Source organism: Nelumbo lutea, chromosome 4 (genome assembly GCF_056320005.1).
Source record: "Nelumbo lutea isolate HS-2025 chromosome 4, American lotus-T2T, whole genome shotgun sequence".
In the NCBI taxonomy this organism is placed as follows: Eukaryota; Viridiplantae; Streptophyta; class Magnoliopsida; order Proteales; family Nelumbonaceae; genus Nelumbo; species Nelumbo lutea.
The window spans coordinates 98,867,311-98,939,399 of NC_142687.1; the positions used below are offsets into that span (position 1 = coordinate 98,867,311).

At 38.3% G+C, this 72,089-nt stretch overlaps 2 protein-coding genes across 15 annotated transcripts; both read left to right on the forward strand.

The window, feature by feature from the left end:
• Positions 1-4,238: 4,238 nt before the first annotated feature.
• LOC148862141 (uncharacterized) lies at positions 4,239-32,480 on the forward strand. 9 transcript variants are annotated; one of them, XM_088941414.1, is made up of 5 exons: positions 4,239-4,445; positions 4,905-5,386; positions 5,474-7,347; positions 21,429-21,500; positions 21,617-21,941. In XM_088941414.1, exons 2-4 carry the CDS (start codon positions 5,046-5,048, stop codon positions 21,497-21,499), a joined length of 2,286 nt encoding a protein of 761 aa, XP_088797540.1. In that variant the 5' UTR covers positions 4,239-4,445; positions 4,905-5,045; the 3' UTR covers position 21,500; positions 21,617-21,941. The 9 variants fall into 9 exon arrangements, 8 of the variants coding, with proteins under 8 accessions (XP_088797540.1, XP_088797547.1, XP_088797546.1 ...); XR_016094949.1 differs by having other exon boundaries at positions 4,240-4,445; positions 5,474-7,379; XM_088941421.1 differs by lacking the exons at positions 21,429-21,500; positions 21,617-21,941 and adding an exon at positions 32,458-32,480.
• Positions 32,481-42,681: 10,201 nt separating this feature from the next.
• Positions 42,682-45,865, forward strand: LOC148862142 (uncharacterized). 6 transcript variants are annotated; one of them, XM_088982256.1, is made up of 3 exons: positions 42,682-42,891; positions 43,500-43,842; positions 43,996-45,865. In XM_088982256.1, exons 1-3 carry the CDS (start codon positions 42,723-42,725, stop codon positions 45,818-45,820), a joined length of 2,337 nt encoding a protein of 778 aa, XP_088838382.1. In that variant the 5' UTR covers positions 42,682-42,722; the 3' UTR covers positions 45,821-45,865. The 6 variants fall into 6 exon arrangements, with proteins under 6 accessions (XP_088838382.1, XP_088838381.1, XP_088838387.1 ...); XM_088982255.1 differs by having other exon boundaries at positions 42,684-42,891; positions 43,930-45,865; XM_088982261.1 differs by having other exon boundaries at positions 42,684-42,891; positions 43,770-43,842.
• The last annotated feature ends 26,224 nt before the right edge of the window (positions 45,866-72,089 follow it).

Here is a 72,089-nt window from a genome sequence, read left to right on the forward strand (position 1 = left end):
TCCACATAGGCTCTTAGTTGTCATGATGTATCTATTTTTTATTGAAATGTATAGTATAATACGTGAAAAAAATTGTATATATGTATGAGTGAAGTAAGAGCTAAAAGTGTCATTTGCGTCAATATAAAAAACTTGTGGAAAAAGTAGTTTACCAAACATTCCCACCCCAATAAGTGTTTAAAAACATAATAAGTGATTTGGCAAATGGGTCACCAAATGGCCTTAAGTGATTGTTAAAATAAGCACTTTCTATAAAGTACTTGTGCAACAAATACTTCTTTTAACAACCACTTTATCACCAAATATAGCTTAAATAATCCAAAAGTTGCTCATTTGCCAAATAGGAATAAATACTTATTTTTTATTTATTACTAGTGGAATCGCCCGTGTGATGCACCGGGTATTTGATATTGATGGTGATGTTTGACTATGCTTTTATATATCGGGTATAGATTTGTAATTTATGTTATTTTCTTCAATTTTTATGATTTTCTATTTTTAAAATTTCTATATATTTCTTTTTTTTTATAATTTATATTATTTTCTTCATTTGTTGTGTTTTTTCATAATTATTTTGCAATAACATATATATAATGGGAAAAATAGAAAGTTGAGGGTAAAGTTGGAAAGTAAAATTAGAGTGTTTTGACCAAACCAATTGTACCATTCTCATTTTTTTAGTATGATATATAAGTTTCTATGATTTTCTACATTTTTTGTAAATTTTCAATGTATTTCTTTGTTTTTTGTAATTTATATTGTTTTCTTCATTTTATGTTTTTCATAATTATTTTGTAGTGATAATATATATAATGGAAAAAATAGAAAGTTGAGGGTAAAGTTGGAAAGTAAAATCAGGGTGTTTTGACCAAACGAATTACAACATTTTCGTTTTTTAGTATATATGATATACACGATATAGAAATTTTTAAGATTTTCTATATTTTTTTGTAAAAATTGTGTGTATTTCACATTCTCATTTTTTTAGCATGGTATAGGAATTTTTACGATTTTTTTTTTTGTAAATGCTTTTGTGTATTTCTTTGTTTTTTTTTGTAATTTATATTGTTTTCTTTATTTTGAGGAGAAAGGTGCATAGGATAAAAAGAGACCATTTCTATTTCCTCTTTCTTATTGTGAAGTAGGGGGAATGGATAAGATATACCTTATACATAGAGGGGTTTAAAGGAAAAAACTAGGGTTTTAGAATTTATTTCTTCGCTTCATGTGCGAATGATAATATTTGGCCTTTTGCCTCATGTCATTCTGCTTGTCAATGGTGGGGTTATTTTTTGCATATCTAACGGTTAGCATTGAGATATAGGTTGGTCTTGATTTGTTTATATTCGGATTTGAATTGAACATCTATCTGATTTTTTGCATATCCTACCAACAACACGCATTCCAAACCCCTACGACCCTACCAAGTACCAAACCCCTATGGTATTACATTTGTAGGGTGATAGGTTATTGGACTGGCCTGATGATCGTCGAGAAAATACACCCTAAGACAAATCAATATAATGAATCTAAAAGCATTTCTCGATCCAAATACAACTTATTATGTTAACAGAGACAATCGAAATAGAGGGGAAATGGAAAAAAAATACCTAAAAAATAGAGAGAAAACAAAAAAAAAGTCTTCATTTAATCATCTAATTGATTGTTTGATGGTGAAAATAGAGAGGTTGAAAAAATCCAATCCTCCATTCAATTTGAATTCGTGGGTTTTGGTCAAACCATCCGATACATGACCTATGTTGGCTCTAATCAATGAAGATGTTCGTCAGGTAGGCTTGATGGGAGTCAGCCTGTCAATGATACCTGAAAATCCAAGACCCAATTCGACATCCAATCTGATTATCTTGGATTCACATTATGTATTTATGTAATTAGATCAGATTGGGATGTTACAATTTACATCCAATTAATAATCAAATCGAATTTGGATTTGACCCAATATGATTTGATTAAAATTTAATATACAAATTCTATATAATTATATTAAAATTTACAAAAATATTTTTTAAATATTATATTATATATGAATTTATATATAATAAGTTTAGTATGGTATATATATACATATACATATATATATATATATATATATATTAATTTATTATATATAAAAGTTGAAAAATATATATTTTTTTAATTTTAGTGGTATTTTAGAGGATTTAAAGTGAAGTCAGATTAAATCCAAATCCGATATGAGTTTGTTAGGATTCAAATTCGAATATGAGTCTCTAAATTCAATTGGATTTTAGATCAAATTTGAATGTAGGTTCTTAATATTCAGATTGGATGCGGATTTTGCTACGTCCAATCAGAATCCGATCCGATTGCAGCCTTATTAGGGAGAAGATTAGATAAGGCCTAAGGGGAGAGAGAGGAGTAGGTTCCATAGTGGTTTTATTATTACTTTATTTGTTACAAGCGTGAACCATTAACTAAATAAAACTAGAAAAATAAAAAACTACTATTATTTAATTTATTTGTTTTATCCAATTACAAGTGTTAACCATTAATTAAATAAAATTAGAAAACTAAAAAAGGGTAAAAATGGAAAGTGAAAATCAGGCTTTTTCACGAAACATTGTCACTATCCTCTTTTTTATAAATGGCATAGACAACATTCTCATTTTTTAGTATGGTGTAAAATTTTTTATGATTTTCTATATTTTTGTACTTTTTTGCGTATTTCTTTGTTTTTTTTTCTGTAATTTATATTGTTTTCTTCATTTTGAGGAAAAATGTGCATAGGATAAGAGAGATGCCATTTCTGCTTCCTCTTTTCTATTTGTAAAGTAGGGGGAGTGGATAAGATATACACTATGCAGAGAAGGGTTTAAAGGAGAGAATTGGGGTTTTAGGATTTATGTCTTTGCTTCATGTGTGAATGATGACATTTGGCCTTTTGTCTCTTGTTGTTCTACTCATCAGTGATGGGGCCGTTATTTGCATATCTAATGCTTAGCATTAGGATATAGGTTAATCTTGGTTCATTTATATTCAGATTCAAATCGAACATCCATTCAATTTTTATACAAGAATTTGGATCTCCTGCCAACAAAATGCATTCCAAACCCCTATGGCCCTACCCAGTACAACCCTTATGATATTACATTAGTAGGGTGTCAAATTACCAGATTGGCTCGATGATCATCAAGAAAAAACACCTAAAATGAATCAATATAATGAACTTAAGAGCATTTCCTGATCCAATACAACTTATTACGTTAAGAGAGACAATTGAAAAAAAGAAGCTTCATTTAATCACCTGATTGTTCTCTAATGAAAAGAGAGATTGAAAAAAAATCCATTATTCCCTTCAATTCAAATTCGTGGTTTGGACAAACCATCCGATACTTGACACGTGTTGGCTCTAATCAATGAAGTTGTTCATTAAGTAGGTGCTTTGGGAGAAGATCAAATAAGGCAAGGAATTTGTTTCACAGTAGTCTTATTGTTATTTTATTTGTTTTATCCAATTACAAGTGTTAATCGTTAATTAAGTAAAATTGAAAAATAAAAAATATAACAAAAGGTAAAAATGAAAAGTGAAAATCAAGCTTTAAAATAAAAAACATGATAAATGGTAAAACTGAAAAATGAAAATTAGGCTTTTTGACAAAACATTGTCACCATCATCTTTTTTATAAATAAGAAAATGATGAGATAGAGAGATTATCCAATTACAAGTGTTAACTATTAATTAAATAAAATTGAAAAAATAAAAATATAACAAAGGATAAAAATGGAAAGTGAAAACTAAGATTTAAAATAAAAAACATGATAAAGGGTAAAAAATCAATCTTTTTGATGGAACAATTTGACCATCCTTATTTTTATAAATGGTAAAGATGCAGATATATATATATATATTACACGATAGACGCGAATCCCTTTCTCTTTTTATAAATGGGTAAGATGTGATCTCATTATTTATTTTAAATATTTTATTTAAATAAATAATATTTGAAGTGAAATCAGACAATACGAAAGAATCCGGCTAAGAATACATGGACCGACCAATGCATAGCTCCAACATTTCATTCTATAATATTATTATGCACGGGGAAATATTCCTAATCCACGGAGGTAGGTGTTTGTGGGTAGGGATGGATAGTGTTTATGCGGGTAGGAGATCCGGAGGCAATTTTCGAGTTCAAATCAGCCCCATAAGATTGCCCCACAGTGACGTTTCACAGCACATCTCAGCACATCCCCCGCCGTGTATTGGGAGCATCTCCCGTGATGACATCACCCTTTCTGATATTATCATCGGGAGATGTTCCCACGGGATGTACTGGTTCCCTCTTGGCATTTCGATCAACTGCAGAACCATCGATGTCCACGGAAAAATCCTTCTTCTACGTTGATGAACACTGGGAGTCCTCTCATCCTCTGTTCCAAATCAGCCATAGAAGAGCCCCTTCCAGGTTAGTTCATCACTGAATGTGGGTTCCTAAACATGCCAAGTTAAATTTTCTTCAGTCTGTTTGGCTGGCTGGGTTGGACTCAGTGCTCTAGGGCTTTTGTTGCTTTTTTTACGTACAACAAGCAAGTTGCTTGGGTTAATGTGCTCTACCTTCAATGTTTTTTTTTTTTTTTGTTGTTTCGATTGCTTTGTTGCAGGCAATAATCAGGTGGGGTTGTGTTACGATTCTATGTTATTCAATTTCTTAGGGTTTTGGTTGTTCTATTATTTAAAAAATTGGTGGGGGTGTATTATGATTCTCTGTTATTCAACTTTATAGGGTTTTGATTGCTTTATTACATACAATATCTGGTGGATTTAGTTAATATTTTATTTTCTTCAGTGTCCTAGTGGTTCGGGTGATTTATTACATAGAAAGATGTATGATTTGGTAACTATTGTCTGTTCTTTGATGTTTTAGGACATTGCTTACCATATCAAGTGTTACATTTACCGTAGTACTGGAGTGCACTGCTTTAATTGGACCACGAAAACATTTCTCAACTGTTCTACAAAATAGAATCAGTTTTATCTCTGATTTGTGTAGAACTAATATTTAGGAATGGTGTCTAACTCGGAGAAGGTAATCTTATGCTATTGCATGAGTGGTGGTGAGTTAGTAACATATCCAGATGGATCTGTTTCTTACAAAGGCGGCATTACAAAAGGAGTGAGAGTTGACAGCAATACCAAATACAGTGATTTTATACGCGAGCTGTGCAGCAAATTTGAAATTGATCCAAACAGAGTAACCTTGAAATATTCCACTCCATTTGACAAGAGCCGCCTTCTTGCTTTGTCGGATCAGTCTGATTTTGCAAATTTGCTAGGTTTTAACCAAGGAATTGCGGATGTGTATGTCGTTAAAGGAGAGAAATGTGTAGAATCCCAGGAAACTACAAGGTAATTTGCACAGTGATGACAATTTTCTTTTATGGCAGATAATGTTCTTATTATCATTGATAAGTAACTCAAATTACTATGATCCAGGTGCTCTGGAGATGTTTTGGTACGATCTGTAGTTGAAGATTCTAACCTTGAGGAAGCAACAAACAGGTCAAATGACAAAGCTCCTTTGCTGTCTGCATTATGGGAGAATGCCATAAAAGGGGTAGGACAGATGTTTGACAGTAGCAATGAGTTCCGAAATGCACTTGCCAATTTCTCAATAGCTTGCCGTTTTGGGTATAAGTTTATCAGGAATGACCGTGAGCGCATAACTGCACAATGTGATGCTGATGGCTGCAAATGGAAAATCTATGCTACTGCAGTAGGAAACTCCAACAAATTTAGGGTACGCAAATATGAAGACAAACATACCCACCCAACTAATTATGAGGACACTGTGAAGTACCGAATATCAAAGACATGGGTTTCTAATATTATACAGGAAAAAGTTCGAAATAACCCTGCTTATATGCCACGGGAAATAATTGAGGAAATAAAGCGTGACTACAATGTTGACATAGCTTATCATCGGGCCTTGTGGGGCAAGGCAACTGTAAGGGAGGCTGTAAATTTATCACTCAAGAACTCCTTCAAGCTTGTACCTTGGATTTGTCAAAGACTGGTTGAGTCTAACCCTGGCACTGTTGCTGTGTACACGTCAAAAAGTGACTCAACATTCCATCAGCTATTTATTGCTTACTATGCTTCTATTCATGGGTTCCGTGTTGGTTGCCGTCCTATTCTTTTTGTGGAGGAGAAATCCTTGAATGGAAAATATCTTCATACATTACTTTCTGTGACAGCTGTGGATGCTGACAATCGGATGTTTCATGTTGCTTTTGCTGTGGTTGAGTCAGGATCCTTGGAAAATTGGAGATGGTTTTTTAGAAATGTAAAGGTGGCTCTTGATGACAATAGAGATATCGTTTTTGTGTCTGACAGGAAGGAAGACATTGTTAAGGCAGTTAAGGAGATATATGGATCAGTGCCTCATGCACATTGTTACCGCCACTTGACCGAAGGTTTCAAGATGATGTTGAAATGCTTACATTTGTCCCCTTCAGTGCAGGATGTGCTAAAGATGTTATTGGATAAAACTGCATATGCAAAGACTAGGGTAGATTTTGACAATGCTTTGGGGAAAATGAGGTCTATTTCAGAGGAGGCATATGGCTGGGTTCTGAAAAATGAACCTATTCACTGGGCTAATTCACTATTCCCTGGCAAGCGTTATGATCAGTTCAGTGTGAATATTGCTGATTCTTATGGTGCATGGATTCCAGAAGCACAAGAGCTGTCAATAATAGAGTTGATTAACCTAATCCGTAAAAATATAACAGATATTATGTTTGGAAGGCAAACTAATTGTGCTGCCTGGAAATTTCCTGTGGGTGGTACAATTGAAGAAAGGTTGAAAAGGAATATTAGCAAAAGTGAAGGATTACATTTCCGTTGTTCATCAGCCCTTAGATTTGAAGTGTTTGGGATTCCTATCAATTATTGTGTGGACATACACCAAAGGACTTGCTCTTGTAGGGAGTGGGATATGGTTGGTCTCCCATGTATACATGCATGTGCGGCACTTAAAAGTATTCAAGCTGACATTTATTCATATGTGGAAAAGTGCTACCTAAAAGAGACACAACAAGCCATTTACTCAGAGTGCATGCATGCAGTATGGACAAATGAAATACCTGATGGTACCTCCATGAATGGGATTGATGATGATGCTTCAAGTTCTGGACTTGGTCTTCTTCGTCCTCCTTCTCCTCCTCCATGTCTTCGCCATTTGCATGGTTGTCCAAAGAAACATATGGAGCCTCGAAACAAAGAAAAAAATATGGAGCCTCAAAACAAAGAGAAGAGGCCACTTCATTGCAGTCTATGCAAGGAGGCTGGCCACAACCGCAAGAGATGTAAGTTCCAGATGTAACACTATCTAATTGAGGTATACATAGTTCTTATTTCTTTTTTTTTTCTTTTTTTTTTAAATCTGACCATATTAAATATGAAACAACATAGCATATAAAAAGAGGGGTTAGCATTGGTAATCTAGGTTCTTCAGGAGTGGGAATGGTGTTTAGGGATGGTTATGGTGGAGTGAAGGTGCTTTTCTCGGGGTCTATTAGAGATGTGATCTCTTTAAGAGCAGAACTGTTGGCTGTATTACAATAGTGAAGCTAAGACAATTAATGGACATCAGAAAGTTGATAATGGAAGGGGACTATCAGTTGGCTTCATTGACAATAAGAGCCAGGCAATGTGGCAATTTAGGCAAGTTATCAAGAAGATTCTGTGGTTGATGGGTGGACAGGATATGTCATTTAAATGGGTCAACAGATCAGCAAATAGAATGGCTGACATTTTAGCAAAATTAGGCTAATAGACATGAACTTATCTGGGATGCAATATATTGATTTCAACATGTATAGGGAACTCCTAGCTGCCTAACCCCAATATAAATTTTAGTAATATATAATAAACTAGCTCCTGGCTTCTTCATTTGTTTTTCCCCAATATAGTTGTGCCCTGTTTACCCCTTGTTTGGCTAACGTATCCGCCAAGTCATTTGCTTCCCTTATGGTGCATTGAAATATTTGTTGCAATGCTCGTATTAGTTTTCTATTTTCCCTCATTACTTGCCTATATATTTTTTTTTTGAGAAATGGTGAATATTACGAAAAGATTAGAAAAAGATAAGGCTATTGAGGCAGAGATTTCCTCAGCAGCCAGATACAGATAAATCCAACAGGTTATGGATTACAACGAGAAATCATCATCCCATACGATAGCATTCCAGTGATCAGCAAAATGCTTAAAATGGGAACCCCTAAATAGATTGTTAATGGAGATCCATTTCACCAAAGTTTTCTCAGTAGCAGCACACACTTTCTCCGGAGGACTGGCCTTGTCTTCAAATAAGCAGTTGTTCCTCTTTCCATAAGCACCAGCAAACCACCAAAGGGGAGACTTTTCAGAGAACCTTACCCCTCTTTGAAAAAGCCTGACCACGCCACTGAGGCAAGAGGAAGGCAAGGTCCGAGGGGGTGATCTAGTTCATACCAAACACATGAGCCCAAACCTTGTGAGAGTAGCTGCAAAGGATGAGCAGACGATTGGCAGATTCCTTGGCCTCCCGACATAATTAACATCGATCAACAAGGACCATCCCTTCTCTCTTATACACATCTATAGTGGGAGTTTTACCCTTGATGGCAACCCAAATAAAGAACTGAACCTTCAAAGGAATGGCTGTCTTCCAAAACCAAACCCAAGGGGGGAAAGGGTCATCTGTGAAAAGCAAGGAATTCAGCATTGACTTCACTGTAAAACTACCAGAAGCTTCTTTGGTCCACCAAATCCTGTCAATACCCAGGGGTTGAAACTGAACTTTTTCCGTAGCTTGCAGCAAACCCATGAGAGCTTCCACTTCCCAATCATTTGCCTCTCTTCTAAGCCTCGGCATCCAAACAAGCTGGTTGAAAAGTCAAGACATTCACAGACCTGTGCCTCCTTGTTGAGAGTCAAGGCAAAGATTAAAGGAAAATCCATGCTGAGAGGGTTGGCACCACACCGCGTCTTTCCAGAAAACAATTCTTTCACCAAAACCAGGCTTGAAAGAAATGCAGCTGGAAAAAAGATTCCTGTTCTGCAAAATACCCTTTCACACTCATTCCAAAAGTTTCAGGTGTTGCACCTGATTCCCAGCCAAAGGAAGCTTGCCCATATTTGTTCTGGATTACAGATTTCCAAAGCAGGTCCCACTCCATTGTAGGCCTCCACAGCCACTTGGTTAGCAAAACTATATTCATTTGTTTGAAAGGCTTAATGCCTATGCCTCCTTGCTATTTGGATTTACAGACCTCAGACCAAGCCACGAAGTGAAAACTCTCTTTCTCTTCAAACCCATCCCAAAGGAAGTCTCTCCTCAATTTTTCAATAGTTCTAATCACTGAGCCAGGAGCCTTGAACAAAGACATAAAATAGGTGGGCAGGTTTCAAAGGACACTTCTGATAAGAGCGACTCTTCCTCCTTTTGACAAGTAAACTTTCTTCCAGCTGGGTAGCTTGAAATTGATCCTTTCAATTACTGGGTTGCAAATGTCCTTGGCTTTACAGTGTGCTCCAAGGGGAAGACCATCAAATTTCGAAGGATGACGGCTTACTCCACAACCCAAAATAGCAGCCAGTTCATCAAGACGGGGAACCTCCCCTACAGGGATGAAAGATGGCTTTTTGCAGATTAATTTTCATACCAGAGGCAGTTGCAAAACAAATGAGGAGGCACGTAAAGGAAAAGCAAATCCCGACAGATGGGCCTTGAGAAGATTAAAGAATCTTCAGCAAATTGGATGAGAGTGATTGGATTACTATTCTTAGAAACTGTGAAACCTTCCATATAATCCCCAGAGACTGCACGGTCAATGTGCTTGCTTAGCCTTTGAGCTTGCCATTAACCACAATTGAAAATTTTGCTGCAGCCATACATCTCATAGTTTTCAAGGTGTCTAGGTGATTCTGGGTGACACTGGGCCGCCTTGTTGCCTAGTCGCCTAGGTGATAAAAGTTTTATAATATAAAAAACTGACTTTTGGCTAGCTTCCTAGTTTTTTATACCATTCAGCATGTAGGTTAATTGAAAAAATAGCAATTCTCTTTATTATGAACATTAAATTTCCTCTAAAAATGTGGTAGATCATCACATCTAAAAGATAAAAATCTTTTACATGTATTAATTTCATTATTTTCAAAAGTAATACTACTATAATAAGTATTTAATAGAGCAAGTTCATATTAATTAGCAGCCAAAGAAGATTATTAACTTTATATTATAAATATTCAAGATGGAAAGCAAAATAGAAAAAAAAAAAATAAGGATGAAGTTTCTGTTTTATTTAATTAGGGAGAGAGAATAGAAAAAAGTATAATTGGTATATATAGCATATAATAAATTGTATTAACGCATACATTTATAAGGTACAACAATATAAATGATATTATAAAAGGCTTCTGCCTTGTCATTTTTGTTGCCTAGTCGCCTAGAAGGGTGCCTAGTTGCTAAAAGTCAAGACATTTGGGCGAGGCACCCAGCCAAGGGTGCCCAGTCGCGTAGGTGACGCCTAGGCAAGCGCCTAGGTGACGCCTTGACAACTATGATACAACTTGTGATCCTCTCCCTCCACTTCAAGCCAAAACCCAATCTTCTTAGAATATACTCAACAAAGTCCCGATGAACAAGGTCATCTGCCTTAAATCCTACTTGCAAACCACCCTTGGAAGCTGGAACACCTACTTTGATTCAATAGTCAATTCATTCATTTTCCTTCCGTCCACGAAAAGACCATGTGAGGGAGAGATAATTGGACCCAAGACACCTTAGACTATTGACAAGGACCTTTGATAGTAGTTTGTAAACACTGCTCCCTAAACTGATTGACCTATAGTCTTTAAAATGCTCCGACCCCTTTCTTCTTCGGAATGATGGTTAAAAAAGTAGCTTTCACCACATCGGCCACCTCAGTAGAGGAGTGAACTCAGAGAAAACTGCTAAGACACATTTGGTGGGACCAACATTTCTTTAAAAACTTGAACATGGCCCTGACGTTTGTTTGTTCTCCCTACCAAGAGCTTCTAACTCTACATTCACTCCCCCTACCACAACAAGTGGGGAAATTGACAGTATCTCCTCTTCTTCCCGTTTGTCCTTGTGTTGGCAAGGACACGAGAGCTTATGTGTTGCCTTTATGGTGCTTGGAAACATCAATTGGAACTGGGGTAGGCTTGACACCGACGATGAGATAGAGTTGCCACCATTGGACCTTCGAGGCAATCTTTGATGATCTTCATGATAACGAGACTCACCTCTTCTTCCAGAAAATACCTTTGGGCCATGGAAAGATGGCCCTGAGCGTATTAAGGGTGCTGGTTTGGCTTGGAGGGGAAATGTGGTTGGATTGACAAAGAAGGGGGTCTTGTAGAAGGTGGAGCTTGGGAGTTTGGTAGAACTTGAGAGATATATGGGCTTGGGCTAGAGTGTTACTAGGGTCAACAATTGGGTTTAAGTGGGCAAGGTTAAAGGTTTGGATTACGGGGGAATGAGCCGTTGGTTTAGGTTAGTTAGGTATAAAAAATGAGGCTTCGACCATCACTTCTCTAATTAGGTCCTTGAGAGCTTCTTGATACAAAATTTTCGGTTCAAAGTTTGAATTAGTCCCCATGACCTCCTTGAATGCCTCGCACACTTTGTGAATTTCCTAAAATCAATGTTGGGTTTCGAGGTTGGTTGGAAAAGGAAAAGGGCCTGCCTAAGTAGGCAGTTGTCTCTTTGCTTCCAGGACCTCCATTTGAGATTCCTATGGCATTGTTAATTGGTGGTGTGTTTGGATCTCCGGTGTCTGCCTATTATACTCCTTGTGTGACATCTCAAATGGGACTCTCAATCCTATCGCCATTGACCCTCTCTTCCCCCACTAGTTACTCCAAGGAATGAGGTTCTCTCCTACTTTGTAATAGCCTTCTTCTTCCCCAAGTTTTCTGAAACTAATAGGATCTCGGGAAGAAATTTCAACCAAATAGCAACCATGTAGAAAATGCCTCTAGATAATTTGATGGTTGTTGGCATTGAATGTTTCCACTTCTACTTTCAAATGCACCCATTTGTAGCTCTCCTTAGCCAAGGGTCAAGGGTTGTCCACTCTAATGAACCCACCACACAGTTCCCCCACTATCTCAATGATCTTGCGGCTCCAGAGATGCATTGGAAGACCAAAAACCGTTATCCAACACCAAGAAACCTTCTAGTTATCCTCCACTATTGCAACCCTTCGATGCCACTTCCCGATCTAAAACTTAAAACCATCGATCATGAACCCCTTCAACCAAAACTGTAGTACACGATTGGCTTCTTTAACTGACAGTAATAAGACCAAGAACATTCCTTGAGGTAACTTTTGAACTTCGGGACATAGAAGCAAATCCCATTTTTGTTTCAAAATAGGACCTAACACAGATGCCAACTGTTAGCGTAGGGGTATTTCTATCTTTATACTTAGATTAAGGTTGCTGATCTGTAATATTGTGTTAGAACCAGTGCTCCTTACTTAAATAGGGGCACATATGTCTTTTCCATTAATTTTAATAATAAAAGCACATGTTTGGCCGAATGGGAGTTATGTTCTTTGACTTTCAGTTCGAACCAGATCTTCTTCTTTTCTCTCTCTTTCTCTCTCTCTCTCTCTCTCTCTCTCTCTCTCTCTCTTCCACCTTTCTACCTCTCACTACGTGACTGATCTCAGACAAACAGAACTCCAAGGCAGGCCGAATCATAACATGGTATCAGAGCCACTCGAATCTGCCTAGATTTCTATTCTTTGCGCACCCTATCTAGGTTTTCTCTTGATTTTCCTGCATTCAATTGGAGATAAGGGAAAGGGTTGAAAAGGAGTGATCGCCCTCTCCCCTTGGAGGTTTCTATGCCTCCAGTCGTGTCTTGTGTGGTCGGTTGCTGTGGTTTCTAAGATCGCCCTCCCCTAATCGATGAAGAGAAGAGGGCCGATCTGTGTGGTGCAGTGGCTGTCTTGTGTGAACTGATTTTCTGTTCGTGTGGTTGTTCCTTCAATGATAAGGTAGGAGATTTTTGTGCATGATTTCTGTTGTGGATCAAATATGAAGTATGTTTTGGATCATATGCTGGGGTTTCAGACAGTAGTGTGCTAGGGTTAATGCTGTTTTTGTGTATTTCGAAGGAAAAGTTGTGATCATATAGTGGTGAGATTTCAGGTAGCCGTAGGAGTAGGGTTTGTGGTGTAAAGAGTACACTTTTCAGCAACAACAAGTGCTGAAATCAGTGTGATGAGTGTGATCTAGCCGTGTGCAGTGTGCAGAATTCAGTGGTAATAGAATTCAGCAAGTGTGCAGAATCGGTGGTAACAAAATGGGAGATAACAATGATTGTAAACCTAATGATTGGTGTCTACAGACTACATGAATCTTCAGATGAGCTCCATTAAACTAAATGAAGAGAATTATGTGCCTTGGGCTAAATCCGTCGAAGTCTTTCTGAAGGTAAAGAAGGTAAAACATGTAAGAGAGGAGAAACCCTCCACTGACTCTCACGAGTATGAAGACTGGGAGTAAGAGGATGCTCAGATCATCACATGGTTATGGAATAGTATGGAACTCAGGATTAGTGTAAACTTCATGTTTTTTGACACTGCCAAAGATGTGTGGAACCATGCGAAGAAATTGTATTCGGGTCAGGACAATACAACCAGAGTGTATCAGCTGTATCATGAGTACTTTAATCTGCAACAGGGCAATCAAAGTCTTGAGGAGTATTATGCCAGTATGAGAAACATACGTAATGAGTTGAATGTCTATCACCCTCTCACTTCTGATGTCAAGATTCAACAACAACAGAGAGAACAACTTGATGTGACTAGATTTTTGGTGGGACTGAAATTTGAATATGAATCAGTACGGGCTCAAATACTAGGATGATCAACTCTTTCCTCTTTAGAAGAGGTATTTGCTCGATTCCAGAGGACTTGTATCGGATCTACTAAGAACTCTAATATCTCAGATAGATCTGCCTTTGCTGTGTCGAGAGGCTGTGGTGCTAGAGGTGGAGCTCGAGGAGCTCTGTTTGGCCGTGGTGGTAGTAGTGGTCCAGTGTATGGCCGAAGTGGCAATGGTGGGCCTACTTATAATCGTGGTGGTGGTCGTATTGGGGGTAGAGGTTCAGGGGGAGTTCGTGGTAGAGGATGTGGCTTAGGCCCGAGGAGGTGCACTCATTGTGGTATGGATGGACATACCATTAATTATTGTTATGATCTATATGGTCCACCCTCAACCTGGGCCAATCATGCCGTGACTAGTGACACCAGTTTCAGCTTTAGGCAGGAGAATCGTTCATCTGATTAGATTACTCCTACATCCATAGATGGTCCCGTGAAGGAAATGGTGAGTGTTCCCCGTGATGAATATGAGAGGTTTATCCAATCATAGCAGAACACAGTGACTTTCGCTCACTCAGGTATGGCTTGTTTGGCATCCACACCCAATCCCTGGATTATTGACTCTGGAGCCTCTGATCACATGATTGGAACTCCAGGTGTGTTTTCTTCCCTATCTCATTGCTCAACATCACAATCTGTCACCTTTGCTAATGGTTCCACATCCTCAATTTGTGGTGTTGGCAATGTTGACCTAAACCTTGTATTCCTCTCCTCAGTTTTGTATGTTCCTAAATTGCCTTTTAATCTTATGTCTGTTAGTAAGCTGACCAAATCGCTTAACTGCTCCATTACTTTTTATCCCTCTGTGTGTTTTTCAGGATCTCAAGATAGGGATGAAGATCGGTGGAGGGCATGAAGCTGGTGGACCGTATTATCTTGACGGTGGTGGAAGAACTTCAACAACTCTCCAGTCATCCCTTTCTCCTCTCCAGTGGCACTACCGATTTGGTCATCCGTCGCTAAAAGTCTTGAAGTCTCTAGTTCCGTCTTTGAGTCAACTTTCTGTTTTGGATTGTGAGTCGCGTTAGTTTGGGAAACACCATCGTGTTTCCTTTAGTTCTAGGGTTGATAACCGTGTGTCGAGTCATTTTTCTTTGATTCACTCCGATGTTAGGGGTCCTTATAAAGTGATGTCATATAATGGATATAGATATTTTGCATTTTTGTAGACGATTTTTCAAGGATGACGTGACTTTATCTAATGAAAGAAAGAAGTGAATTGTTTACCATTTTTCAGAAATTATGTTGAGATTCGTAATCAATTTGGTATTCACATTAAAGTTTTCCGTTCTGATAATGGCCGTGAATATTTATCCTAATCATTTCAAGAATACCTGGACCAACACGGCATTATACATCAGACCTCATGTACCTACACCCCACAACAAAACGGGGTGGCTGAGAGAAAGAATTGCCATCTCTTAGAAACAACACGATCCCTCATGCATCACATGAATGTTCTCAAACCCTTTTGGAGTGATGCGGTGCTTACCTCTTGTTTTCTGATTAATCGGATGCCCACGTTCATCCTTGATGGTCATTCTCCGTTTACGATCTTGTTTCCCGCCTTGTCTCCGTTCCCTCTTACGCCTAGGGTATTTGGGTGTTTCTGCTTCGTCCATAATCTGGATCTTGGGAACGACAAGTTCGATGCCCGTTCTCTCAAGTGCATCTTCCTTGGCTATTCTCGGACCCAGAAAGGGTATAAGTGCTACCATCTTAGTTCTCGACGGTCCTTTGTGTGTGTTGATGTCACCTTCTTTGAGTTTACTCCTTTCTTTTTGGGGTCCGATGATGCCTCTTCCTCCTCATCACCTCCTCTTCCACTTCCCGTTGTCGACCCTCTTCCCCTTGTTCCAGCCGTGACCAAGTCCTTGCCTCCGGTGCCACCATTTGTTGAACGCCCACCTATCTGTCACGTGTATACACATCGCCCACACGTACCAGTTACTATTCCTCCGGCTACATCTCCGTTGACAGATCCGGCTCCAGACCCGAACCCAGCATTTGAGCTTGATCTCCCCATTGCCTTGCGGAAAGGTAAACGCACTTGCACCCTTCATCCTATTTCTAGTTATGTTTCACTTACTCACCTTTCCACCTCCCATCGCCAGTTAGTCACCTTGTTATCATCAGTTGTTGTCCCTAAGGATGTCTAGGAAACCCTTGCCTCTCCAGGGTGGTGCCATGCAATGGAAGAACTTTCAACAGTTCATCATAATCATACTCGGGACCTCATCGTTCTTCCTCCTGGGAAGCAAGCTGTTGATTGTAAATGGGTTTATATAGTTAAGTATCTGCCTGATGGTAGTGTTGGACGCTCGAAAGCGCGATTGGTTGTAAAAGGGTACTCCCAAACCTCTAGTATTGACTACACAGAGACCTCATCAGTTGCTAAGATGGGATCAGTTCGTGTTGTGATCTCTCTTGCAGCTATGTATGATTGGCCACTATATCAGCTTGATATAAAAAATGCCTTTTTGCCTGGTGACTTACTCGAGGAGGTCTACATGGAGCAACCTCTAGGGTTTGTTGCTTAGGGGGAGGATGGTAAGGTGTGTAGACTAAGGAAGGCTATATATGGGCTTAAACAGTCTCCTCGAGCATGGTTTGGTAGGTTCAGTGAGGTAGTAAAGAAGTTTGGTATGAAACAATGCCAAGTTGATCATTCTGTATTCAATCATGACTCTCCTGGAGGAAAAAAACTGTTGGTAGTATATATAGATGATATTGTTATTACCGGGAATGATAACATGGGTATTGACAGGCTGAAGACTTATCTACAGGATCATTTTCAGACAAAAGATCTTGGTAAACTGAAATATTTATTGGGGATAGAGGTAGCAAGATCCAAGTATGGTATTAATCTGTGCCAGAGGAAATATGTGCTTGATTTGCTGGAAGAAACAGGCTTGTTGGGTGCTAAACCAACTGAAACACCTATGGACACAAATACTAGGCTAAGCAATGATATGGGTGAAGTGTTTGAAGACCCTGGCAGATACCGACAACTTGTAGGTAAACTGAACTACCTAACCATTACTAGGCCAGACATCTCATTTGTGGTTAGTGTGGTGAGTCAGTTCATGCAGAAACCTCTGATTTCTCATTGGAATGCAGTTCTGAGAATTGTGAGGTATTTAAAAGGGGCTCCAGGTCACGGTTTGATATACAAAAGTGGCGGAAAACTTGAAATAGAAGGGTATTTTGATGCTGACTGGGCTTGTTCTATGTCTGATAGGCGGTCTACCATAGGCTATTGCACTTTTCTGGGAGGTAACTTGGTGACATGGAAAAGTAAGAAGCAGACAGTCGTGGTAAGAAGTAGTGCAGAAGTAGAATATAGGGCTATGGCGCATACTGCTTGTGAATTAGTGTGGATAAGGAACCTTCTACAGGAAGTAGGGTACAACATCAGTACTCCAATGAAGCTCTATTGTGATAATCAAGCTGTAGTTCATATTTTTTATAATTTGGTGTTTCATGAAAGAGCCAAGCACATTGAGGTTGACTGTCACTTTGTGAGGGAGAATGTGCTGAATGGAGAGCTAGACACTGCATATGTTAATACAGGAAACCAATGGGCAGACTTATTTACAAGAGGCTTGAGTCGGGGAAGAGTGGACTACATATGTAACAAGCTGGGAGTATATGATATATACTCACCAGATTGAGGGGGAGTGTTAGCATAGGGGTATTTCTGTCTTTATACTTAGACTAAGGTTGCTGATCCATAATATTGTGTTATAACCAGTGCTCCTTAAATAAGGGCACATATGTCTTTTCCATTAATTTTAATAATAAAAGCACATGTCTGGCCGAATGGGAGTTATGTTCTTTGACTTCCTGTTCGAACCAGATCTTCTTCTTTTCTCTCTCTCTCTCTCTCTCTCTCTCTCTCTCTCTTCCACCTTTCTACCTCTCTCTACATGACTGATCTCAGACAAACAGAACTCCAAGGCAGGCCGAATCATAACACCAGCAAAGGTGGATCCCCTTCAAATTTATTGACCAAATGCCTCTTCAAATATTGTTTGCGCTCCTTGTTTGTAGCTTTCTCCGATAATAGATAGATTGCCGACTCACCTCTAACTACCTTGCAATCTCCGTCGTGAGGCCAAGGGGTAATCTTTTACCATTGTTGTAACCAGGTGATGCCTTGTCACCAACATCATGTAATTTTTTCTTTTATTTTAATGAAATTTTCGTTTCTTACCTATCAAAAAAATAAAAAAAAAACTCTTCACGAGGCTAGGCTTGTATTCCAGCCATGTCCTTGAAGGAATGAGAGCTATTTGCCATTCCCCATCCATCCCTCTCTAAATTTCTTTCCCCATCTGGCCCGGTTTTCCCTCTACTCCAGGGGGGAATTGGAACACTTTTCTTTTTTTGTTTTTGTTGGGACCTCCTCTAAACCTCTTATTAGGTTGGACATTGCCGTCTGTTGAGTTAAACCATCTCAGGTGTTCATGTAATGCTGGTCTCCTTGATCCCAACCGTTATGAAACTGTTGGTGTAAGTAGGGGGTGGTCAGGCTATGTGGGAATGGTCTCCTTGAAGGACAAAGGAAGACTGGGAGCGGAAAATCAACCTAGAGCCTAGGGTAAGGGGAGTGACGAGATGACTCAATAGGGAATCCAATGGTTGGGTTAACCAAGGGCCGAATGAATGACTTTCGTTATGAGGGGGATCCTTATTTATACGGAAGGATCCTGAGGTCCTAAAAGGAAGGAGCCAAAAGTGTTCATTGTCTACTAGAAAAGGGAATAATTGGATTCGCTATCGGTCATTAAGGATCATTGCTAGGGTTTCACCATGTGTTTTATGAGATCTTTCAAGGGTTGACTTTCCTTTCACCCAAGGATCCTCATAACCCATGTGTGCTATTGCCTTTTGCACCTTACTTAACCGACGTGGCACTAATGATGTCATTGCTTAGCGGGTGGCTTTTTATTAAACCTATGTGGCGCCTCATCATGCGTACGACTTAAAATTACACGTGCAGTCAATGCTTAATCCGGTTCCTCAACGAACAACGGCTTTGTAACGGTTTGGGGTTTATTGCGAGACAACGCTCCTCTGGAGTTCATCACAGGACTGTGCGTGATTGAGATTTATCATAGAGTCGCGTGTGTCAAGGGTTCATCGTGGAACCGAATGTGTGTAAAATTCATCGCTGGTTTAACCAGATCCTATTTTTGGCTCGTGTCGAGCATAAATCCATTGCGATCGTGAGATGAGCTATGTATGTGTTTATTGTAGTCGTGAGATACACTACAAGTTCATCACAGGTGGCTGGTAAGCTAAAGACTGATCGCAGGCATCCATATGGTACCGATTCAGTGTCTTTTGGACTTTGAAGGACTGAGCGAGCACTATGTACGTACAGTTGGAATCCATGCGACTCACCCTTTGCACCCATTTGGAAACCCCTTTTCCCATCATTCAACACCATTCATCGTTGTTCACCGCCCCATCATCCTGTTGTTCATTGTAAACCACCCAATGGACCTGGAGTAGGCAACTTATTATTAATTGGGAATCTCCACTCATAATGACATTCTTAAAATTTACTACTTTCCCCATTTTTTTGATACAAAAGAGAGCTTAACTCCAATGTGGGAGAATACTTCCTGCCTCGTCGAGAAAAAGAAGGTAAGCTAGGCCCCACGGGAGTGAAGTAGTCAAACCCTCTTGAACGTCCTGCCTCTTACATGCAAGCCAATCTACTACAATGTTACCTTATCTGTAGGTGTGGTTGTACGTAAACGTTGCTAGACTTCTACCTGCTATGGAGTGACAATCCTTAACTAGCGCAAGACAGTTCCACGGTGCTCTCAGTTCTCTTTTAAGGCACTTTACAATGAGGAGAGAGTCACCTTCTATAAAAACGAACGACCTGTTGATCTGCATGGCCAACTTGTGGTCTTTACGTGCTGCCCACATTTCAGCAACTGATATTGTTGTAGTACCTATTGTTCCCAACTTGGTTTTTATGATTTCACCTTTGTGATTCCTTGCAATGCTGCCAAAAGTGCACTCACCACCCTCCTTCACTAGAGCATCAAAGTTGATCTTGATAGAGTTGTGGTTTGGAGTGGTCCATTTAACCCAATTTAGGGTTTTATTGAGGTCTGGGTTGACTGCCCCTGACATCACATTTGCCGTTAGGTGCTCAATGGCATGCTCTCTGGCTTTCCTAGCTAAAACTTGAGGAGAGGTGCTGGATTTGTTGAAGATCATGTTGTTCCTGTTTTTCCAGAGCAACCGGAGTGTGGTAGCCACTGTTTCCCCAGGAAGTTCTCCAATCATTTAACTTTCTAGATGAAGATTTTCCCACCAATCCTCCAAATTACTATTACTGGTTGACAAGTAGTTTATAAACCTTTGGTCCTCGAAACCCCAGGTTTGGATTGCTACTTGACAGTTTAGAACAATATGATCTCAATCCTCAATTTGATCACAAAAGGGACAACTTAAGTCTATGTTTAATGCCCTTAAGGATTCTCTACGTACGCTACTTCTTTTGTGGCTCTTTTATAGTGATGTGGCATGGGTGACGTCGTAGTTCGACGGGCACGCTTTTATTAAACTAACACTCGTAATTTTAAAGACACGTGTGATCGGCATTTATTCTCGATCTATTGTGATTCATTGTAGATTTGCATGCGTCTACGTTTTATTGCAGGTTTATGTATATCTAAGGTTTATCACGGATTTATGCTAGCCGAAGTTCATCGCGTCCTGTTTCTAGTATGAGTTCATTGTAGATTTGCGGTGAGTTATGAACTCATCGCAAACGTGCGATAATTTATGGATTCATCTCAGGCACCCGTGTAGTGTTGGTTTGACACTCTCTATACTTTGATGGTCTTAGTGACCACTATGTACCTACAATGGTCTCGATCCTCAATTTAACCATAAAAGGGGCAACTTAAGTCTATGTTTAATCCCCAATCTACAAGATTTTGCTTTGTAGGCAACTTATTTAGAAGAAGCCAAGGAAACGTTTTAATCTTTTCCATGCACCATAGCTTTTGACATCCCCTTACCAAACTGACCATATGAGGGCTTTAGGATGGATCATTCCTTATTAAATTATAGGCTGAGCTAATTGAAAAACATCCACTTGTGCTCGGGCTGCAAACCACCTCATTCTCTTTGTCTGTCATAGGAATGGGGGTAGCTAGAATTTTGGGGATGAGTTCTCTTGGAAGTGTCCTTTCAAGTTTTTCTCCTATCCCAGTTTCTAGATAAGGGGTCTATAAACTCAACAGTGCTATATTGGTTTATAAGGGAGTTATAGTCCGCTGGTACTTGGTCTATTAGGGGACCACCATTAATCCAATTATTGACCCAGAATTTGTAAGAGGCTCAGGCTCCATTTCCTATTCTCCATGATTTTTTCCCTTATTAATTGCTTCCATGCCCATGATCTAGATTTTGGGGGTTGATGATTCAGGAAGCTATTGTTTTTTCAGGTATTTATTATTTCTCACTTGGACCTAGAGGTTATCATGATCAAAGAGAATCTTCCAAGCTAGTTTCATGAGGTTGGCTTGGTTTAATTTGCTTCATTTTTCTAACCCCAAGTCCTCCGTTTCTTTTCTCAGCACAAACTAAATCCCATTTTGCTAATGTTTTTGTGGTTTTGTTTCTTTCTCCACAGGAATTGCCGTTTCAATTTGTCCATTTCTTTGGTGAGGCCTTTAGGAAGGGTGATTTTACATCCAATAGAGAGTTTTAGCTTTCCACCCCTCCAATTTGGACTTTATTTTATTGACCAGATCATTAAACGTTACTCTTTGATTAATTAAGGGAGCCCCTAGATATTTTTCTTTATTTACCCTTGGGATCCCCGCTGCTCTTGCCAGCCTCCATTACAATCTTGGGTGCACATTTTTTAAGAAATAAATGGAAGATTTTTGAAAATTTGGTCTTAGACCTGAGGCTCTAGCATGGTCCTCCTGAATTCCTTTGATTTCATGGCAGGAGTCCGGATTTGCTCTTGCAAATAATAAGCAATCATTTGAAAATTGAAGTATTGGGATATTTGGTCCTGTTCTATAAGTTTTGACTCGCACCAGAGACTTGCTTCCTTGAGCCAGGGTTGTGACATTCCTGTTTAAGGCCTCATTACAGATACCGAATAGGTATGAGGACAGGGGGTCACCTTGACATTCCTGTGCTATAAGTTTATTTCCTTTTGCTTTTAGAGGGTGTTTTTTGTTTTGGATTTTAAGAGGGGAAAGTTGGTCAATGGGATTTTGGTTCTTATTGGCCAAGAATTCCATGTTCTCTTTTCAGTTTTATGTGGAAATCAGGGAAAGTTTTTCTTCCAAGTCAAAATTCACACCATTGTTCACTTTACTGCTCTTTGTCCAATTGTCGGCATTACCGGTTTCTCCTTACATGCTCCTTTTATTCTGCAATGGAGCTCTGGGCATGCTTCCATCCTTAGACATTTGTGGGTTGCTTTGATCCTCTTGGATCTCCCACTGTTTGTCCATCTCTTCCTCATTGATCAGATCGTCATCCTCAAGATTGGTTCCCTTCTCAGAATTTTGAATCGCCTCATCCTTTGGCCTTCTCTTTTTGGGCAGTAGTAGTACATTGACTCGTCTTGTGACCCACAACGCCACAGGCCAGACGGAGGTTGTGTAAGTTTTCATAGATAATTTTGCAAGCCCCGGCTTTGATCGGGACCTCCAATTCCAGTTTTTGAGAAGCGTCTACAATCACACTCTTGGGAAGTGTGTCCGTTCTAGGGTGAGATCGTTCTTGTCGAATTTGACAACATGACCAACTTGAGCTAAAATGAGTTTCAGGTAATCACATTCCTAATATTAGTGCTTTCCAGTGATTTAAAAGGCACGCCTAGGCGAGGCGCATTTCTGGGTAGGTGCCTCGCCCAGATCCTAGGCGCAGCCATTTCAAAAGGTGCATGCCTGCTGCACCTAGGCGTGCACCTTGTGCGGCTTGCTCCGCACCCCAGGCGTGCACTTTTTGAAAATTTGACGTCTTTTTACTTTTTTTTGTCTAGTGGCTGGGCCAGGGGTTCCACCAAGAATCCCTTGCATTTCACCGAGGCTTTCATCTACCAGTACCAATAGTACCCCCAAGTTTTTTGACATTTGAAAAATTGCTCATCTATAGAGGTAACATTGAACTAAGAATGAACTTATAAAATAAATATATCTATCATTCTACACAAAAATTAAAGTCGTATCTACAATAGCCCATTTAAAAAATCCATAAGATCTATAATAAGAGATAAAAGACGAGATTAGATCAGGGAACTACTAAGAAGTTGATTTGTATACCGCCTATTGGATTCGAGCAGCTAATGTATCTTTGTAAGCTACCTTTTTTGTTGGTTTGATCTATAAGAGATGAAATCGAAAGAGGAAATCACTAAGAAGTTATTCTTTCCTAGTCTTAGGTCTCTATACCACTTCCATCATCCATGGTGGCTTTGCAAGTTAGCCTTGTATTATCTGAACATTGGACTGGGGCAATGAAGATGGATCTGTAAAACCTTGGTAGATTTAAAAGAAAAACTTATAAGAGATCCATTTTATTCATGGGTTAGGTTAATTTTGAGGGCCTGCAAAACTTATACCAGCCTAAGCCAAATATACACATTTTTAAATAAGAGATAAAAAATGCAAACCTAAACCAAATCAGAGTCAGGATGAGAGTTTTGTTTGTATTCTAAGTGAAACAGGATTAATTAGTGCAAGATTTTGGCTCAAATGGGATAAATCCTAAGAAAACCCAAGCAAGCTTGAGTTGCATAACCCTAGTTACAAATCATTCAAACAATTTCAATGTAGCTTGAAGTTAGAACCTTCAAACTAAAATATCAAATAATTTTTTACTTTCCAAATGAAATAACCCATTATGACTGAAATCCCAATAAATGTCAAAAACTACAACTTTGCTAATAGGACATGAACTAAACATAAGAATAAAAGACTATAGCATCAATGCTATAGGAATGCCAACGGATTGGATGGGATTTGAATTAGGGTATATCTGAATCTGATCCAACACTATTAATTGCAGATCTGGTCCAATTCAAAGATCTGATTGGATCTCGTAAACATGGATTTGAATTCAAATCCGATGAAGATGTAGTATATTTGGATTTGGTCCAATCCGATTTGATTTTTTTTTAAATAATAAATTATTAAAATTAAAATAAAATATAAAAATTTAAATAAATAAAAACAAAAAATACAAGTATCTTTTCAACTATTTTCTTCATATATATATATATATATGTTTTTTATAAAAAATAAATAATATAACAATTTTATAAAAATAATATTTATAAATAAATAATATATGTGTGTGTTATATTTATATAAATAAATAAATAACATATATATCGGATCGAATAGGGGTGGTGATCCGAATTCTGATCGGATTCGAAGACCCAAAATGGGAATATCCAAATCTGAGAATATAGGATTGGACTTCGGATTGGATCAGATCATGATCCAATCATTTTGCACCCCTAAATGCATATATATTGAAGCATCATTGCTCCTAAAAAACACATAAGATATATTGAAGCTAGACTTCTACCCCATAAACATTATTTGTCACCATATTTCTAGTGAATGATGCTTTAATTTTCTTGATAACAAATATGAAGCAACAAAAAGATCTTGTAAATGGATATTCATCCACAAATTCCTTCTAAATGAGAAAATTAACAAAAGTGGCTATACACCTAGGTGGCCCATGAAGTAATAGAGTACTTCCAAAACATTCTAAGAAATAACAACAGGGTTTTAAATGGCAAAAATAGCCAACCAATGTCTAAACTATTTAATAGCCTCCCTCAAAGATATCTAATTTAAGATATAATAAAAAGGCACATTATGGTCAATACTAATCACACATGAATCACAAGGAGAGAACCCCTCCATACAAAGATCATAATTGCTCCAATAGAAAGCAAACACAAACATGTCAAGTGAAGTATCAAATAACAAATAATCAACATGGGAATGACCATTCTCCGCATGTAAATTTATGTCCACATTTGAATACTCTATTTCATATTTATAGAATAACAATTGTAAAGCAAGCAAATGGAAGGGAAGAATTACCTTATTTGAAAGAGCATTCATTGATTGAAGGTGGAACCTTTGCACAAAGTTGAATAATTTGTCAAATTTGTTTTCCAATATACAACAAGATAGTCTTAGTTGAATGCTCGTTATCAAATAGTTTAAAATATATAAATAAACTAGTTCCAATAAAGTGGTTTCTCCCTGGTTAATGCAAGTAAGCTTAATAATTATAAATCCATCTTAACATATGAAAGATAGTCCAAGCAAGTTGCTTGTTCAACTAAGCACAAACAACTAGAAACACCTTTTAATAAGTCCTAGAGTTCTCCCTTTATATGTGCTTTGCTATAGAAGGATTACAAACTATAACCTTACACTTGACAGATAAATTGCAAATACCCACTTAGGACAATGATTGATAATGATGATAAAAAATTCTCAGTACCTTTGAAGCTACTAAAAAATAAGGGGTTTGAAATATCAACAGGGGAGGATACGATAACAAATTTTGAATTTAACAAAAAAGAGGATTTATAAAAAATAAAATATCCAAAACAAAGCAAGCAAATATTAAGGAATTAAATTGCAAATGTCACTTAGGAAGAAAAGAATATGGAATGTTGAAAACATTTACATAGAAGACACATTAACCAAGAAAATATTTCATTCTGAAAACCCGTCATGAGAGCATCCATCTCATCACCATATAAAAGAATTAGTAGACCGAAGTCACTGAACTGTTGTTTAAAAATTAAGATCCCTAACTTAATATACATGGTGGAGCTGTCAACCATAGAAAATTTAAAAGGAAAATATTAAAAAATAAGAATAATGACAAAAAGTTAGCGGCTTCTTCTCTGGTTTCTTCTCTACTTTAACTAGTAAAACAACATTCTCTCAGCTTTCTTATTTTTCTAAACACATACACAATAAACTTGTTAATATAAACATTTGGTTGATTTGGCAGTTCCAATACCAAATCGTCAACTGGGTACCCATCAACATGGCAAATTAGAACCATCAAAAGAGGGAATCCTAATCCATCCTAATCCATTGAATCATGATATGTATGTAAGGAAGATTGGAAAAAGTGGTGAGGAGTTACTTATGGTCAGCCCCAAGTGTTCAACTACAGTGAAGAAGAATGATGTTCATCTCTATCTTCTCCCACTTCATTGTGACACCTAGATAACAAACAAACAAAGACACCACTTACAAAGAAGGGTTAGTTGCTTTTGCTTTTCTTTTCAAAATAGGCTTTCCAATAGAACGGAAGCATCAATCACCAAATAATACAACCACAGTCAAGGAAGAAAGCCCTAGACAATGATATACAATGAAAAAGAGAAAACATTAACTAGTTAGTGAAAAGCCTAGGAAATAACCTTAATGACAGCAAACAAAATAGACGGTGAAGTTGTTGATAGGATAGAGAATAGAAGGGGAAAAAAGCAAGCACATAAACACCAAAAAATTAGAACCAAAGGAAACTATTGAGAACCACAATCATAACTAACTACAAAAAAGAAAGAAAAGAAAAGAAACAAAGTAACATTAATGAACATGTACTCTACAAAACAAGAAAAAAGTCAACGGCCTACAAAGTATGAAATCAACAACAAAAAAACAACCCGGTGACTATCAAAAGATTCAAAAAATGGTTGGAAAAAATTAAATGTGAAGCACAAAAAATGAAGAAGCAATCAAGCCATGTAACATGTCACAAGACAAAGCATTCATAAGCAAGTACAACTAAAAATTTATCTAATAGAAACTAAGCGAAAAACCAAGGAAAAACACTAGAAACATAATGATATGAGTTGAATTAGACATCCGTCAGATAACCACCATTGCAGATAATCCATTCTATGTAGCAATTCATTCAGAAGAAATAATCAAAAAACAAACAAAACCATTGATTGTTTTAAACATTCGCTGCTCACAGGAGAAACCACATTACCCTTACTTGATATCTGGTACTAAGGAAACATGTGAGAAAAACAAAAAGTACAGTAGCATACTAGATGGGAGAGACAACAAAAATGATTGTATTAAAATGGAGTCAGGCAACTACAATTCAAGTGCAGAAACAACTCTATAACAATTGCCAAAATTAGAGAAAAACAACCAACCATAGTCAAACAATAACCACCGATTGCACACCCATTTTTCTTGACCAGAAACAACAAGACTTCTGAAATAAAAAAAAAAATCAATGTAGAGATATTAAGAGAGAGAACAGAAATAAATCAAATGTAGGGGATTGAAAACCAAATAATCTATGTTGAGATGTAAGAGAAAGATTGAGAGAGAGAGCAAGCTTGAAAAGTGAGGACAGTTGGAAACGGTTAAGACGTGATAGAGGGAATAGGCTATGAGAGAAAGATTGAGAGAAATGAAATTGGGTGCACCTGGGTAACAGTCGGAAACGGTTAAGACGTGACAGTCGGAAGGTGAACCTGGGTAAAAGAAATGAAATTGGGCACAATTGTCCTGTCTCACACATGAAAAATGGGCACAATTATCCTCTTTTGTACTACCATTTCTCGCATGCACCTATCCTCACATGTGCAATCTATAAATTAAAACTTTGTGGTAAAAGTCCAAATATCTTTCATTATCAACAAGAATAATATGGTATAAAAATATCTTTGACAACAATTAAAAGCAATCACATTAAGAGTAATAAGATCTCTTAAGTAATACCAATAATCTCACTAACAATGCCAGAGTTAGGAATTTGTTAGTGTGTGCAACCAAAATTAAAGTCATAAAAACTTAAAAAAAAAGATCCATATAGAAATATTTATTTTTAACCATTCTCATTTATAACTTTTCATAAGTATTTTTCTTGTTTTCATTCTCTTCTCCCCCCCCCCCCCCCAATTTTTCTCTATTGCATTTATTAAAGACTTTAGATTGCTTATATACTAAAGCCAAATTTTGTTTGAACTTTTTTATTAAATTGATTATTTTATTATAATGACTAATGGCTTTTTAAAAATATTGGATGTACCCCATGCTTTTACTAGATTTTGAAAGTTTTACTTTTAGTAAGTTAAATATCTATATATTTCAAACTAACCCTACAATTTTATGAGTTATGTCGGTTTTTGAAAAAAAATATTAAACCTAGCATAAGCTATGAATATCCCCTTAAGGATATTAGAAATTATGTGGGTTTAATCGTTTACCTTTGTGATATACTATAATTTTATCTTTGATAATTAACAAGTAAATTATAAATAAAAATATAAATACTATTAAGATATAATTGAGAACCAAAAGAGAATTTATTGATTGATGCTCACAACATTATATAATGTTCTTTTGTAAAAAGATGTTTTGTCTTCTTCTAACTCAAATAAAAAAATCATTGTCTTTCTTTTTATTATTCTTTTTCCAACATTCTTACAACGAAAACCCAACAAATATCCCTCTTTCAACTAATGAGGCGGTTTCATTAAGTCTAAACTAAATATACTCTTATAAATTGAAAGTTATTTTTTGATAAGGCTTTTGTTATCAAATCGGATCCGTTCTTGTTGTTATGTATGTTTTCAAGAAGTAATATATTTCTTTTTAAGATTTTTTTTATACAATGATATCTTAGACTTATATGCTTGGACTTGAAGCAAAATTTTGGATTTTGCTCAAATGTATGATACATTGACTTTCACAAAGTCTAATATAATTGTTTTAAATCGAACTTTGACATTTGCAAGTGGATATGCTTGTTTATTGTGTGCACACAGGGGTTGTTAATCTTATTGTTCTTGGTTCTAGGGCTCTTGAGCTAGCGATGACGATTATGCCCCATCTAGGCTTCCACTCTTGAAAAATCTTGTTCATCCACCTCCATATGTGATTGGAAATCCTCAGCATGCTCCCAAGAATGATGTTTGGAATACAAACAAGAGGAGATTCACAAATGGTGAAAACTTTTGAATGGAAGCCACTAGGTTTCTTGAGGACAGAAGACAATTAGTGTCTTCAGTCTCAAGGTAGAAGACAATGAACAATGTCTTCTATAAAGGGTAGTTTTGACATTTCCAAAATTAACTAACGGATTGTTAATGACAATGACCTATTAGATAGTTTTTGGAAGTTCATGTACTATAGAGACACGTTTTGAAGTTTAGGGACTGACTTGAGAAAACCCCTAAAGTATGGGGTACTGATAAGGAAATCTCCCTTCTTTTTAATATTATTAATAACTTAATTTCTATATTTTTCATTATTTTTTATAATTTTAATGTTATATTAGCAATCTTCCTTACAATATTTTTAATTTTATAAAATCATGTGTGAGCTTGATGCAAGTTTAGGTCAGTCCAGACGTAACAGGAATATGGTCGTCCAAGCTTGAAAGTTTATGAGCCAAGCAAGGTAGGCCAGGCCAGACCGGATCATAAATGATCATTCCTAATATAGATGAGTGGAGAGCGAAACTAGGGGGTTATAAGGAATTCAATGACATGAGTGAGAGAGAAAGGGGGGAGATGGGTTGTGTGCCATCCAATGTCATAATTGGAGGGAGAGGAGTTGTGCGGGACTAGGTGGGGCCCATGGAGAGAGAGAGATAGAGAGGCTTTGTGGGACCTAGTGTCGTAATTGGGGGAGAGGGGGTTTGTGGTACCTGATGGGGCCCAATGTTAGGGAGAGAGAGAGAGAGAGAGAGAGAGAGAGAGTATGTGTGTGTGTGTGGGAGGGTGTATTTTAAAATTTTTTATGAAAACAATTTATTTTTCTTTTATTTAAAAATACAAATAATAAAAACTAGTAAATGGACCCCTATGAATATATAATTCTGCCACACCGTTATCTAAAATCATAACCCAATTATAGTAGTGATTTCATATTTTTAGGTGTTTGTCTCTATGAAGTAGGGGCTCCACTACTAGTATATATACTAAAAGCAAAATGGGTATGGACAAAGCACTCACTTTGCTTCAAATGAAATGGCAGCATGTGAGAATTGTAAGAGCTCATGTGAAATATTTTGTTATTTTAGTATTGGTAGTGCGTATGGATGGTCATGAGCAATAACTAATTACAAGAGTCTTTATTTGTCAACTTTAAGTTTTTTATTAATTACAAAAGTGCCATTGAAAACAATCATTAGTTCTTTTTTAGTTCTTCATATGGCATTAAGTTTTCATATAATTATAAGAGTGTCATTATTTGTCACATTGATTTTTTACTAATTACAAGAGTGCCATCGAAAAGCAAGTATTGCCTCGTTTTTAATTTCATATAATTATGAAAGATCTATCAAAAAGTAATGATTAATCTCTTTTTTGTTGTGTGTATAACCTTGATTTTTTTACTTAATTACAATATTACCACAAAATTGTTATTACTCTCTTTACTTTTCATTTATTGACCATTCTCTCTCTCTTTGGCTGTCAATGGGTCAGGTTGGACTCGACGGACCCTATGTACCCGAACTAATTGGGTCTGTTTTGGTTCCTGATATAATGGTCCAATTCTCATATGATCGGGGCCAGTATATATATACACTAAATATATAATGTATATTTAATACATATATGTATAATTTAATATATATCTATTAAATGTATAATATATTAAATAAATTAATATTATATAGAATGTTTTCAATAGATTTATTATAATCAAGCCCATCAGGTCAAATCCGGTTGTCCTAAGAACCAAATGGTTCGGTTTTGGGTTTAAAATTATAGACCCTATCAGGTCTGGTTCAATTCTAGTTCTACCTGGACCGAACCTATACCTGATCACCCATTGAAAGTCCCATCTCTGCCTCCACTCCCACTATAACACTATTTTTTATTTTTCATCTATCTTTATTTTCAAATTTTCATTTATCTTCAACATCTCTCTCCATGAATTTTTATATTATTTACAAGATAAAAAATATTTTTAATATGTTTATCAGTTAATCAATTTAATTAATTAATTATTTAATTAATCAAATCTTCTAATTATGTTTCATCTATGCAAGCCCCGAGTTGGGATTAAAGTATTGGATGAACTTTTAATTTTATTTATAAGATAATAAATGTTTTATTATATTTTTAATTAATTAAATAATTAATTAGTCATCTAATTATGTTTCATCTAGGCAAGCCCCGAGTTGGAATTGAAGCATTGGAAACAAACCCAACTTGGAAACTTGTGGGCCTAATGCACACTTAAGCTCAGGGCCAGGCTTCAACCAAAAACTTAAGCCCAAGCCTTAAATTTTTGAGTTAGGTCAAGCTTAGGTTGTTTGGGCCCAAGCTTAACTTATTTGTAAGCCTAATTTGATCTCGGGATTGGCTAAAGTATTAGGCCAAAGCTTGGGTTAAAAGTTTGTAGGGCTTGGCCTAGACAAGTCTAAACACAAAACTTAGGATCAAGTCGATCTTTTTCATCTACATCTATTTAACGTCTCAATTGAATTCCATGGAACAAAAACAAACAAATATTTTAAAACATTCTCTCTCTCCTTTCACTTTCTTTCTCTCTCCAAGAACTTAACCACTCCCTTTCATCTGTCCCCACCCTCTCTCCCTCCCTCCCTCCCTCCAACCCCTTTAAGAGTATACATTTGGTATAATGTCTTAGTGCATGTCATATGCTAAGTTACTTAATTTCACTATGTATGTTTTAAGAATTTATTAATTACTTTAAAGTTATTGATTGTAATTGTAAAATTATTTGTTTTAAAATTTGAATAATTAATATAACTTAAGTATTTAATTAGATTAATTAAATTAACAAATTATTTATTATATTTAATCAATTAAGTTAAATTAACTAATTAAGTTACACTAAATTAATTTGCTTTATTTACACAAATAGCTAACTTGAAATCTGCCTAGATGAATAAAATTACCTATTTAATGTCTAGGTTTTCATTATTAGAAGTTACACGGGATGGAGAACTAATATATTAGAAATGGATGAAAGGAACTATTAAGAAGGGTTTAAGCAAAGCAACAAAGAATGAAAGGAAAAACAAAAACCCAATAATAAATTCCTGCAAATTTTGGAATTCATGAATAGTATATGAGGGAGAAGAAAGTTTCAAGGGAAAGAATAATTTGGATTGTCCTTGACCAACATATTCTGCACATGACAAGAGGTTGTCTAGGAATCTTTTCCTAGGGGCATGGGAATTTGGATTTGCTTCTCACAGGTTGTGCCTTACATCAACCTCATAGCCCTTTTAGTGGTGCATTGAAAACATCTCTCGTATTTGGTTTTGTCATTCGTGGCAAGATGTATCCAATACACTATTGGGATGTGTTAAGGTTGATATTAGGCACGAGGCACATTCTGTGAGGAGCAAATCTGATTTCTAAGTTTCTAAGTAAGGGTGTCTTTGATTGAAACAACAAGTAGCAGCTACTTTCAAACATTTGTGACCGTGGACCAAATCCAAAATCTTCAGGTGAATGAACTAAGATATCAATAGAAGGTTCTATTTGTGCAAGAGATCTTACAAATTGTCATGTATGGTTTGTTGGCACTCTAGGGGTGGGGGAAAGAAACCCCTTTCCCTACACATCATGGATTTGAAAGGTTCTAGGTCAATTACCTCAATTTTTTGATGTCTCTCATGTTAAAAGAAGAAAGTACGTTGCTATCCTCTTCAAATAATTGGGGAGATTGGAATTTAAGGGAAGCTGCTTTGATGTCATAGCCTCTCAAGCAACGAGATGATTTCATCTGAAATTGACTCCTACTCTATAAGCCCACATTTTAAAGAACCTCACACCTCAATCTTGAGAGTAGAAATTGCAGTTTCACGATTTGCAGGATATTATTTGGTACCCCAAACTACCATGTTTGAGATGCACATGCCTCCCACAAAATCCATGGATCTTATTTGGCTTTTCTTTTCTTTTTGGGTTATTTTTTTTGTATTTTTGTGAGATCGTTTTGTTACTTGAGCACCATTGATCCTTCATGTAATTGTCCTCTTATTGAATAAAACTTCATTGTATATTATAGAAAAAATATATATGATGATATTTTATTAACAAGGTCATGCATTGGTGCCACTGATGATATGAACATTGATTTGCCACATCCACAGCTACAACCCATTCCCATTCTCTCTCTCTCTCTCTCTCTCTCTTTTATGAAAACCATAATGTGCTACACAAGCCAGGGGTAGCATGTCCCCACGAGTCCACAAAACAAAATAGAGACAAATTAGAGAGAAGGTTAAAGGGGTCAAGAGAGAGGGAGTCCCCCAAGTTCTCTAACGCTAAATGAGTTAAAAGATTTTTCGCTTGGTAAGTGAACCGCTGAAGACATGAAATGACCAGCTTCAAGCCTCCTTCAATGATGATGGGGTGTCTCTAAAATCAAGCACAAGGTTATGTGCTTCCCATGAGCAAAACGACACACCCTAAAAATATGATCAATGTCCTCTTCTACACCACAAAAACAACAAGAGTACTTATGGTAAAGCCCTTTCTTTTCAGATTGAGTTTCGAGGGGAGACTATTCTTTATCAGGAAATATAAAAAAAATATTATTTTTGTTGGGAATATGACTTTCCAAATCAACATAATAATTTGATTTTGGTTGCTATTAAACTTAGAGTTTCTAGACTTAGCCAAGTAGGTCAATTTTGTAGAGAAAATACCATATAGATTGAGCCTCCAGATCAACTTATCCCTCATCGAGTTAGAGGGAATGAAAATGGCTTTAATAAGAAGCCAATATTGATTAGGGACTAAATCATGGATTTAACTCTCCCTGGTGAGCCCATTCCCATTCTAGTACTTAGAATGAATGATGAAAAAAAAAACCTACCAATCTATTAAACATACTAGAATAAAAAGAGCCATATGTATGGTGTTGAGCTGCAAATAAAAGCTAAGCCCCGTTAATCCACCAAAATAAAAAGTCCTACTAAGGTTATTAGAAATTCAAAATGGAATGTAAGGATCATTAATAAGTACAATAACCAATGCTTTCATTTCCATGTAGCAAATATAAGGAATAATTACAGTAGAGTGGTAGCTGAGGATGTGAACACTGTAGGCAAAGTAACACATGGTAATCCAAGTCCAACCTTAGTAAATCTGTTTACATCTAAAATATATACAATTTCAAACAAGAAAAAAAAATATAACTAGGAAAGAAAAAAAAAATAGTTAAGTAAATCTAGTATAATAAAAGGTCAGATATGCATTAATATATTTTATCCCAAACTTGGCCTAATCCATCCTTCGATTGAGTTTCGATGTTTTATGTTTAGCATCCCATTGTTTTATGCTGAAACTCATTAATTCTATGTTTAGCCTAAAGGGACTCTAGGCTTCTAGTTCAAGCACTTAAGTCTCTAGATTTTGTGCTCTACTAACTTGATTTTAGGTTAGGTCTGCTAACTTCTTAGGCTTGGTTTCAAACACATGGTAGAAATCCTGAGATAACATTGTGAATAACTTCTTCTTTATACATTATACATATATTTATTGAGAATGTTTTACATTTTAATTAATTAATTACTTGCTTCCTTGTTTCTTCTTGTATGATTAATGGCTTAAATGCTTAATGCATCACTTCAAGGCTAGTAAAAATGCTAGTAGATAGTGATGAGGGCAGATTTGACCCTCCAGTGCAATTGCAACATGTGGCACCTCGTGACAACTAGGCAAACATCCAGGCAACAACTTACGAAATTGGTGACCCACCCGGGCACCGGTCTGGCCGGCCTGGCGTGACCTGCACGCGGCCTACGGGTGGCCTACACGCGGCCTGACGCGACCTACGCGCGGCCTGCGCGACCTGTGGGCGACCTGTGTGACCTTCGCGCGGCCTGGCGCTTCCCGCGTGCGGCCTGTACGACCTGGCCAACCTAGATCAGCCTAGCACATGATCCGACCTAGCCGCCCATACGACGCCCACCGATAAACTTGGCATGCATACCCCACGAGCTCGGTAGCTCACCAAGGAGCTCGATAGCTCACCAAAGAGCCAAGCAACTCGGCAAAGCTCACCAAAAGCAGCTTGGCATAGCTCCCCCGGGCAACTCGCCAATTGTAGGGTAGCTCGGTATAGGAGTAGTTTGGCGTATCGTAGGAAGATCTCTTGCCTGACAACCTGGCCTAGACACCAACCCGCCGATTGACACAGGCGCCGACCTGACAACCTAGCCCAAACACCGACCCGCCGACTGACGCAGGCGCCGCCCTGACAACTTGGTCCAGGCGCCGACCTGGCAGCCTGACACAAGCACCAGCCTGACGACCTCGAGGAGTTCACCACCGTACCCTGGTTCTGACGGGATGTGACAAGTCTTACCGTTTGGAGGCTTTTCACCCACCTAACCCGCGAGGACTCCGGTATATAAAGACCTCACCCCCCCAAAGGGGGGAGGATGGAAAAAATAGAGGTAATCCCTGCTCTCTAGCTCTCTCGTTTCTCCAGTATCATCTTCAAAGCTCTCTACAATCAGAGTGCTAACTTAAGTATCAGAGAGCCCCCGCTGGGAAAATACCCCCTGGGTCCTCTGATTCAGTTCTCTCAGGTCTCTTAGCTCCCACCGCCTACAAAGAGGAGGAAAAGATAGAGTTCTCACAGACCCCTCAGCTCCCACTGCCTACAAAGGAAAGAAGACCACCTCATGCAGAGGGCAGTCGGGTTGCGCTGCACCAGGGAGCTCCACCATTCTCTAAGTCACAGGCCACCTAGTAGGGAGTTCACCACCAGGCAGTTCGCCCCCAGGCAGTTTGCCACCAGGTAGTTTGCCACCAGGGAGTTCGCCGCCAGGCAGTTCGCCACCAGGCAGTTCACCACTAGGCAGTTCACCGCCAGGGAGTTCACCACCAAGCAGTTCGCCACCAGGCAGTTCATCAAAGGCAGTTCGCCACCAGGGAGTTCGCCACCAGGCAGTTCGCCCCCAGGCAATTCTCCACCAGGCAGTTCGCCACCAAGTAGCTCATCACCAAGGCATGTCACCACCAGGTCAAATAACGAGGTACTTAGCCAAAAAATTTATACATCACAAAAAGTGGTACATGACCAGAAACAATTACATCAAATAGTATGTATGAATAAACTCACCATGTTTTTGATTAATTCTTATTTGAATGAATTTTCTTTCACATGAATGATTTTCTTTAAGATTAACGTGTTTAATATTGTTACATGGGAAATGACACATCTTCCAATTTCAAAAGAATGCAAAAGTGTACTCACAATATCCACATTATGTGTGCAATGGTCACGATGTTAACTATTTAGTTTAATATGTGGTATTGCATTGCATTAAATTATCTCACAATTAGAAGATATTGGTCAACACCATTAAGTAAATACTAAAGGAGGATGAATATATAATTAGGCTACTTGGAACTATGGAAGAAGAAGAAGAATCTTCGGTGGAATCGTGTGTGTTACTATTCACACACACCTAGAAAAACATTTAACTTAATGTTGTAAAAATTATAAATTTTCCCTTGAATGGATGCCTATTTAAAATATCGATACAAGGGTGTATCAGTTTAAGGCTGGTTTACCCCCTGAACCTGATCAAACCTCGATATGACCCCCATAGGGTGTATCGTTAATCCACCAATACAACATAATACGATATGGGTGTATTATATCAAAATTTTGAACCTTACTTGCACCCCTACTTGCCAACCTCATGAAGGAGGTCAAGCATATACTTTCTCTATGACATGAAGATCCCTTCCTTTGACCTTGCTACTTTAATTCCAAGTACGTATTTGAACTTTTCAAGATCTTTGAACTCAAATTCTGAAGCAAGAAATGACTTTAATTAGGATATTCAGAGCTATCTTATCCAATGACAACAATGTTATCAGTATACACTATCAACAGAGTTACTAGTCCATTAACCCTTCTTATAAATAGAGTATGATTAACTTGTAACTGAGTGAACCCAATTTTAAGAATTACCCTCTAAATATGTTAAACCAAGCTCTAAGAGACTATTTGATCCTATAAAGGGATCTCTTTAGATGAAAAACATTTTCCTCACTATTAGAGAGGTTAACTCCTAGGGGAAGATCCACGTAGACCTCATCTTGAAGATCTCCATTGAAGAAATCATTATTCACATCCATTTGGTGTAGAGGCCATGAATGGTGTGCAACAAGAGATATAATCATTAAGATATAGTTCATTTTAACCATAGGTGCAAAGGTATCCTAATAGTCAATCCCATAAGTTTGGGTGTGCCATTTTGCCACTAGCTTAGCTTTGTATCTTTTTATCAAGTCATCAACCCGGTGTTTAATTGTATACCCATTTGCAACCCACTAGGATTTCTAGTAAGGAAGTGAGAACAATCTCCCAAGTTTGGTTATTTGTGAGGGCATTTATCTCTTAGTTCATAGCATCATTCCATTAAGAGGATTTCAATGCATTTATAACATTATGAGGAGGAGAAACAGAGAAAATGGTAGAAATATAAGCATAGCAGGAGGTGAAAGGCCATTATAAGAAACATAGTTAGTGATTGGATAGTTAGTGCATTTCCTTTTTCCTTTTGAACTACAATGGGAAGGCGAAGGTTAGGAATGGAAATGAGGTGGGGCGGGGACAGGGAGCCTCTCCCCATCCCCGTCCCCGTGAAAATCCCCATCCACGTCCTCGTCCCCGCTAACGGGGACAAGGTTATCTCCATCCCCATCCCCACGAGGATCCCTATCCCCGTGATTCTTTATAATGCTAACCATTTTGTTTTTGCTTTTTATTTTATTTAAAAAAATAAAAATAAAATAATTAACATTTACAATTGTATTAGAACATATTCAACCATATTTTTAAAAATATTAATATATAGATGTATGTTTACATATTTACATATATAACACTTGCATACATATATACATATATATTAGTGGGGATCCTACGAAGCGGGGATCGGGGTCCCCGCAGGGTAGGGAGTGCTCTCCCCGTCCCTGCCCCGTTCCCGTTAATGGGGATGAAAATTTCCCCATCCCCGTCCCCGCGGGGGAAAAAATCATCCCCATCCTTGCCCCATTCGAGGCGGATCCCCACGGGGATCGGGGAAATGGGGAAAATTTCCATCCCTAGTCAAGGTTAGGGTGTAAGATATGAGGTTCATCAAAAGTAGGAATAAAAAGTTTAGAGTTAATAGGAGTCTCAGGTTGAAGGTTGCTTTCAAAATTACCTAGAATTGGTAGGTTAGATTGTTGTGGACATACAACCTCTTAAGTAACCTTTTATGCCTTATGAACCATTGTTGCTAGGACCGCTACTAAGGAATAGGACGAGGAGGAATAGGAGCAGGAGTACTTTCACTGCAAGTGGGAAGAAAATAAAATAAATTAGAAACACCCATAGAGGTAGGAATAGGGAGACAAAATGGAGTCTAATCTTCACTGATGCTCTCCCCCTGAAGAGAAGGACGTGGTGAATAAAGGAATGGAGTAGAGTCAAGAAATATAACATTCTTAGACACATATCATTTGCTAGTGTAAGGATCAAAACACTTGTACCCCTTTTGAATTAAGGAGTAACTAAAAAAAACACACTTAATGGACGTGGGGTCAAGTTTGAGACAATGACTCAAATCATGAACAAAGCAATTACAACCAAAGATTCTAAGAGAATGAAAAAATAGAATCATTAGGGAAGAGAAGATGATGAAGATATTAGAGGTGAAAAGTCCGTAAAGGAAGTTTGTTAATGAGATACATTGTTACTTCAACTACATCTCCCGAAAAACGAGTGGGTACATGCATATGAAAGAGTAGCCCTTTGCAACTTCAACCACGTCTATTTTTCCCCTTTGCTATATCATTTTATTGTGGAACATGCTTTTCAAAATACACTTTAGCATTGCTAGACCTTATTATCTTGATGTCCTTCTCAAATTGAATTTCCACAATTCTAAATAAATTTTGAACAATGGAGGTAACTTCATCTCTAGTTTTCATTAAATAATGTCAGGTGTATCGAGAGTAATCATTAATAAACAGGATAAAGTATTTATATTCATTTATACAAGGAATAGAATATGGGCTCCAAACATCAATATGTATTAAATTGAAAGCAATACCACTTTTTTTATTACTCACAAAATATGTAGTTTTACATTGCTTTGAGAGATGACAGGCTTCACATTGTAGACTTAAGTTGCATATACTGACACAAGTTTGGAAACAAAAAGCTTAATGGACTTAAAAGATACATGACTAAGGCGACAATGCCATAACTTCAAAAGACACAAATTTTTTACTTTGACATGACTCAGTTAGGAGGTTGATGAAAAAGGTAAACTTCATCAATTTCATGTCTAGTTCCAAACATCATCCCCATACTTGAGTCTTGAAAAACAAAATGTGAAGGAAAAATGTCATTGAACAATTATGGAATTTGGTAAGGGAGCTAACAAATAAAAGATTTTTGTGCAACTGAAGAATATGAAGGAGTTAGCTTAACTTCATCCAAACCCGAAATTGAAGTTTGAGATCCATCAACTACAATGATTTTAACAAATGTACTATAAGGATTATTGGTGCCAATTGAGGTGGAGAACCTTGACTTCTCCAATTGAATCAATAGGCTACTTAGATTCTCCATCACATAAGAAGAATTATGTAAATGAGCTTAAAAACTAGGAGAGGGATAATAAACTTCCACACTAGCAAGATGAACATTTTCCTTCTTAATTGTTTTAAACTTTTAAAGTTTCAAATGTGGATTCAACTTCCAATACCAGTCCTTAGTGTGTTTGGGATTCACACAATATTCACACACCACCTCATCATTCTTCTTATTAACCCCTGTCTATTTACACTTTGCTTGGGTTTAGAGGACATGTAATCCAGATACTCAACTATGGCAGTGCATCATGACTGCCCTCCTACTCTCCTCTCCCTATATTAGGGAGTATGTATTGGAAAGTGAAACAATATCTGCACTCAAAATGTATTGTCAAATAAAATCATATTTCGAATTCAAGCTCACCAAGTAATCAAATACTCAATTCTTCTCAACATATTTTGGGTATTGTTCACCATCTTCAGGATTCTTCCATTTCAATGCCTCTAGATGGTCCATATCTTCCCAAAGAGATTTCAAGGAAGAGAAGTACATAGCCATAATCCTCTCCCTCTGATACACATTGAATGCTTCCCTTCGAAGTTAGTAGACTCGAGTAGTATTCCTAACCTAAGAGTACATAGTTGTAACATGATCCAAAATATTTTTGGCAATAGAGTGAAACAAGTAATTAAGGGCAATATATGACTGCATTGAAAGACCAACTATGATATAACCAAATAATTCTCCTATTCCCACTTGGCAAATTTGGAGTCATCAAATTTCGGCTTCACCTCCTTGCTTGTAATGAATCCTAGTTTACCCTTCCTCCAGTGGTATGTTTGGTTGATTGAGACCACTTTAAAAAGATTGTCCCATGAAATTTTACAGTGGTTATCATACCATTAGAAGAATCAAAACTACCTGGACGTATCCTAAAAATAGTTTGTACCTCTTTGGACTATTCCCTTAGACTTGAACAAGACACTTGATAACGCTACAACACTCCAACAATCAACCAACACACAATATACCCACCACAATAGGTCATTACCCGGTTGAGAGCCAACAGGAGCCTAAAAACCAAGTAGGTGGGAATATAAAAGGAGAATACAATCTCTTAAAAAATAACTAAGGATAAAATAAATCAAGAATTAGTTCCCATGTTTCCAGAAAGGTTAAATGACCTAAGGACAACAATTCTCTAGCAAGAATCACCCTTTGATGCAAAGAGAAACATAAAAGCATAAAATGGAGACAAGACCCATACCAAAATATTTCTACAGTTAGTTAGGGTGCATTGAACTAAACCTGATTCAAGTGCTTGAATTAGTTATGAAATGCTACGTGAGCTTTAGGGCCAAGACTTTGTTTAAAACTCCAAATTCTTCGATGCCAAGCCCTCTCATAGATTTATGAATTGAAAGGAACTCCAAGCACAAAGATAAATGTGTTGTGTATTCTTTTCATATCCCTGACCACCAAAAATCTAAGGAATCTGGAACTTGACAAGGTAATAGTTGGGTTGCCACACAATAAATGGGGATGTTTGAAATCATTTACTTTATAAGAACTTTATGCCCAACATGTGATAAACATGCAATCTTCTATCCTTTCTAACATGTCCCTCACCTTATTGATTATGAATTACTGATTATCTTTAATTCTACCATCAATTGGCAAGGGACCTCATGAATATTTGTCGAACCAGTGTAGCAAATGAAGCCCTAAATTCCGAGCTAATATCTGTTTGTGATGCTGGTGTACATTTTTGCTAAATAGGATAGCTGATTCTGAGAGATGAACTTCTTGTCCCCACCAACCACAATACTGTCGAAGCAACTCATTGATTTTTTCTGGCTTAGCTAGTGAGTTCCTTGCAAACGTTAGCATATCATCAACAAAGAGAAGGTGGATTAATATAGGACCACCTCTAGCTATTTCCAAAACCCTTTAGATCACTTGTATCAAGATGTTGCTCTAGCAACGTAGATACAAGACATCAATATAAAGAACAAACAAATAAGGTGAAAGAGGAGACCCCTAATGGAGGCTTTTTTCATGGACAAACACACCACCAATCTTGCCATTAGGCTTGTTTCAGGGACAAACGTTAACGCATCACTAATCATGCCATTAAGGCATTAATTAAGATACGTAAAAGAAGTTGAAGAAAATGCAATAGTGGATTATCTTATAGAAGTTGGGTGAGAACCCACGTTGTGCCTACAATTGTAAGCCTTTGCAAGCTCAAACTTGAGAATGAAAACCCACTGTACTAGATCATAAGGTAGATCAAGTAAATTCAGTTGGGAAGATCTAAACATCTCTTTGAATTAACCAACACAATGGAAGGTATGCATTAATAAATTCCTTGTGTAAATTTCAAGATTCATATATTTTTTTGATGTTTATGCTGTGTTCATCACCTGGTCAATTATTGAACTAGTTTTGTTATGTGTCTTAAATCTATCCATCCAAGTACGACTTCATCAGTATGGGTAGGTAGGATCCAAATTGTATGGACCTAGATCATAAATTTGGGTAACCCAGAAAATGTTCAATATATAATATTTTCAAAAAGCAGCTTTCACAAAGTATTTTGAAAATATACTTTTCATTAATTACTTTCAAAAATCAATTTTCATAAAGTAATTTCGGTTGATTTTTTTTTTCAATTTAATATATAAAAAATATCAGCGTAAAAATGACCCAAGTAATTCTATTAAGAATACATACATCTCATTATTGATGAGTTTCCTATCGATTTGCCATTCAAAACAAAATCTGCATAAAAATTCCCAAATTTGGTTTCAGACATTAAAAACAGAAAATGTAGAGAGGGAGAGAGAGTAGATGTAAGAAAAACAAAAAAAAAATTAAAATGGTACACCCACTAGTCGTTTTGGCCATTTTCTCGGTAACAATAAGAGGGGATTTTCTTTTCTATTTGTAGGGATAATATTGGAATGTAGGGATAAGATAGGGATAAATTCGTACTAAAGAATAGGAATAAGCACTTAAAATAAATAATCCAAAGGTTGTCTATTCGCTACCCATGTAACATTACATCTCATCCACTCATGTTATTATGCACGGACAGATATTTCAAATCCACGGAAGTAGTGTTTTTGTGGGTAGGGATGGGTAGAGTTTATGCGGGCAGGAGATCCAGAGTCAAAATTTTCAGGCGTTCACTTGCATTTCGATCAACTGCAGAACCATCGGTGGCCACGGAAGAATCCTTCTTTTACGTTGAAGAACACTGGGAGTCCTCTCATTCTCTGTTCCAAATCGGCCATAGAAGAGCCCCTTCGAGTTCCAGGTTGGTCCATCGCTGAATGTGGGTTCCTGAACATGCCGAGTTAAATTTTCTTCTGTCTGTTTGGCTGGCTGGGTTGGACTAAGATTCTGTTATTCAGTGCTCTAGGGCTTTTGTTGCTTTTCTTACGTACAACAAGCAAATTGCTTGGGTTAATGTGCTCTACCTTCAACGTTTTTTTTTTTTTTTTTTTTTTTTTTGTTTCGATTGCTTTGTTGCAGGCAATAATCAGGCGGGGTTGTGTTACGATTCTATTTTATTCAATTTAATAGGGTTTTGGTTGTTCTGTTATATAAAATAACTTGGTGGGGTGTATTATGATTCTCTGTTATTCAACTTTATAGGGTTTTGACATACAATATCTGGTGGATTTGGTTAATGTTTTCTTTTCTTCAGTGTCCTAGTGGTTCGGGTGATTTATTACATAGAAAGATGTATGATTTGGTAACTATTGTCTGTTATTTGATGTTTTAGGACATTGCTTACCATATCAAGTGTTACATTTACCGTAGTACTGGATTGCACTGCTTTTTGGACCATGAAAACATTTCTCAACTGTTCTACAAAATAGAATCAGTTTTGACTCTGATTTGTGTAGAACTAATATTTAGGAATGGTGTCTAACTCGGAGAAGGTAATCTTATGCTATTGCATGAGTGGTGGTGAGTTAGTAACATATCCAGATGGATCTGTTTCTTACAAAGGCGGCATTACAAAAGGAGTGAGAGTTGACAGCAATACCAAATACAGTGATTTTATACGCGATCTGTGCAGCAAATTTGAAATTCATCCAAACACAGTAACCTTGAAATATTCCACTCCATTTGACAAGAGCCGCCTTCTTGCTTTGTCGGATCAGTCTGATTTTGCAAATTTGCTAGGTTTTAACCAAGGATCTGCGGATGTGTATGTAGTTAAAGAAGAGAGGTGTGTAGAACCCCAGCAAACTACAAGGTAATTTGCATAGTGATGACATTTTTCTTTTATGGCAGAGAATGTTCTTATTATCATTGATAAGTAACTCAAATTACTATGATCCAGGTGCTCTGGAGATGTTTTGGTACGATCTGTAGTTGAAGATTCTAACCTTGAGGATGTAACAAACAGGTCCAATGACAAAGCTCCATTGCTGTCTGCATTATGGGAGAATGCCATAAAAGGGGTAGGACAGATGTTTGACAGTGGCAATGAGTTCCGAAATGCACTTGCCAATTTCTCAATAGCTTGCCGTTTTGGGTATAAGTATATCAAGAATGGCCGTGAAAGCATAATTGCGCAGTGTGATGCTGATGGCTGCCAATGGAAAATCTATGCTAGTGCAGTAGGAAACTCCAACATATTTTGTGTACGCAAATATGAAGATAAACATACCCACCCAACTAATTATGAGGACACTGTGAAGTACCGAATATCAAAGATATGGGTTTCTAATATTATAAAGGAAAAATTTCGAAATAACCCTGCTTATACACCACGGGAAATAGTTAAGGAAATAAAGCGTGACTACAATGTTGACATAGCTTATAAACGGGCCTGGCGGGGCAAGGAAACTGTAAAGGAGGCTGTAAATTTATCACTGAAGAACTCCTTCAAGCTTGTACCTTGGATTTGCCAAAGACTGATTGAGTCTAACCCTGGCACTGTTGCTGTGTACACATCAAAAAGTGACTCAACATTCCATCAGCTATTTATTGCTTACTATGCTTCTATTCATGGGTTCCGTGTTGGTTGCCGTCCTATTCTTTTTGTGGAGGAGAAATCCTTGAATGGAAAATATCTCCATACATTACTTTCTGTGACAGCTGTGGATGCTGACAATAGGATGTTTCCTGTGGCTTTTGCTGTGGTTGAGTCAGGATCCTTGGAAAATTGGAGATGGTTTTTTAGAAATGTAAAGGTGGCTCTCGATGACAATAGAGATATCATTTTTGTGTCTGACAGGAAGGAAGACATTGTTAAGGCAGTTGAGGAGATATATGGGTCAGTGCTTCATGCACATTGTTGCCGTCACTTGACAGAAGGTTTCAAGATGATGTTAAAATGCTTACATTTGTCCCCTTCAGTGCAGGATGTGCTAAAGATGTTATTGGATAAAATTGCATATGCAAAGACTAGGGTAGATTTTGACGATGCTTTGGGGAAAATGAGGTCTATTTCAGAGAACGCCTATGACTGGGTTCTGAAAAATGAACCTATTCACTGGGCTAATTCACTATTCCCTGGCAAGCGTTATGACCAGTTCAGTGTGAATATTGCTGGTTCTTATGGTGCATGGATTCCAGAAGCACAAGAGTTGTCAATAATAGAATTGATTAACCTAATCCATAAAAATATAACAGATATCATGGTTGAAAGGCAAACTAATTGTGCTGCCTGGAAATTTCCTGTGGGTGGTACAATTGAAGAACTGTTGAAAAAGAATATTAGCAAAAGTGAAGGATTACATTTCCGTTGTTCATCAGCCTTTAGATTTGAAGTGTTTGGGATTCCTATCAATTATTGTGTGGACCTGCACCAAAGGACTTGCTCTTGTAGGGAGTGGGATATGGCTGGTCTCCCATGTATACATGCATGTGCAGCACTTAAAAGTATTCAAGCTGACATTTATTCATATGTGGAAAAATGCTACCTAAAAGAGACACAACAGGCCATTTACTCAGAGTGCATGCATGGAGTATGGACAAATGAAATACCCGATGGTACCTCCATGTATGGGATCGATGATGATGCTTCAAGTTCTGGACTTGGTCTTCTTCGTCCTCCTTCTCCCCCTCCATGTCTTCACCGTTTGCGTGGTCGTCCGAAGAAACATATGGAGCCTCAAAACAAAGAAAAAAATATGGAGCCTCAAAACAAAGAGAAGAGGCCACTTCATTGCAGTCTATGCAAGGAGGCTGGCCACAACCGCAAGAGATGTAAGAACCAGATGTAACGCTATCCAATTGAGTTATACATAGTTCTTATTTCTTTTTTTTTTTTTTGACATCTGACCATATTAAATATGAAACAACATAGCATACAAAAAGAGGGGTTAGCATTGGTAATCTAGGTTCTTCAGGAGTGGGAATGGTGTTTAGGGATGGTTATGGCGGAGTGAAGGTGCTTTTCTCGGGGTCTATTAGAGATAGGAACTCTTTAAGAACAGAACTGATGGCTGTATTACAATAGTGAATCTAAGACAATTAATGGACATTAGAAAGTTGATAATGGAAGGGGACTATCGGTTGGCTTCATTCACAATAACAACCAGGCAATGTGGCAATTTAGGCAAGTTATCAAGAAGATTCAGTGGTTGACAGGTGGAAAGGTTATATCATTTAAATGGGTCAACAGATCAGCAAATGGAATGGCTGACATGTTAGCAAAATTAGGTTAATAGACAGCAACTTTTCTGGCCTGCAGTATAATGATTTCAACATGTATAGGGATAGGTGGAATACTTCCATCCTATAAAGGGGTTTCATAACCCCAATAATCCCTAGGTAGTCCTAGGCTCCTAGCTGCCTAACCCTAATATAAATTTTAGTAATATATAATAAACTAGCTCCGGGCTTCTTCATTTGTTTTTCCCCAATATAGTTGTGCCCTGTTTACCCCTTGTTTGGCTAACGTATCCGCCAAGTCATTTGCTTCCCTTATGGTGCATTGAATTATTTGTTGAAATTCTTGCATCAGTTTTCTATTTTCCCTCATTACTTGCCTATATTTTTTTTTTTGAGAAATGGTGAATATTACCAAAAGATTAGAAAAAGATAAGGCTACTGAGGTAGAGATTTCCTCAGCAGCCAGATACAGATAAAGCCAACAGGTTATGGATTACAACGAGAAATCATCATCCCATATGATAGCATTCCAGTGATCAGCAAAATGCTTAAAATGGGAACCCCTAAATAGATTGTTAATGGAGATCCATTTCACCAAAGTTTTCTCAGTAGCAGCACACACTTTCTCCGGAGGACTGGCCTTGTCTTCAAATAAGCGGTTGTTCCTCTCTCCATAAGCACCAGCTAACCACCAAAGGGGAGACTTTTCAGAGAACCTTACCCCTCTTTGAAAAAGCCTGACCACGCCACTGAGGCATGAGGAAGGGCAAGGTCCGACGGGGTGATATAGTTCATACCAAACACATGAGCCCAAACCTTGTGAGAGTAGCTGCAAAGGCTGAGCAGATGATTGGCAGATTCCTTGGTCTCCCCACATAAACAGCATCGATTTACAAGGATCATCCCTTTTCTCCTCTACACATCTATAGTGGGAATTTTACCCTTGATGGAAACCCAAATAAAGAACTTAACCTTCAATGGAATGGCTGTCTTCCAAAACCAAACCCAATGGGGGAAAGGATCATCTGTCAAAAGCAAGGAATTCAGCATTGACTTCACTGTAAAAATAGCAGAAGCTTCTTTGGTCCACCAAATCCTGTCAATACCTTGGGGTTGAAACTGAACTTTTTCCGTAGCTTGCAGCAAACCCATGAGAGCTTCCACTTCCCATTCATTTGCCTCTCTTCTAAGCCCCGGCATCCAAACAAGCTGGTTGAAAAGTCAAGACATTCACAGACCTGTGCCTCCTTGTTGAGAGTCAAAGCAAAGATTAAAGGAAAATCCATGCTGAGAGGGTTGGCACCGTACCCCGTCTCTCCAGAAAACAATTCTTTCACCAAAACCAGGCTTGAAAGAAATGCAGCTGAAAAAAAGATTCCTGTTCTGCAAAATAGCCTTTCACACACTCGTTCCACCAGTTTCAGGTGTTGCACCTGATTCCCAGCCAAAGGAAGCTTCCCCATATTTGTTCTGCATTACAGATTTTCAAAGCAGATTGCACTCCGTTGAAAGCCTCCACAGCTACTTTGTTAGCAAAGCTATTTTCATTTGTTTGAAAGGTTTAATGCCTATGCCCCCTTGCTATTTGGATTTACAGAATACAGACCTCAGACCAAGCCATGAAGTGAAAACTCTTTTTCTCTTCCAAGCCATCCCAAAGTAAGTCTCTCCTCAATTTTTCAATAGTTCTAATCACCAAGCCAGAAGCCTTGAACAACGACTAGGTGGGCAGGTTTGAAAGGACACTTCTGATAAGAGTGGCTCTTCCTCCTTTTGACAGGTAAACTTTCTTCCAGCTGGCTAGCTTGAATTTAATCCTTTCAATTACTGGGTTGCAAACGTCCTTAGCTTTACAGTGTCCCCCAAGGGGAAGCCCATCAAATTTCGAGGGAAGATTGCTTACTCCACAGCCCAAAACAGCAGCCAGTTTATCAAGATGGGGCACCTCCCCTACAGCAAACGTCCTTTGCTGTAGCCATACAACTTGTGATCCACTCCCTGTACCTGAAGCGAAAACCCAATTTCTTAGAATATACTCAACAAAGTCCCAATGAACATGGTCATATGCCTTTTCCAAATCTAACTTGCAAACCACACCTGAAAGCTGAAACACCTACTTTGATTCAAGAGTCAATTCATTCATTGCTCCCTAAACCGATTGACCTGTAGTCATTAAAATGCTCCGACCTCTTCTTCAGAATGAGGGTCAAAGAAGTAGCTTTTACTGCATCAGCCACCTCGGTAGTGGAGTGAACTCGGAGAAAACTACTAAGACATCTGGTAGGACCAACATTTCTTGAAAAACTCAATTGTGAAGTTGTTAGGGCCAGGAAATATGAGGCTGAACGTGGTCCTAGACATTTGTTCATTCTCCCTGCCAAGAGCTTCTAACTCTACATCCCCCCCCCCCCCGTACCACAACAAGTGGGGAAATCGACAATATCTCTTCTTCCAGTTTGTCCTTGTGTTTGGCAAGGCACATGCGTTGGAGCTTGAGAGTTCACTTGGGATAGCCAACCTGGTTGCATGCCATTTGCTGGGAGACATGAGAGTTTAGGTATTGCATCTATGGTGCTTGGAAACATCAACTGGAACTAGGGTAGGCTTTGACGCCGACGATGAGATAGAATTGCCACCAGTGGACCTTCGAGGCAATCTTTGATGACCTTCATGATAAAGTGACTCACCTCTTCTTCCAGAATACCTTTGTTTCATGGCCTTGAAGGTATGAAGGGTGCTGGTTTGGCTTGGAGGGGACACGTGGTTGGGTTGACAAAGAAGGGGGTCTTGTAGAAGGTGGAGATTGGGGATTTGGTAGAACTTGAGAGATATTGGCTTGGGCTAGAGTGTTACTAGGGTCAACGGTTGGGTTTAAGTGGGCAAGGTTAGAGGTTTGGATTACGGGAGAATGGGTCACTGATTCAGGCTAGCTAGGTATAAAAAACAAGGCTTCGACCATCACTTCTCTAATTAGGTCCTTGAGAGCTTCTTGTCTTCTTTATGCTAATTTTTTCGGTTCAAAATTTGAATACCCATGACCTCTTCGAATGTCTTGCACACTTTGTGAAGTTCCTAAAATTTGGGTCGGGTTTCGAGGTGGGTTGGAAAAGAAAAGGGCCCGCCCCACCTAAGTGGACAGCTACCTCTTTGCTTTCGGGACCTCCATGTGAGATTCCTGCGGCGTTGTTCATTGGTGGTGTTTGGATCACCGGTCTCTGCCTATTCTTGTTCCCCCAGCTTCTAACTTCTCAAATGGGACTCTCAATCCTATTGATCTCCCAATCCTATCGCCATAGACCCTCTCTTCCCCCATTAGTTACTCTGAGGAATGAGGCTCTCTCTTGCTTTGTAATAGCCTTCTTCCCCAAGTTTTCTGAAACTGATGGAGGCCCATCCCAAGGCCCATCTCACCCCTAGGGGCGGCAGCTCCTAGGATAAGGTCAAGAGTCCAAGATAAGTCAAGAAAGGATAATTCAAGATCCATCAAGACTTAATCCAAGACCCCAAGACTTATCAAGAATCCAAGATTATCAAGACTCTTCTAAGATTAGCAAGAACTCAAGACTCCAATTAAGATCCAACAAAGACTCCAAGAAGCATCAAGAAATCTAAAACTCCCAGATTCATGCATAAGGAGAACCAGGGAGATCGGATGGTGGAAGATCAAGTCCAAGAAATCCAAGAGGGTTCGACCTTATCAAGACAACCCAAGAGGATCAAGATCAAGATCAAGATTCATGTTCTTTCTTAGTCCTTTTACAATTTCCAAATGTATTATAAATACTGCTATTTTCCCAAAGTTAATAATCAATTCCATACTTCAGATTTTCAGAATTTTTTCAAGTTCTCTTCTTCCTATTTTTGCTACATTTTTCTCTCTCCTAGAGAAATCGGTGTTTTCGCTAGGTGCTAGCGGACGCCCGGTGCTTGCATAGCCAGCTCCGGTTCTCATTGCTTCCACGCTGCATCAGGTGGTATCAAAGCCAGGGAATTCGCCCAGTCATGTCCAACCCAGACGGTAGCAGTCGCAATCCACCCCGTGATGGAGATCAGGGGTTCCCAGTTGTTTGGAGAGCAATCGAAGAGCAGCGTACAGCCACACGTAACATCGAACAGCAGTTGGCAGAGGTGACTGGACAATTGCAAACCTTGTTACGGGAGGTTGTCCCACGAATCCGGGAAAATCCACAGCAGATCGCAGGAGACGACCACGACAGACCAACCGTCGCTACTGCGTCCCGACGTCCAGTTCTTGACGACGACAGTGATGACGATTTCGAATTTGGTGGTGCTCCAGTTCTTCCCGGCAACGACAGAAATGACAGAAATTGGCACAATCAAGGTAATTTCAACCCCCGTAGGAATAATGATGAATTTAAACTCAAGGTAGATATTCCTACTTTTAGTGGAGATCTTAGTATAGAGGGACTTCTGGATTTGATCACAGAAGTTGATAGGTTCTTTGATTACATGGAAATACCAGAGGAACGAAGGGTAAAATTAGTAGCTTTCCGATTAAAGGGAGGCACATCTGTTTGGTGGGAACGGATGAGAGAGACCCGGATGAGAGAAGGAAGGGGTCCTGTTCGAACTTGTAGGCGCATGAAACAATTAATCAGAGGTAGATTTTTACCTCCTGACTATGAACAATATATGTTTGAATCTTATCAGAGGTGTGCGCATGGTTCTCGTAGTGTTAATGAATATACATCTGAATTTTTGAGATTAGCTGAAAGAAATCAATTATCTGAAAGTGATAATCAGCAAGTAGCCCGTTATCTAAGCGGTTTAAGACCGTCTATCAGAGATAAAATTGGTGTACAGATGGTTCTTAGTGTGCAGGAAGCAAGGAACCTAGCCTTGAAAGCAGAATTAATGTTCCAGGACAAGGCACGCAGTGATACTTATCGCCGGTACAGCGGGAGCGACAACAGACCGACAACTGTCGACAAGAACAAGTCAGTTCCGGTAGTACAACCCTCTCACCCGGCAAGTACAAGTAACGCCGGTAAGGCTACTACAGGAGGGCATACTCAAGGTAATCCTTCCAACCCTCCTAAACCCAGTAACCCTTATGCAAGGCCTGCTCCTATTAAATGTTTTAAATGTAATGAGGTTGGACATAGATCCAGTGACTGTCCCGGGAGGAAGGCAGTTAATATGGTAGAAAGGGAAGAGGAAGAAGATGCTGAGGAAGAAGTATATTGTGGACCTGATGGGGATGATGAAGATGGCCCATATGAACATGAGGAGTATACTTGTATGGTAAGAAAATTAATGTTGTCCCAGAAAAATAAGGATACTTCTCAACGGCACAGATTATTTCGTACCAGATGTACTGTCAAGGGAAAATTATTTAATTTAATTATTGACAGTGGTAGTCAAGAAAATATTATTTGCAAGGATGTCATCCAACAATTACAGCTGATTCCTGAAAAACATCCCAACCCATACACAATTGGGTGGATCAAGGAAGGAGGTGGCGTACGAGTGGAAGAACGCTGCAAGGTACATTTTTCAATTGGTAAGTACCATGATGAAGCATATTGTGATATTGTAGATATGGATGCTTGCCATATTTTGTTAGGGAGGCCTTGGCAATTTGATACAGATGCAAGGCACATGGGTAGGAAGAATACCTACCAACTTGAAAAAGAAGGTGCACGTTATACTTTGTTACCCATAGCAGAAAAAAATATTACAAATACTCCAAAGGCACATGAGAAAAATTTCCTTACCGTCACCCATCATCATGCAGAATTTGTTAAAGAATGTAAAGATACTCATGAGATACATTTGTTAGTAGTAAAATGAGAAGATGTTAATGATGAAAATACAATTCCAACTGAAATACAGGGACTACTGGATGAATTTAATGATGTAGTTCCAGAGGAGTTACCAAATGAACTCCCTCCCATGAGAGATATACAACACCATATTGATTTTGTTTCAGGTGCTAGTCTACCTAACCTCCCACATTACAGGATGAGTCCTAAGGAGAATGAAATTTTACGAGAAAATGTAGAAAAATTATTGAAAAAGGGATACATTCAAATCAGCATGAGTCCTTGTGCAGTACCTGTCTTATTAACACCTAAGAAGGATGGCAGCTGGAGAATGTGTGTCGACAGCAGGACCATTAACAAGATCACCATTGGGTACAAATTTCCCATTCCTAGGCTGGACGACATGCTGGACCAACTAAGCGGAGCTGTAGTTTTCTCAAAAATAGATCTCAGGAGTGGATATCATCAAATCAGGATCCGTCTCGGAGATGAATGGAAGACAGCCTTCAAGACTAGAGATGGCTTGTTCGAGTGGTTGGTCATGCCCTTTGGACTAACCAACGCACCCAACACTTTCATGAGACTGATGAATCAGGTATTGCGCCCCTTCATTGGTGAATTTGTGGTAGTCTATTTTGATGATATTTTGATGTACAACAAATCTATCACTGAGCATGTGGGACATATTAGGGAGGTCTTGAAAACATTGAGGGAAAATAAATTATATGCTAATTTGAAGAAATGCATCTTTATGAATGATAATTTATTATTCCTGAGATTTATTATAAGCAATGATGGTGTGAAAGTAGATGAGGAAAAGGTGAAAGCCATTAGGGAGTGACCGACCCCATCCACTGTCACAGATGTCAGGCGATTTCATGGGTTGGCAACCTTCTATAGGCGTTTTATTAAGAATTTTAGTAGTATCATGGCTCCCATTACTGAATGCTTGAAAAAGGGGAAATTTCAATGGGGAGAAGAACAAGAGCAAATTTTTGCTCTCATAAAAGAAAAGTTATATACTGCTCCTGTTCTTGCCTTACCTGATTTCAATAAATTATTTGAAGTTGAATGTGACGCCAATGGAGTTGGCATAGGGGCTGTATTGTCCCAAGAGAAAAGACCCATTGCCTTCTTTAGTGAAAAATTATGTGAAGCCAGGAGAAAGTGGTCTACTTATGACAAGGAGTTTTATGTTGTGATAAGAGCCTTGAAAACATGGGAACACTATCTAATTGCAAAAGAATTTGTTCTCTATACTGACCACCAGGCCCTAAAATATCTTAGTGGGCAAAAGCAATTAAGAAGTGATTTACATGCTAGATGGTCTGCTTTCCTAGACAAGTTCCCATATAAAATTGTGTATAAGACAGGAGAGCAAAATAAAGTGGCTAATGCACTTAGTAGGCGTGTAGCTCTCATCAAGACCCTCAGTGTTGAGATCGTGGGTTTTGAGTGCCTAAAAGACTTATATGCCCGAGATGAAGACTTCCAACAGGTATGGGGGAAATGTGTGAATAAGTAGCCAGTAGAAGACTTCTTCATTTATGACGGGTTCCTTATGAAAGGGGAATAGCTGTGTATCCCTTGCACCTCCCTCCGCGAAAAGATCATCAGAGATTTGCATGGGAGTGGACTAGCAGGACACTTGGGAAGGGACAAAACAATAGAAGCTGTTAAGGGGCGATATTACTGGCCGAAATTGAGAAGGGATGTGTCTACCATCGTAAGTAGGTGCTATGTTTGTCAGACAACTAAGGGACAAACCCAGAACACAGGTCTCTACATGCCCCTCCCCGTTCCTACTGCTATTTGGGAAGACTTATTCATGGATTTTGTGCTAGGCTTACCAAAGACCCAAAGGAACATGGACTCCGTCCTCGTGGTAGTTGATAGGTTCTCAAAAATGGCCCACTTCCTCCCATGCAAAAAAACAACAGATGCATCCGCAACAGCCAAATTATTTTTCAGGGAGATTGTTCGCTTACATGGGGTACCCAAGACCATCACTTCAGATCGTGACACACGGTTCCTCAGTCACTTTTGGACGACCCTGTGGAGGTTGTTTGATTCATCATTTAATTTCAGCAGTACAGCCCATCCGCAAATAGATGGACAAACAGAAGTGGTAAATCGAACCTTAGGGAATTTAATTCGCAGCATATGCCGGGAACGACCGAAACAGTGAGACTTCACCATAGCCCAGGCTGAGTTCGCCTATAACAATGCAGTACATGGTTCTACAGGCAGATCCCCATTCTCCATCGTATACATGAAGGTCCCTAACCATGCGCTAGATCTAGTAAAACTACCAAAGGTACCCAGCGCCAGTGTCTCAGCAGAGCAGATGGCAGAACAAATCCAGTCCGTCCAAAATGCCGTGAAGCAAAAGCTAGAGCAATCCAACGCCAAGTACAAGAAGGCTGCAGACAAACACCGCCGATCTCAAGTGTTTCATGTAGGTGATGAGGTTATGGTCTTCTTAAGGAAGGAAATAATCCCCGTAGGTACCTACAACAAGTTGAAGCCTCGGAAGTATGGCCCATACAAGATTGTGAAGAAGATTAATGACAATGCCTATATAGTGGACCTACCAGATCATATGGGCATATCCAAGACCTTCAACGTTGCTAACCTTCATCGGTACCTGCCAGAGATAACACTTGCCTATCCTCGTCACGACTCGGGGTCGAGTTCTCTCCAAGTGGGGGAGAATGATGGAGGCCCATTCCAAGGCCCATCTCACCCCTAGGGGCGGCAGCTCCTAGGATAAGGTCAAGAGTCCAAGATAAGTCAAGAAAGGATAATTCAAGATCCATCAAGACTTAATCCAAGACCCCAAGACTTATCAAGAATCCAAGATTATCAAGACTCTTCTAAGATTAGCAAGAACTCAAGACTCCAATTAAGATCCAACAAAGACTCCAAGAAGCATCAAGAAATCTAAAACTCCCAGATTCATGCATAAGGAGAACCAGGGAGATCGGATGGTGGAAGATCAAGTCCAAGAAATCCAAGAGGGTTCGACCTTATCAAGACAACCCAAGAGGATCAAGATCAAGATCAAGATTCATGTTCTTTCTTAGTCCTTTTACAATTTCCAAATGTATTATAAATACTGCTATTTTCCCAAAGTTAATAATCAATTCCATACTTCAGATTTTTAGAATTTTTTCAAGTTCTCTTCTTCCTATTTTTGCTACATTTTTCTCTCTCCTAGAGAAATCGGTGTTTTCGCTAGGTGCTAGCGGACGCCCGGTGCTTGCATAGCCAGCTCCGGTTCTCATTGCTTCCACGCTGCGTCAGAAACTAATAGATCTCAGGAAGAAATTTCGGCCAGATAGCAACCATGTAGATAATGCCTCTATAGACAACTTTGATAGCTGTTGGGATTGAACGTTTCCACTTCCACTTTCAGATGCACCCATTTGCAGCTCTCCTTAGCCAAGTAAGAGTTGTCCACTCTAATGAACCCACCGCATAGTTCCCCCATTGTCTAATGATCTTGCGGCTCCAGAGATGCATTGGAAGACCAAAAACCGTTATCCAACACAAAGAAACCTTCTAATTATCCTCCATTACCCCAACCCTTGGGTTCCACTTCCCAATCTAAAACTTAAAACCATCGATCATGAACCCCTTCGACCAAACTTGTAGTACACGATTGGCTTCTTTAATTAACAGTAATAAGACCAAGAACATTCCTTGAGGCAACTTTTGAACAATGTTTTAAAAGGCATGGGAGGCGTCCTCCAGGCAAGACGCTCCCAAAACGCCCTGAGGCATATGCCATAGGTGCTGACACCTTTGAGGCATACGCTTCTCGCACTTTTTTCATGAGGCGTGCTAGAGGCGTACGCCTCATAAGCTTCATGCACATCTTATATAAAAAGACAAAAAAAAAAGAAAGAAAAGAGAAACAGAAAAGAAAGGAAAAGAAAGGGAAGGGAAGGGAAAGAAAAAGAGAAAATGAAAGAAAATGAAAGGAAAGGGAGGGAAAAAAAGATAAAGGGAAAGAAAGTGGTCTGCCCCCTACCCCTTCTTGCTTCAACAAGACTTCCCCTTTCAACTAATGTTTTGCATCTCTGTTCTTCCTAATATAAAAGATTTTTATTAAAAATAAAGAAACAATGAGATCCCCTATTCCTCTTCACCCTCTTCCTAACCCCCATCCTCTTAAGGAGACTTGTGCCTCCTTGTGTTTGGGAGACTTACGCTTCTTGTGTTCTAAACTATGCCTCACGCCTCTAGGTAGTGGAACACCTTGCATCACGCCTCCGTGTTTTAAAGCATTGCTTTTGAACTTCGGGACGTAAAAGCAACTCCCATTTTTGTTTCAAAATAAGACCTAACACAGATGCTAGCAAAGCTGGATCCCCTTCAACCTTCCTACCGACCAAATACCTCTTCAAATATTGTTTGCGCTCCTTGTTTGTATCTCTCTCCAAGAATAGATAGATTGCCGACTCACCTCTAACTACCTCTAACCGGGTGATGCCTTATCATCATCATCATGTAATTTTTTCTTTTATATTAAAGAAATTTTCGTTTTTTACCTATAAAAAAAAACTCCTCACGAGTCACGAGGCTAGGCTTGTATTCCAGCCATGTCCTTGGAGGAATGAGAGCTATTCGCCATTCCCCGCCCATCCCTCTCTAAATTTCTTTCCCCATCTGGCCGAGTTCTTCCTCTACTCCAGGGGGGAATCGGAACACCTTTTTTTTTTTCTGTTTCTGTTGGGACCACCTCTAAACCTCTTGTTAAGTCGGACATTGTCATCTCATGAGTTAAAACCATCTCAGGTGTTCATCTAATGCTGGTCTTCTCGATCCCAACCGTTGTGAAACTATTGGAATCCATGTGACTCACCATTTGCACCCATTTGGAAACCCCTTTTCCCGTCATTCACCACTCCATTCATCCTGTTGTTCAGTGTTCACCACCCAATGAACCTCTAGAGTAAGTAGCTTATTATTAATTGGGAATCTCCACCCACAATGACGTTCTTAAAATTTGTTGTTTTTCCCATTTTTTTTATACAAAAAAGAGCTTAACTCCAATGAGGGAGAATTCTTCCTACCTCGTTGAGAAAAAGAAGGTAAGCTAGGTCCCACGGGAATGAAGTAGTCAAAGCCTCCTGGATGTCCTGCACCTAACATGCAAGCCAATCTACTACAATGTTACCTTCTCTGTAGGTGTGGTACGTAAACGCTGCTAGACTTCTACCTGCTATGGAGAGACAATCCTTGAGTAGGGCATGACGGTTCCATGGTGCTCTCCATTCTCTTTTAAGGCACTTTACAATGAGGAGAGAGTTGCCTTCTATAAAAATGGACGAGCTATCTATCTGCATGGCCAACTTGTGGTCTTTACATGCCGCCCACATTTCAGCAACCGAAACTATTGTAATACCTATCTTTCCCAACTTGGTTTTTACAATTTCACCCTTGTGATTCCTCGTAATGCAGCCAAAAGTGCACTCGCCACCCTCCTTCGCTAAAGCATCAAAGCCGATCTCGATAGAGTTGTGGTTTGGAGCGATCCATCTTGATAGAGTTGTGGTTTGGAGCGATCCATCTAACCCATTTTAATTGGGTATGTTTGATAGCCCTCTGCCTATTGACAAGTATGGACTTGTGAATAAGCATTGTCGTATTCAACTTAGTAATTGGAAGTTTTTGTTCTATGATTCAGCCCCCTTGTCTTTTTGATACAGTGTCGTGTTGACTCGTACTTGCTTTTTGGGTCATTGGAGTTTTTTGAAGATGTAAGTGACAGAAACATCATAGGAGCATTTTGTAAGGTATAACTCAATATTTCCTGTACTTTAACCCTCTTGTTTCTTGATAGAAGTCATTGTATCAAAAGACAAGTGAAATGAATAGTTGACTACTTTAATGTTCAGCCCTCTTGTATCTTGAAAGAACGTCTCCTATCGAAAAACACTTAAGTGAGGTTTGCTGGATGTGCAACCTTTGCTATCCCCCTGTGTGAGTGGAGGGTGTTGCATGGGTGTTTTGTGGGTATAGTATCCAACCCCCTTTCGCTTTGATAGAAGACACTACTAGTAAAGCATCGGGTAGGGAAAATATGGTATGAAGTAAAGCCCCCCATTTATTGTGCAAAATTGTGGAACATGTTAACGCTGATTGTGATTTTGAGCAACATACTGATATTCTTGTGATAATATCGTGATCATTTATTTGATTGTTGGGTGTGTTTATCATATACGAAGTCCTTTTGGACTGTTGCAACTTGACTTGGTTATGTCATCCCGACTCAGAGTACTAAGTGTTTGTGGTGTTTTATCTCCCTTGGATTTGCTGAGGGTTTTCTTTTTCCAAGATCTGTTAGTGTGGTTGGGATTATTGGATTGTTATTGATCCAGCCAAGACATGTCATTGCACCTAATTATGCTAAGGATTGGCATGCCTGTTGTCTTGTTTATCATCCTTGAGGTTTTTGAGGTCTTTGGTTTTTGCCAAAAAAATGTTTAATTGCAGTCGACTAAATGTCATCGTATTTGAAAATTTTTAAATGTCTTTTTACGTATGCGAAGGTCGGGTGTTGTCGCTTTTGGGAGAGTTAAACGCCACCGCATATGTGAGAGTCGAATGATATTGTGACTGAGGATTAATTGATATTGTATTGGAGAGAGAAATAGACACCATCGCGTATGAGAGGTAAATATCATCGCAAATAAAGAAAATGAAAGTTCATTATACTTCGGAAAGCTAAGTGTTGGCATATCACATTGCATTTCAAAGTACTATGCATTTTGTTGGTTATTGCTCCTTCTGTTGCCAAGGACTGTAAGGGTGGGTTTGGGGATGTTAGGGCCTTCCTAGGGTTTTCAGGAAATATGTGAGTGTGCTTGGGGTTGATAGGGCCTTTTTGGGGTTGCTAGGGAATGTGAGAGCGCGCCTGGATTATTAGGGAATATATGAGCGTGCCTAGGGTTGCCAGGGCCTTTCTAAGGTTGTTAGGGAATAAGAGTGCAAGCCTGGGGTTGTCATGGCCTTCTTGGGGTTGCTAGGGAATATGAGTGCAAGTCTGGGGTTGCTAGGGAATGTGAGAGCGTGCTTGGATTATTAGGGAATATATGAGTGTGCCTAGGGTTTCCAAGGCCTTTCTGAGGTTGTTAGGGAATAAGAGTGCAAGCCTGGGGTTGTCATGGCCTTCTTGGGGTTGTTAGGGAATATGAGTGCAAGTCTGGGGTTGCTAGGGAATATGAGCGTGCCTGGGGTTGCCAAGGCCTTCTTGGGGTTGCTAGGGAATAAGAGTATAAGCCTGGGGTTGCTAGGTGATATGAGCATGCATGGGGTTTCTAGGGCCTTCCTGGGGTTGCCAGGGAATAATAGTGCACTCCTAGGGTTGTAATGAGATATGATTGTACCTGGGGTTGCCAAGAAATAAGTAAGAGTGCACCTAGGGTTGCCAGGGCCTTCGCATGGAGCATGCGGCATCATGGAGTCGGCCATGACATCCTAGAACCAGCCAGGGAATGAGTGCATATGTATATATATAATAAGTGTGGTCAAGATTCATCGTACAAATCAAAATATATCTATTAACAGTTATATCATACTATTCAGAATATATCAATGTATCATAGCTTCATCGCAAGCTCAGAATACATTGCAAGATATGTAATGAATGCGTAAAACTCATTTCAAAATCTGTTAACCTAACTCAAAGTCATATTTTTACCGTAAAAAAAGAAAAAGAAAAACCATATTTTAAAATCACACTTTTGAGAAACAACAATAAAATTTTGGAGCTAGATGATAACATATATTACATATGTTATTGAAAGTAATTTTTTTTTTGAAAATATCTTAAGTGATGCTGCAAGAAATATGTTAGCGAGTTACGAGATATGCGATGTGCGATGAATGCGTAAATATTTTCCAAAAATTTATTTTAAAATTCTAGTTGAATTTGAATTCATGTGAAGTAAATAAAAAAGAAAAAGAGAAAAAAAATCGATGATAAAATATAATTTCGCAACTGGGTGACAATATATTGGGGTGTAGTGCTAAAGATAAGTTTTGAAAATAATTGTTTGGTCAGAAAAGCCATGCAAAAAAAAAAAAAAAAAGCTTTGAAAATGGTTTTTGGAAAAAAGTTGCTGAAATTATGCACGTTTTGCTTAATTGTCTTAAAAGGATCATAGTAAAATGCTGGGACCCTGTAATACTTCACGAACCAAGATTGTATGTAGAGCTTTGCATTTGAATCACTATAAGCTAAAACATGTTAAAAATAAAAATTAACCAATAAGCGGCACAACGAATTTTCACTCTTCTATTTTACCATTCTTATAATCTAATTCATTTGTCCATTTAATAATGTTTAAGCACATTACCCCTGGCCCCTAATGATAATAATGAAATACTTAGAAGGATGGTAATATATGCATATGATGAAGTTTGTTATGTGCGAGTTGATACACAAAATTTGTAATGTATCATCCAAAAAAGCATATGTCCGATTTTTGAAAAAAAAAGGAGCAGATAGCTATGTGCTAAATGAAATATCAAAATATGGGAGAAAAGGAAGGTAAAAGAATTAGGATACGATTGTATGTATAATCAAATTAGAAATTTAAACAGAGATAACAGAAAGCCAAGAGGAGTTAGTATAACTGCTGTAAAAGATAATAGAACAGGACAAAACAGAGGTAACAAACAACAGTTTATACAAGGATATATAGATGATAGAGATGATGGTAAACTAGTCTAGCGATTGTAAATAACAAATATATGTTTCAGCCAGCTAATAAGCAATAAATAGTCACCGATGCACAGAGAAATGAATAAATTGACCACGGTCAATTAGCTGAGTTTCAACAATATTCTAAACTAAATCCTAAGTTTTGCGGAAGAAAGGGCTTTCATATGTAATTATATCAGGAATCAAACAAAATTGGAATGCCAGTTCAGATTTAAATATTTCAGTGATTTGGATTGAATTTTACTAATGTAGAAATAACTAGATTTATATTTAGCAAATATTGTGAGGGTGTATCAATCAATTCTGTCAAGCTATCGTAGCATGAATATTATAAAGTAAAATTAAATATAGCAGATTTTACAAAGAAAAGTAAAGTAGACAAAAAGATTTTAGTACTTACCCTTTTGAGTACAATGGTGTTGGCATACACGACTAGACAAGGCTATATTCCGTAAGTGGTGTTTAAGAGAAATTCAAAGAAAATAAACACGGTTATGATGTGAGATGCTCGGATGTGCCCTTATTGATTTTGGTATCATTACTGATTTCCTTCATCCCCTTTCAACTCTAGTGCTAAGCAACATGATATCAAGTAAAACCACCACTATTCACCATTGATCCGATTTTGGTATTAATTGGAGACAAGGATGGAGTTAGATACCACATGAGAACGTAGAACAAGAAAACAAATGAGGAGCTAGGAAAATGGTTCCTAGAGAATTGATGTCATGTAATTGTAAGGTCTCCTCGTTATTTGTTGGAAATCCGACTTGGGAATTTGGGAACTAATGAGGTTGAAAGGGAGCCCCAAGAAAACTCACTCCAAGAGATAATTTTAGCAATGTTTGAGGTTATCTGGGTGCATGAAGTTATGAAGCTACCCTCATTTGTTGTAGACTAAACCGAACCTCAAATTGGTCAAAGTAGGTTTAAGTTAATAAAAAAGAGAACATGGGGTGGTTTATCAAAGACTAAATTATTTATGTGTTTACTAACCTGCCAAATTTAACAAGTTGATTTAAATGAGTGATAAAAGTCTAAAGTCACAGGAAAATTTTGGATGCGTCATAATGGTTAAATTATCCCAAAAGGGAATTCCAACAATATTACACACCCAGCAAGTCATTCTGAAAGTTAACCGGAAACACCATCCAAAATATCGAATCAATAGTAAAGCAATGGTCAATTAGGGTTCAGATACCTCTATGGAGCATGCTTTTCTTCAGTTTTTTTTTTTTTAATACATGCATAGCTTCTTCATGTCTCTATATTTACTTTAAGCGTTAGGATTGGATTATTGTGGAACCATGGCTATAATTACGACTAGGGAAGTTTGTGATCAAGTTTTGAACAAAAATTCTAAACTAAACCCTATACCCAACTTCTTAAATCAACATGTTAGTTTTCTTAGTTATATATACATTTTTTTAAATTAACCGGCTCCTCAATACTTTTGTGATTCATTGGTGATTTCATCTAAAGGGTACCCCTGATGATCATAGTTTTTTTTTTTTTTTTTTTACATTTACTAAGAAAACAAACAGAATACATAGACTATGCTCTAAATAGAACCAGAAAAGGATTCTAGGCAAGGTTATCAAAATTATCAAAGAGGAGGAAATGATGTATGGGGTTTGTCTGTAATTTGATTGTAGGATCATAGACTCAAAACCAAAACGAAAACCAGATTTGATCGTTCAGGCAATTATCTTCATAGATATGCCAAAGGTGTGTGTGCCTATTGGCCCCACTAAAATAGGGGAACAAAGGAAAATCTTACCAGGGCTTAAACTTAATTTTCTCATGTATCGGTATGATAGAAAACACCACCAGGATCACAGTGATAAGCAACAAATCAAATAAAGTAGTTATAGGAAATTGAATATTTACTTATAGAACCCGCAAAAGGAGGAGGCCACCATTCGACTTCATAATTCATAAAATAACGTGCAAACACACAGTCGAACTTATCAATACTTAAGTATACGTGGCTAGGTTCTGAAACTTGTGCAGTTCAATTCCGCGAGGATACATATCAGCTTCCCCAAGCTTTTCCATACATAAACGCAACAGAGAAGACCTAGAAAGCTGTTGAACCTGCATCTTCGATCATTCCCCGAGCGGTAGGTATCTTAATGGTGAATCACAGGATCCCCTTCCACCAAACCGTAGACAGCTTTCACTAGCATCCCCTTATGGCTGTCATCAGTCAATTTGAGAACATCGCTGCCAATAATGCCATGGGGCCTTATCCAAAGCTCGAACTTTCTCCATTGCATCAGGTCCAAAGCTCATGAGTTGCACCTACACCCCCGGCTGAAACGTTGTTGGTATCCTTTGACGACTCCTCATTAAGATGACCATGATAGAGTGTTAGAGTAACTGTTTCGAAAGTAGGGATGCGAGAGTATTGATTTCGTGGGAAACCCCAATCCTGTGTCAGAGGCGGCAAAGGGTGAGATAAGCCAGAATGTCGTTGGCGAGGCAAGGAACAAGGAACCTTATCTCGAACCCAGATGATGGAGGTGAAACAGGGCTATGAGCAAGAAAGACGGGGGAGAGGAGATCGTCGCTGGTTCCATTGCTCTGTTGTTGTATCGTCCCAGTGGCCTTCTTCGTATACCCAAAAACATCTCTGCACCCTCCTGCTACTATTGCTTTCGATGCTAAATTACCTTTTGTGCCAAAAATCGGAGACTGGAGATCAGAACCAGATATTCTATTGTAAGTAGGGGGTAGTCAGGCAACGTGGGAGTGGTCTATCTCTGAAGGTCCCAAGATGGCAACGGGGAAGGGAGAAGATGTGGAGAAGAGAAGAGAATGAGAGGAGAAAAGGGAGTTGCCTCACTTGAGAAACTCTAGGTCAAAGTTATCAAAGCTATATAAGGAGAATGACTTAAATGGAGACCTTTCCTATTAGTAAAAGAGATCTTTCATTTATGATTGACTATTAAGTGAGCATTAATGGGGTTTTGTCATGTGTCCAATAAGATCCTTTGAAGATAGGGTTTTGTCATATGTCCAGTAAAATCTTTCCTTTATGATTGACTACTTCTTTTGTGGCCTTTTTATAGTGGCGTGGCACGAGTGACATCGTAGTTCGACGAGCACGTATTTATTAAACCTACACGTGTAATTTTAAAGACACACGTGTGATTGGCATTTATTCCTGATCTATTGTGATTCCATGGTTTTGTAACGGTCTTGAGTTCTTCACAACTCCGCAATGTTCGGAGTTCGTCGCAAATTCATGTGTGTCTTATAGATCATTGCAGATCCATATGTGTCTAAGCTTTATTGCAGGCTTACATATCTAACGTTTATCGCGGATTTACACTAGTCAAAGTTCATTGAAACCTGTTTCTAGTATGAGTTCATTATAGAATTGCGGTGAGTTAGGAACTCAATGCAAACGTACGATAAGTTATGAATTCATCGCAGGCACCCGTATAGTGTTGGTTTGACACCCTCTGTACTCTGATGGCCTTAGTGACCACTATGCACCTACAATGGTCTCAATCATCAATTTGACCAGAAAAAATGGGAAACTTAAGTCTTTGTTTAATTCCCAACCTGCAAGATTTTGCTTTCTAGGCAACTTATTTAGAAGCATCCAAGGAAACATTTTAATCTTTTCCATGCACCATAGCTTTTGACATCCCCTTAGCAAAATGACCATATGAGGGCTTCAAGAAGGATCATTCCTTATTAAATTATAGGCTGAGCTAATTGAAAAACATTCACTTGTGCTCGAGCCGCAAACCACCTCATCCTCTTTATCTTTCATAGGAATGGGGGTAGCTAGAATTTTGGGGATGAATTCTCTTGCGAGTGTCCTTTCAAGCTTTCTCCTATCCCAGTTTCTAGACAAGGGGTCTATAAACTCCTTAATAGTGCTATCTTGGTTTATAAGGGAGTTATAGTCCGCTCGTACTTGGTCTATTAGGGGGACCACTATTAACCCAATTATTGACCCAAAATTTGGAAGAGGCTCCATTTCCTATTCTCCTTGGATTATTTTTCCCCTTATTTAATTGCTTCCATGCCCATGAGCTAAATTTTGGGGGCTGATGATTCATGAAGCTATTATTTTTACAGATACTTATTATTGATCACTTGGATCTAGAGGTCATCATGATCCAAAAGTTCCAAGCTAATTTCATGATGTTGCCTTGGTTTAATTTGCTTTCATTTTTCTAACCCCAAGTCTTGTGTTTTTTTTTTCTCAACATAAATTAAATCCCATTTTGCTATTGTTTTTGTGGTTTTGTTTCTTTCCCTATAGGAATTGCCATGGCAATTTGTCCATTTATTTGGTGAGGCCTTTTGGAATACCAAAGATGCCCATCTGGTATTGTGCTAAATTTCCTACAATTGCTCTAAGAAGGGTGATTCTACCTCCAACAGAGAGAGTTTTAGCTTTCCACCCCTCCAATTTGGACTTTATTTTATAGACCAGATCATTAAATGTGGTCTTGGATTCTCTTTGATTAATTAAGGGAACCCCTAGATATTTTTCTTCTTTATTTACTCTTGGTATCCCCATTGCACTTGCCAGTTTCCTTTACAATCTGGGGTGCACTTTTTTAAAGAAATAAATGGAAGATTTTTGAAAATGTGGTCTTAGACCTGAGGCTCTAGCATGATCCTCCAGAATTCCTTTGATTTTATGGTAGGAGTCCATATTTGTTCTTGCAAATAATAAGCAATCATTTGCAAATTGAAGTATTGGGATATTTGGTCCCACTCTAGAAGTTTTGACTCCCACCAAAGGCCAGCTTCCTTGGGCTAGGGTTGTGACATTCCTGGTTAAGGCCTCACTACAGATCCCGAATAGGTATGAGGACAAGGGGTCACCTTGTCTAATCCCAAGGGAGGGTCTGAAGGCTTCTGATGGGGATCCATTTACTAATATTTGTTAGTTTACAAAAGTCACATTCCATCACCCACCATATCCACTTGTTATGGAATCTCACTTTTTCTACTACAGCCTTGATGTAGTTCCATTCTAGTTTGTCATATACTTTCTCCATATTGATTTTGCATGTACCCTAGCCTAACTACCTCTCTTTTTCCTCAGGTAGTGAAAAATTTCATGTGCCACTAGAATGCTATCGTTTATTTGCTTGCTTGAAACAAAAGACGATTGGTATACAAATATTATTTTTGTTAAGACTAGTTTTAGCCTATTAACCAGTATTTTAGCAATTATCTTGTATATCACATTAAAGAGGTTGATAGGCCGATAGTGCTTTGGAGTCTCAGAATTTCTCCTTTTCGGGGTTAGTGCCACAAAAGTTCTATTGAGGTTTCTTGTCATTCTGCCCTAGTGAAAGAAAGCTTTGATGGCATTTATTGTTGTGTCCTTCACAATTTCCCATTAATTTTAAAGAAACTACCATTTAGGGCATATAGGCCTGGTGCCTTGCAATCCTTCATTTAATTTAGGGCTCCAATGATTTCCCTCTATTCTACTTTTTTTGTCAATATATCATTGCCATTTCAATGACTATTTGATCCAAGTTACTGACAAATATGATCCATTTCTGATAGAGTGGAGCTGTCTAGATTGCCCTTGTTGTGGAAGAATCTGGTATATGAGACCATCTTCTTATAATATCTTCTAGTGGAAACATGACAAAACAAGGGTCTTTACTCAATGAACCACCCCCATCACTACAGTCTCCACTATAACATCTTTGCTATGGAGTTCTTTCTTGGATACAGAGCTCATTGTATTCCTATTTGCATTAGTTCCCCTTTTCATAATAAGAATGGTGGTATTGAAATGTGAATAGTTTTCCAACTGGTAAATCCCATATAATTAGTTATGTTCAATTGCTTGTTAATATTTTCTCTTTTTATTATTTCTTTTGTTTTATTGTTGTAATGAGGTTGGGAGAGGTACACTTGGTCCAAAGGAGAAGGTAGATGAAAGATCCAGGGCATTAGAGTTCAATTCCTTCATTTAATAGGACTTTGAGGTTTTAACTGTTCTGATACCACTGACAGAACTAGCATCAAAATAGGAAAAAAAAACGAAAAGAAAGAAATCTTACAAGTATACAACTCATTACTCTTGGTTACCTGCTTTCTATACTGTTACCCCCCTCAAGCTATTCAATTGTTAATTCATCTGTCATGGACCTTGCAGATTTGGGAATCCATGTGAATGATTTGTTCACAATGGATATTAAAGATTTGGCTTCTCTAATATGGTGTTTTAGCAACTAAGGTCCATCAGTATTTGAGATCATCCACCTTGCTATCACCACTTGTGAGTTGCCTTCCACAAAGAGTCCATTAAATCAAAAGGTGGAACCAAGCTTTAATCCTTGTGGCATACTAGAATTTCAGCCCTTGCACAGCCACCTTGGCCATTCAGCCCCGAGCAAACCAACAGAATATATTGCTTCTGTGAACACTCATCCCACACCTGACAATCCTAGGTTACTAATGGAACAACTGTCTAAGTTGAATTAGAAGCTACTGCTAGGAGGTGACTCCCATGCTTGAAACATCAAAGTCCTTTGTGGGGCATAACTTGCTACTGATTGCCAACTTCTTAGCATAGAATCCATAAATATTCCTTTAAATTTGAAATTTTGAAATGGTGAAGATGTTTTCATTTTACTTTTTCTTTGGATATAGTTTAGCTGAGATAGAGCTAAAGTCAAGTGGTTGCAACTGGGCCATAAATGCATTCTCATATAATGCAGTGTACTTGATCTTTCTTCCCATGGGAAAAGGAAAAAGAAATAAGGGAAAAAGTGGTAGGAAGGAAATTGATAAAAGGTTATATAATTTTGAAAGGGTTTTAAGTATACTAGAGCTTTTCCTGGAAGATGAGATAACAGCAAGCTTTAACCCAAGGTCACAATTAGAATTTTATTAGCGTTCAGTCTTCAGTCCAATTCCACATGGTAGAGAAAACATGTGGGATCATTTACGGAAGCTCAATAGTTGATCCACCCAGATGGATGGGAAACCAAAGCATGCGTCGTGGTGGTAGCAATGCATCAACAAAAGCTTTATTCTCTCCATCCTCATAGATTGCCCCAAGCATCAAATCCATGATTAGTTGCAAAAGGGATGTCAAAAACTATCTCACAAGAAGACAAAGAAAGTTGTTGAAGTCTAAGTCCACATCGGCATCAAGCTTGAAGCTAAGCTCTTCGGCCTTAAACCTGTAGTAATTCATCGGTGCCAAGCCCTTAGTCAAGTTCTTCGGCCTTAAGACTATATTCATCTCTCTCTATTTCAAGCTTGTTTTTTCTATGTCAGGGTTAGTCCTCATCTCGCCTTGATCCTAAATCAATATTTTTATTTCTCTTCAAATCCTACTATCACAGAAAGGAGACATAGATGACTAAGGAATCTGGTGGCATCTATTCTTCTCCAGCAATCTGTTTTTGAGGGAATACTTGATGGAAGGCATCATAGGCTTCGGGTTTTCAAGCAATAGGCAGAAGTGAGTCAACCAGGCCAATAACTCGGAAGATGAACAGTGTCCTACCTCATTCCCTATAACTCTCCACGTCTCCGACAAGCAACACTCCCTCATAACAGGTGGTGATCTTAGATCCATCACAACACATGGCAGTTACACTTGCTTCCACCTATAAAATACTAGCCCACGGTTTTTTTTAGTGGATAGCATTGGTTTTCTTAATTACTGACAAGCCATACATTTCTTTATACAAGTGGCAGCTATTTAACTTGGGCACTCAAGTAATCATTCCCTCCATAAAAATATACATCTGTATGGTTTGCATTTATATTTATGTATCCATCATCTTGGAGATACTACCAATATGAAAATACTTTCATGGAATGTGAGAGGTTTAAACAACCCTCAAACGTAGAGACATTTAAAATTCCTCTACCGCGGACATAAACCGAACTTCATGTTTATATCTAAATAAAGTCAGATGCCAAAGGAAAATGCATTAAAATTCTGTAAGAAATTCCCTCTCATGAATCATTGTTTAGTAGAGGTTGTCGGCAATTCAGGTGGTCTTCTCTGCTTTTGGGATCAAAATATCTCTCTCTCGATACTCTTCCAAAACTCCCATATTATCAAATTAAGAGTTGAGGATCTACCTCTAGTGTCATCTTGGTTTCTTGTTTTTTTCTATGGTCATCCACAATGTGAATATAGAAGACAAATATGGGAAACCCTTCTTCAGTACACGGAGCTTGAGAATAGCCCTTGGATTTTAATTGGTGACACGAACGATATATGTGTTCAAACAGACTATTCATTGGACCCCCATATACATGGACTAATGGCCAGATGGGGCAAGATAGAGTTTTTGAAAGATTAGACAAGGCACTAACAAGTGATCCTTGGCTATTGTTATTTCCCAACTCCAAGATACTACACCTTCCAATGATCCACTCTGATCACAACCCAATTATACTCAATACTTCCACGAAAGTGGGTTGTGGTAAGTCCCAATTCCACTTGTTATCCATATGGGCAGATCATGATGATTGCAAGGGAATTATCCAATTAGTATGGAAACAGACCATAACAGGATCAACTGTATACAGAATAGTCCAAAAGCTTAAACTTTGCAAATCAAGGTTGAAGGAATGGAATATGAAGGTCTTTGCAAGAATTCAAGCCTCACAACAATCCTTAAAGTCTCCTAGAGAAAAGAAGGAATTGCTACATCTACAATCACAATATGATGACTGGCTTAAGAAAAAAGAACAATTTTGGAGACTTAAATCCAAGGAACTATGGCTCGAAGATAGTGTCCGTAATACAAAATTTTTTCATCAAATGGTGAAAGACAAGAGAAGACATCAAGAGATAATGTGCCTTAGAGAACCAGACAACTCTCGGTGGATTGAAAGCCAGGATTTCATGGAGGCTTTTGAAAGGGAAACTCAAAAAGTGGATGATGTAGATGAATTATTTACCAAGGAAGGGTTGAATAGCATCTCACTCCCGACTTTGACAGTCACTCAAATTCTCACTCTCATGAGGTCTCCTATATGTGATGAAGTTAAAGAATCATTATTTCAAATGAACACACATAAGGCTCCGGGGCTTGATGGATATTCTACTTTTTTCTATCAAAAGTTTTGGTCTTTCCTTGAAAAGGAGATTTACCAAATGGTTCTAGATTTCTACAACAATGAACATATATTGAAAGAAATAAACAATACCAATCTAGTCTTTATACCAAAAGTCAAATCTCTTGTGGAGCCAGCGCAGTTCTGTCCAATCAGTCTTTGCAATGTGTTATACAAAATTGTCACAAAGTGCATGGTTAACAAGATAAAACAACTTCTCCAAGACATCATTGCTCCAATCCAAACTGGTTTTCTAAAAGAAAGACATATTTCAAATAACATTCTACTTACCAAGGAGATCCTACACTCAATGAGAAATCAACGCGAAGGTAAGCATTGAATTGCTTTACAAATAGATATGTCAAAGGCTTTTGATAGGATAGGGTGGTCTTTCATTATAGAGACTCTCAGAGCTATGAAGCTTCCTTCCAAATGGTGTAATCTTGTTGAACAATGTATTTCAACACCTTCATATGCTGTCAAATTAAGAGGTTCAGTAGGAAGATGCTTCAAATTAAAAAGAGGCATTAGGCAATGCGACCCAATATTCCCTACCTCTTTATCACAGACATGTAGGTACTTACTTCACTACTACAAGATTCAGGTCTCATCTCTAGCTATAAATTAAAGTGCTCAAATGTTCGCATTAGCCATTTGCTCTTTGTAGATGACTGTTTATTGTTTTGTGAAGTCACTCCTCAATAGCTCTGAAATCTTAAGGGCATACTAAATAGATTTGAAAAATTATCAGGCCAACAAATCAATCTCTCCAAATCAGGTATACTTTTCAATAACAATATACCTAGAAGACATAGACGAATCTTATATTCAATTCTAGGTATTACAAATGTCAAGACCTACATTACCTTGGCATCAAGATGGGGAGAAATAAGGCAGAAAATGAGCAACAACAAGACTTGCTTTATAAGCTAAAATTTTGATTAGAGTCTTGGCAAGCAAAACTTCTCTCACAGGCAGGAAGGAGTACCTTAATACAATCAATAGCTCAAATTGTTCCTATTTACAATTTGAGAGCAACTATCTTGCCAAAGAAGTTCTTTTCACACTATGATAAATTATGCAGGAATTTTTGGTGGACGGACTCTCAAGATGGTTGTAATTTTCATTCAATTTCATGGGAGAAACTATGTCAGCCAAAGCACAAAGGAGGAATTGGGCTCATGAATTTTTGGTGGACGGACACTCAAAATGATTGTAACTTTCATTCAATTTCATGGGAGAAACTATGTCAACCAAAGCAAAAGGAGGAATTGGGCTCAGACCAAGCCTATAAATGAACAAGGCAATGTTCTCAAAACAAAATTGGAGGCTCATAAGTAATGAAAATTCTCTTTGGACAAGCTTTATCAAAGCTAAATACTATTCCAATGATAGTATTTTTCAAACTAAAAAGGAATTGTTCTCCTTAGTGGAGGGAAGCTTGCAAACTGCTATCATCCATTAAAAGCAATATCTATTGGGTCCTTCACGATGGTCAAAAGGTAAAGGCTTTTCAAGATCCTTGGTTTCCAAGTTTTCCATGGGATCTTCAAGTTTTGCTACAATTAGAAGATATAAAGGTCTCTTGTTTTTTAAATAATGATAATAGATGGAATTTGTCTCTACTTGGATAGTTCTTTCCTCCTGCATCTTTAGAACAAGTTAAAAAAGTAAGACTCCTAAGTGAGATTCCAAGGGATAAGCTTGTTTGGACCAGAACTCAAAGTGGCGTTTTTTCGGTCAAATCCATTTTTAAGGAATTTCTTTATAATAGGCCTTCCTCATTAAATTCCCTTTTTAAATGGTCTATTTTATGGAAATTAAAGATACTATACAAGTATTAACTCTTTATATGGAAGATTCTATGGAATGGAACTCCTGCCCAAAGCAAATTTCTCACAAGGAAAATGGAGGGTAGATGTTATCTTTGCAATTCTCATCAAGAATCATTTCACCATATCTTCTTCCACTACTCATTTTATAGGGCTATCTGATGTGGTACCCAACTAGGTATCAATCCAGAAAACATTCAACAAGAACCTCTTCACCTCATTACTCATTCTTGGCGGAACAGGCTCAAACTAAGTATGAATAAGAAGGAACTTGATCACTACTTTGCTAAATTCAGCATTACTTTGAGGCTCATATGGGACGAACGAAACTCGAGGAAATTTTGAAATACATTCTCATCTCCTATACAGGTGCTAGAAAAATTAAAATTTCTATAAAACCTCAAAAGCTCTTCCACTCAACAAAATTATTCCTCAA

Excerpts from the sequence above, each read along its gene's own strand:
- LOC148862142 (XM_088982255.1), top strand. The coding sequence starts at position 42,723 with ATGCGGGCAGGAGATCCAGAGTCAAAATTTTCAGGCGTTCACTTGCAT. Across the intron at positions 42,892-43,499 it reads AGAGCCCCTTCGAGTTCCAG|GAATGGTGTCTAACTCGGAG; the intron begins GTTGGTCCATCG and ends ACTAATATTTAG. Across the intron at positions 43,843-43,929 it reads GAACCCCAGCAAACTACAAG|GTGCTCTGGAGATGTTTTGG; the intron begins GTAATTTGCATA and ends ACTATGATCCAG.
- LOC148862141 (XM_088941414.1), top strand. The coding sequence starts at position 5,046 with ATGGTGTCTAACTCGGAGAAGGTAATCTTATGCTATTGCATGAGTGGT. Across the intron at positions 5,387-5,473 it reads GAATCCCAGGAAACTACAAG|GTGCTCTGGAGATGTTTTGG; the intron begins GTAATTTGCACA and ends ACTATGATCCAG. Across the intron at positions 7,348-21,428 it reads TGGCCACAACCGCAAGAGAT|GTATTTATTATTTCTCACTT; the intron begins GTAAGTTCCAGA and ends TTGTTTTTTCAG.